The sequence below is a fragment of the Cupressus sempervirens genome, chromosome 1 (genome assembly GCF_028749045.1).
Source record: "Cupressus sempervirens isolate cs-2001-9-10 chromosome 1, ASM2874904v1, whole genome shotgun sequence".
NCBI lineage: Eukaryota > Viridiplantae > Streptophyta > Pinopsida > Cupressales > Cupressaceae > Cupressus > Cupressus sempervirens.
In genome coordinates this window covers 799,644,554-799,716,642 of record NC_143118.1, presented here as the reverse complement: position 1 = coordinate 799,716,642, position 72,089 = coordinate 799,644,554, and the positions used below count along the sequence as shown (strand labels likewise).

The 72,089-nt window shown below is 34.9% G+C and overlaps 1 protein-coding gene across 1 annotated transcript; it reads right to left on the bottom strand.

The window, feature by feature from the left end:
* Positions 1 to 18,768: 18,768 nt before the first annotated feature.
* LOC149580296 (protein GAMETE CELL DEFECTIVE 1, mitochondrial-like) lies at positions 18,769 to 52,035 on the bottom strand. The gene is given in 4 exon segments (XM_089790242.1): positions 18,769 to 19,141; positions 19,302 to 19,491; positions 51,177 to 51,317; positions 51,319 to 52,035. Coding segments are annotated over 4 exon segments (1,128 nt in total). The 5' UTR covers positions 51,900 to 52,035; the 3' UTR covers positions 18,769 to 18,925.
* Positions 52,036 to 72,089: the final 20,054 nt, after the last annotated feature.

Below are 72,089 nucleotides of genomic sequence, written 5' to 3'. Positions count from 1 at the left end.
AAAAGCTAAATGACTCTCTTCTAAGGTAGATACGTTGTGCTCGGAGGTAGATAAGCTACGCTCGACTGATCATTGATCCGGCCCTAAGAGATTTTTTCGCTCAGTTGGGAGATCGACTGATCATCGATCCGGCCCTAAGGGATTTTTTTGCTCAGCTGGGAGATCTGGTTCATTGGGAACTTTCTCTTAAACATTGTGAGCAACATGCCTTTTTTTTTGGTCTTATAGCCCGACGACGTCACAATTGCAACGTTATAAAAAAATAACGTCACAATTGCAACGTCGTCGGGTTATAAGACAAAAAAAAATGCCAAATACACATTGACGTCGCAAATTGACATCACAAAACACTACCAAATGTATTAGTGTTGTGTCATTTGCTACTTTATTCTTGTCGAACGAATGGAATGAATGCAACTAAAGGGAGTGTTCCAAGGAGATAATTGGATGGATGAACTTCATTGGTAACGCTTCATCTCGACAGAGTGTATGGTAGGTACACCAATTTTTGACTAGTTGCTTTGTTTTTTTGCAGTCTAGGGCAGTAGTCCCCCAAAGGGTTTCTCCAGCAAATCATACTCTCTTCAACACCCTCTATAAATTCTCAATAATGGGGACAAATTCCTCACAGAATTCTTCATGAATCCTCCAAATTTATTCCTCAATTCAGTTTGCAGAAATGCTCGATGGAGGTAGATTATTCACATAATTCTTCCTGAATCTTTCAAATCAAATACTGAATTCATGTTAGAGAGTTTTTTTTTTAATTTATTTGTTTCCTCCTCCACTACCTCTACATCACCATCATCCTCTAATTTCTCTGAGATCTGAGTACAAACACCACTGTCATCGTGCTTAGTTTCTGCAGCTAGGGGGACCATTGTGAAGTGACTATCCAAAAGCAATGCACCCATAGTGAATGCTCCCAAATTTTGAATTGGATTGCACAATTATTTTGATAGGATTCCCAAGTCTTTTAAAAATCACATACCTCATAGAAATGATCATTAGAAAGTGATCTAAAACTCTAGGGTTTAAGAAGACTCCCCAAACCTCCATGGGATTTATTTTGGATCCCACAACCATAATGGGTTTTTTAGAGGATCTCCAAAAGAACACAATTATTTTTAAAGGATCCCCAACCCTTCAAAATGGGATTAAACTTGGCTCCCATAACCAAAATTTCACCAGCAAAAAAGAGACCCCACCAATCATCCATAGTTGTAATGTGTATTTGGCATTTTTTTTCAATAAATTCCCTATGTGAGCAAAATCATGACTGATTTATCATATCTCTATTTTATGCAATCTGAGACAATTTTTCATGGTTTTGTTTGATCAAATACACATGGATTCTTGTTCATGGGTTCCTGCAAAGAAGAGGGAATATGAGTACGATTATAGTTAAAAGTCTAACTATCTGTCTCAAACTTACAAGTATGTTCTACATGTGACCTGGTATGGTACCTATCTTATCGATTCAAAGCATTCACCCTTGCACCTCATCAACCTTGTAAAGTTTCCTCCACACTGTCATTTTATTGACAGCAATAATATAGCATGAATTTCAAACAACCTTTTAAAGATAAAGATTCTATACAAATAAAGCATATATGTTACAGTTCTGACTTTGCTAAAAGAGATTTAAGATATACAAAAGTTCTAAACAAGGGAAAATAATTTTATTTAAGAGACACAATAGGCTAACAAGTAACATTACCTACACAGTTATGCTTGGGACTGAATGGCTCAGTCGCCACCTACTCCTTGTAGCTTTTAAAACCTTCAATGATCACCTTAGTGCATTACTTAGTGATTAGCCTATTGCATAATATAATACAAGTGTTCGAACTTAAACACAACATTGTTGGAAATATTGATGACAAGTGTACATCAATTAACATGCTTCTGAACATGAACAAAGAAGCAACCCAAAGCAAGCCACATAAACACAGCACCACCAAAACTACAAAATAAAATTGTTGGCAGTTATTTTAAAGCTATATCATGCTAAAAACTTATGCAAGATAGTAGCAAAATCCCACCTATTGCTTTTAATCCACAAACACAATCCCAGAAACTCAAAATTTATTCTTGAATGAATTTTTGAAAATAAGTAAATACAAAAACAAAAAAATAACGCAAAATAGGTCAGAATGGAAAACTCAAAACACATTGTATTAACAAGGCATATTTTTGAATATTGGGATGCTCAGAAGGATAATTTTGAAGTTAAATAAGCAATTTAATGCATAAAAATAGTCTAGAAGGCGAAAGTTGAAAAGAGATCATATTATATTTATTGTAAATTTCAAACCTATATCTCTAATTCGATTAGAACAATGAAATAATTTGTAAAGAGTCAAGACTTTGACAAAGCTTAGTTTTGTTAACTTTACATAGCATCTTGACATTCAATGCATGTATGTTTGACGCTGAGCTAAGCTATATGTAAGCGTGATAATTTGTGTTGCACATGGATTAGAATAAAAGTTAAACCCACATCACTTTGCAAATGATTATTTGGATTCCTAGAAGAAATGTGTAAGTGTGATGCAAATCAATTTGGAATTTTCATACTGATAACTTTACCCAGCCTTTTGAGGGAAAGCCACCATCATTTGTGCAGGTTCTTCTGATACTCGAGAATGAAAGTGCATATTTAAAGTGAGCAGAAGACTAGGAAAATATTCCCTCCTAAACTATATCTCTGAACCAATAGCCAACCCATGATTATAATAAAATCAAGGTTAGTTGAGCATCTGAAGAAAGTCCATGCAAAGCTCTGTTAATTTAGACAGCATTTAAGCAAATTAACATTCTGCTTTTTCATGACTATGTAATTTATCTTAATTTTTCGACTGTGTTCAAGAATTATTTTTTTTCTTGCAATTTCAGGTATGGATTTTATGATGAATTTCTGAGAAAATATGCAAATGCAAATGTATGGAAGTATTTTACAAATCTCTTTGATTACTTGCCACTGACAGCCCTTATTGAAAGCTAGGTAAAGAAAAAGATATTATACACTATTTTGTTGGTACCCTGTGCAGCACAACAAACTTGTTCTTACTATAAGAAAATTTTCTTTTGTTTTGTTTCATTGCAGATCTTCTACTTGCACGGAGGTCTCTCCCCATCATTGGACACACTTGATAACATATGAGCTTTGGATCGCATACAGGAAGTGCGTCTATACACAAGTATAATGTTCTGTTCTACATAGATTTGAAAAGAAGATCACAACCATAACATTCAGTTCTATGCATGATAGTGTCTTAGATCTGGTTCTATGTTGTGTTCTCTATTAGAAGAATTTTTTGTCCTGGTTACTAAATAGTTTCTATTTAAAAGTATTTTGGTTGTACTAGCTATGTAGTGCCCCGCCAAGGAACCCTTGGAAGTAAGCGAAAAACATGCAGGGGATTTTGTTAAAGCAATTGCATCATTACACACTTAAATTAGGACAACAATGCTAACAACATGAACAAAAATGAACAAAAAATCACTATCACTTTGTGCTTCTGCACAAGTAGAAGTCTTGACACACTTCCAAGGGTCACCTGACACTCTTCTAAACAATTGTAATGAAATTCCCACATTCCATTTTTTTGCCTGACACAAATGGCCTGTTATCAGACCAATAGGGATGAAGGTGCCAATTACCAGTTGGAGGCACTAATTAATGTATGTGTTGAAATATTGGTGGAGACATTAATCTAGCAAACTTGCCCACAAGCTGAGTTCATATTCATCCAAGACTGTGCTAACTCCAACATATGGTTGAATACATAACATCCTCTTCAATTAGGGTCAAATAACATGATTGTCAAGGCCAAATCACTTGAGTATAACAACATACATATACATCAATTTGCTACATTACAATATCCATGAATACATGCACGACTCTTACTAAAATTGGAAGAGAGAGAGAGAGAGAGAGGTGCAAAAGGAACTCATGTAGGTACCACTAAATCCGATTTAATACTTGTACACTGATCCCCAACAGTGCCTTGTCACACCACTCAATCATGTGGTACTCTCAGGTCCGCCTCACTATGCTTGTGGAGATAGTCACATAGCCCAAACAAGAACACAAGGCATACAAGGAGGTATAAGCATACTCACACCAATCAATGTATATAGAGTGCAAATAAATCATAGGCTTATTTAAGAGAAAACATGGAGCAACACAACATGAAGCAATGGCCACAATGCAATATCTAAACACACTCAATCAACCAATACCCAAGAGGTGCTATTCATACTACTAGGACTTCGGTGGTTGAGTACAGTGCATAGGGAATGTCAATTATTGGTGAAGAGAAAATAACATTAATGATCAATGAATAAGTCTTTTAAGGCATCAACATTTCTTATAATAACCCCATCCCTTCCAAAAAGTTTAAATTCTTCTAGATTATTCAGAATGGCAACATTTGGACAGTGTAATCATTCTTATATATTCAAGTGTGGCTATATGCATTGATGGAAGGCCAAAAGCAACAGGGAATATTGCGGGTTTCATAAATAGTACACGACCCGGGTCAACTATAAAGCAACCCAATTGCATATTTGAGGCGCACGAGGGAAATCGTGTATTCATCTGTGAGATAAAATTAATACGTGCAGGGGAAGAGCTTCTTATTGATTACAATTTGAACTGCATAGATACAAACGAGGCTACTATCATGGGGGTGGTACATACTATTAAACCAACTTCTAATCAATGACTCCAACATACCATTTAGTCAATAAATTTTTGGCTAACATTTTTATACTTGATCTTTGACACAGGGGCACAATATGGAGCAACCGCCCGGAGGGGATGCTGGTGATGTTCCCGGCTCATCGACACATGAGTAGGTAAAACTCATTGTAATTGTGCAAACTAGATAGAAGCAAAATGTTATTTTTTAAATGTTGTTTTCTTCATTGTTTTGGAGTAATTTTGATAATACTAATACTATTGTTGTCACAGAGGGCCAGTGGTCGGAGGGAGGGAAAGGAACCTGCAGCCCCTCAGCAGCTCGCCCCTGAGGAGGACCCATTTTATATTGATTTAGCAAAGACAGATGACCCGATCGGTTCGATTAAAAATTTGCTAAAGAAAATTGGCAAAGAAATTATACGTTTGGCAACCATTAAGCCTACTACTCAGGAAATAAAAAATAGGGTATCTGAATTGTTGCACACCTCTGAAACCTTAAAAGTAAGTATTAATGAAATTTTTAATTATAACAAGAGTTCAATAATGGTTTTTATGTTATGCTCTTTTATGAAATTAATTAAAATATGGATGTGTTGTCTTTACAGAGTTTTTTGCGTGATTTCGAGCCCCATTCCCATGATGAGGGTGCTGCAGGTGGTTCAGGTAGATCGCATGTTCCATTCCCCACTTGTGTTTTCCATTGAATATAGATAGGAATTATCATAATCATTGACAATACATGCAATTAAGACTGAATTTATGCACGCGTTCTATATTTATGCATGCTCTAACAATTTTATTCTTCAGCTTCAGATCCTATGATGACGCCGTCTCCATCCAGGACAACCACAAATCTCTTTCCGATTGTTGAGTCGACAACACGCAGCTTACAAGCATCGACTGTTGCACCATCTACTGGTACACAAATCCCTCTTTTTCTCTCTTTTGTTATGTGTTTAAGTGTTATGTGTTTACGATGTAGATTGTAATGACCCCCCGTTGGCAGTCACTCAACGTTTAAACTTTTTCACAATTTTTTTACAACTATTTATTTGATACGCCTTTGGTTTTTATAATTCACGTGAATGATTAACGAGACTCACATGTCTACTGTCTTTGAACTCAAACATTACTTTTTCGTGTATTTTTCACATCTTCTTGCATGAATCATCACCTTCTTTTGACTGTTACAATTGCCGACTCCTGTTCAGTTGCTATTTCAATGAGTACACCAAGCCTGCACAAATTATACTTGTTCACTACAGCCTAAACAAATTTACACTAACCACTAAGCCTGCACAAATTATTCATCAAAAGAGGATGAATGCACATCATAAAATCTACACTTCCCTCAAAACATTTATGAGACAAAATATGGTTCCAGCTATTATTTTGTATTCTTTTAATGATAGACCTTATACAACTTGATATTTGCATCTTAATGAAACAAATAAAATAATAACAGCATAAAGTATCCAAAATCATAACAATGCATAGTGGCATGGATCTCCCACCTACGTAATGATCTCTTTAAGAGATGCTATAAAGAAAAAGATACATTGTCTATTTTTGGATAGTGCTCCAGAATTTCAAGCACCCAAAGTGCTTGGAACATGACCCTAAAGATGTTTAGTAAATAACCGAACTGTTAATTTATTTGAAACAGGTTCTTCCCTTCTGATTGTACAAGCAGAGAGCAGTATCCTATCAATCCAACTCCTCTCTGTACAAAAATAGTGGCCTTCTAAAAGAAATAATAAATGTCATCTTTGAGTACATTATATATCAACATACAGGCTCATTAAATATGTATGGTTAGCAATATTATATTGACGTGATGATCCTAATCCTTGTTCCAAAACATATTCTTAATTACTAGAATGTTTTCATCACACTGAAGAACGAGCCCTCAAGTAAGCAATAGGGACATCTGTGATGCTTTTAGAAGATGAAAGTTTTCCAAAAAAACCTTAAGGAAAAGCAAAAGAAACTAATAAAATGAGGCATCAGGTGCTTAGGACAACCTCTAGACTTGCAAAATGCTGTCCACATACAACAAACATAGCTGAATTATGTGCACTGTCAGAAAAAAATAGCTAACACTAAATTTAACTAGAGATTAAAGGTGTTGAAAGCTAAAATTGCATCATTTCCCCCCAATATCATAGTCATTCTCTGCAAATCTTATGCCACTCATAAGCTAGATGAACAAGACAAACACAAGCACTATGATCTTTCCATTGCATGCAAAGATTAAAAATATTGTAATTTCCTAGTTTCCTTTGCGGGATATTTGTTAAATTGTTTCAAACCAAAATAATATTTGAATGCCAATATGTTGACATTCATTTCCTTCCACAATATAGCTAAAATTAAAATGCCAATAAGATTATGGACATGTAGATCCTAACTTCTTTGTAGCTATTTTTTTGTCACAATAATTATTTTCTTGCCTACTATTAGTAACTGCAGGTTCATGTTGAAATATACTGGCTAGGTATTTGAAGAAAAATTCGGATTTAGTTTCCAATAAATCTTTGACCACCATGATAATGGAGTTTTGGGTTTTGTGCAAAATGCTGATATTTTGTTTGTTTTGTGGTTTTCTAATTTTTTGTTATTTTTTGAATAAGATAGAATGCGTAGAAATATCAATCTATTCTAAAAATAATTGGTACAACCAATGATTGAAACAATTTCTTATGAAACAATTTCGTGACAAAGACATGAAACTTATGAAACTTTTTGCAATAGGAGCTGCAGCATCATTCCCTGGATGTTCCTATGTTCCTAGTACGGGAACGGTGAAGGATGGCATATTGATCGTCAGCGACGATGAAGGCATTCCATTAAAAGTAGCCAAAGTTCCAGGTACTTTAAAGTTATTATTCTATAGTGATATAATAGTAATTTAGTTTTTGATCACTCTTCATCGACTAATGATCCCATGATTGTTTTGTAGGGAATGATGGTTTTTGGAAAAAACTTGGTGATGAGTGTTTGCGAATATTCGGGCCCACCGTGCGTACCTGGTGGAACATCATATCCTAACTAAAACCCCAAACCACTATTTTGATTTCATATCATTGCTAGAATAGTTTTCCTTTTCATCTATTTCTTGAACTATATTAAAGGTAGCTTCACTTCATTTATGAGTCTAACATGTTTTTTTTTACTTAAAAGGTGGAATCTCCAAGACAAAAAGTTGAAGGATGATCTTATAGAGAGCATGACCCAACTCTTTGGACCTCGTGCATTCGAGAGAAACAAGCTCCTTGAAAAAGCTAGTTTATGTTTGAAGTATATTAGGGACCAGTACAGAAAAAAATTATGGGATAACCCTAGGTACAAGCGTCTGCCCTATGTTCCTGAGGTTGAGTGGCAGGCTCTAATTTTGGATGGAAAGTATAAAGCTGACAAGAAAAATGCAATTACACCAGTAGAGAGTACACCAAGGTATGTGATACTGTTGAGAATGTACTAATTAACCTCTATATTTATACTATCTAACATATTTCAAACTTTTCATAGATTGCTTGACACAACAAAGGCAACAAAGGCAAGACTAGAAAAGCACGGGACACACAAGCTCGGCTCTGGTGGTTTTTCGAAACTTCAAGCACAAGTTGTAAGCATTCCTGATCCTCAACTTTTGCAACTTTTGTATTTACTTTTGATATTTTAACTACCCTCCATTAGTTGATGAAACAATGCAAGTAAAATTCACCATACCACACAAAAATGCAGGGCTCAGAGTTCAAGAGATGCCTCACAGAAGAGGATAGGAGAATTGGCTTCCAACAAGGCTATAGAGCCATGGCTGAACGGCTACAAGCTGAAATCAGTGTGGAAGGTTCTAATAATGATGCATCTGAGCCACAGGTAAATAAGCTAAATGAAATTTATTTCAAATTGAATACTTTACCAATTAGTCTATTTGATGTTAAGTTCCAATATAAAGTGAGTATATCTGTTTTAAGAAAGCAATGATAACAATGCGTAGGATGTTGGAATGTAGCCTGACAATCCTTCTACACAATCTGTGAATGTTGAAGGTTCGCATGATGTGCATCCCAGTGGTGGAGGTATACATTTGCTATTAAATTTTTTATATCTAATTGCAATTGGTGTTTGGATTAACGTAACATTTTGTATAGCAGCTGTAGAGGATCGAGGGGTCGATGTTCATGAGCGTGTTGAAGTTGAGTCCAGACAAAATGATTTGGTCAGATTAGGTAAAGAGCGCCACAGTTATGTTATTTAAAATAATTAAATACTTGTAACAATTATAATAAATTATTTTTAATTTAACTCTTTTATTTGTTATTGCAGAGGACCCCCCTTTACAACAGCATAGGAATTTGAGATCATCAAGAACAGAGAAAAGAACTGATGAGGGGGGAATTGATGATGACACTGATGCTCCTCTTAGAGCTTACATAGAAAAAAGAAATAGAAAGAAAAAAAAGAAATGATTGTCATCTACATACCTTAATTGATAATGACTGAATTTCATGTCTCAATGAATTTAATTATGTGCTAATGAATGTTCATGAATTATGTGTTAATGCAAAATATTGATGAATGTTGCATGTTTACGAATCTAATTGTTAATGAATGTTATCATGTGATATTGATTGAATGTTACATTTTATTAATGGTTGAAAGAATGAATGAATGTTAGATGTTAACGGGGAATGTAGAGTGATGTTAGGGGGAGGGGCGTGGGGCCAAATGAGCTTCCAACTTCATGTGGTTGGCCCTATTTAGTAGAGAATATTAAACTATTCTCGAAACAAAGTGAAGCTCAATAAGATGTAAGTGAAGCTCAAATTGGCACAAATAGGGAGTCAATATGATGTAAGGGGTCATTTGAAGTCCTAGGGTTTCCTAGGAAGAGTTATGGGTGGATGGTAGTGCTTACATGATGTAATAGGCTATTAAAGCCCCTAAATGATGTAAAATGCACTCAAAGTGCAAGATCTTGTAAAATTGCCAACATTGGCAACATAAGCCAACTTAGGCTTGAATGGGGTTAGTTAAGGTTATAGGTGTGTGAAGAGTGTTTTAAAAGGTCTTTTAGAGTCATTTAGGAATGACATTATAGTTGTCATAAGTCTTTAGCTGAGAAAAGGTCACAAAAGATAATCAAAGGTAATGATGTTTAAAAAGTTATAAAAACTATCTATTTGCTGTCATAAGATAGTTAGAAGAGCATTTGGCATCCAAGGGGACTTTAGTTCAGTTTTATGAGTTAGTTAGATGGGAAAACATTTAGAAAAGAAATGTCTTTATAAGACACAAGGGAAGAAGTTGAAGAGAGGTGTATGTAACAAGCAAATAAATAAATCAAAGAAATCTGCTATTCGTTGTCATAGTGACAGTTTCCTAATTGCAAGATTCGACTTGGTAATCCAATAAAGTTCTTTATATTCAAGATTTATTATTGTTGCTCCTTGAAAAGATTGTCATGATTTGTTAACTCTTGGCAAGGACTCTTGTTAACTCTTTTCTAAAGTTTAAATCACAAATCACAAATGCCTTATTGGTGTAAAGCATGTTACGTACTATTTGTATTGCTAGACAGTATAAATTATCACTCAAAAGTGGATACTGCATTCCTAGTAGGGTATTTGGAGCGGCATGATTAGTGGAACATTGTTACAAACAATAATTCTTTTGATCATCACATGGAGGATAGACTAGAACAAAGAAGTATTACCATATTCATATTAGTGATCTAATTTTAAATAAAATTGTTGTTTATTTCTCTCACTTGAATATCACTGAACCGCCTATTGTCATTTGTGTTTACTTTTAGGCATCAGAAGCAGGAGATAGGATTAAGGTGTGGGGAGGTTCAGTAGCTCCCATCACAGACAATTGAATGGAGGTAGAATAGTTAACCATTTTTGGAGGTTTATGAATGAATATGGGCTTGTTTGTATTAGTTTGAAGAACCTATGGCAAGATATGCTCAAGGAGATCAGGAGTTGGCTGTGTTTATGGTTTGATTGTACTGCATATCCTAGTTCAAGGATTTTATTTTTAACCATTTTTAGTTAACATTGGTTTAATTTCTCACCTTTTGCTTTTGCTATTTTTCGTTTAGTTACTTTCATGGCTCAGGCTATTCTTACCTGAGGTCGCAATTTTCTTTGTATTTGGTTAATAATTTTGGAGCAATTTTCAATTCGTGGGCGTAAATTGGTGACCATTCATAAGAAACATTTAAGCTTCCTATTCAATTTTCACATCCAGTGACAAAAAACCCTTGGGCTTTCAAAGATATTAAAGGACAAAAGCTCTCTTAGAGTTCCATTACTAGAATTGCGAACAAATGTCGTCATCTCTATCTAGGACATCTCTGCATGAGCATTGCATTGGAGCAGATTTGACCAGTTATCTTAAGTTTCAGATATAGAGCAACTAGATTTGCAAGGGAATATTATATTCAGGATTTGGATAGCTTCGTTGTTGATTTATAAAGTAATAGTTGTTGATCAAAATCATTTCATTGTTAGATCTTGAGTGCCATACTTTGAAAAAATTGTTATCATCATAAATTGCTGCCAGTATTTGCACACATCATTGTTTGTAAAGCATTTATTGAAAACTTCCAGCATTTTGGGGGTTTGTTGCAGAGTTCCCAATAACAAATGAACCGAGCAAAATTTTTTTTTTGTTTTACTTTGTCTGCCGTCGCAATTGCGACGGATCCATCGACGGGGTTGTCGTCGCATCTACAGAAACCCCGTCGCAATTGCCCGGGATTCCATCGCAACTGCGACGCCTACCCCAAGCATTGCGACAGGATTTCTGTAGATGCGACGGCAACCCCATCGGTGTACCCTTCACAATTGCGACGATGGTCAAAGGAATTGTGATGGGTTGATGCCACAATAAGGTGACTGCATAGTGACAGATAAGCGTCGCAATTGCGACGGTAGAGGATAGACGTCGTATTTTGCGACTAAATAACAGCGACGTCTATTACTGTCGCAATGGCGACACATAGCTGTCATAATTGTGACACATAGCCATCGCAAATTGATGCCAAATGTATTAGTGCAAAATCCATTTGCATATTGTGTTACAAAGAGAAAGAAAGTCTGAGAAAGTGAAGAATCAGAGCTTTAAAGACACTTTGAAATCAAATATATTCAGGAAACCATGATATTGAATGTGTTTAGAGAAAACTGAAAGCTATACAAAGATAACGATCAATGGAAATAAAATTGCCCAAATTCAAAGTTTTGTATGCAATTGTCTCCCGAATCTCCCTTCTCTAGAAAATGCAACGATAACAAAGATCTTGTTACATTATGCATCAAAATCACAATCTAAAAAAGAAACATAAATTCCCTCCCCTATATTACATTCAAGATCAAAATATCCCCTCTTTTGTAACACACAGTTTCAGAAAAATAAACAAAAGCTCTGCTCCCTCTCTCCCAGAAAAATCGAAGAATATGGAAAAACCCTTCCTTCCTGCTCTAGCACCAAGTCTGTAATCAGGAAAGGAAAAATTCAAACCCCTTCTTTTGCTCTTACTACTGCTGGCTTATTTATTATCTTCTCATTTCCAGTGAAAACTTTTTAGTTTCCCGAACTGAATCTTGAAAAACCTTATGATTCCCCATTTTCCTTGTATTTATATCATTATAAACATTATCTTATATCTTTGCAAATACGAGGCCCCTATGATATATGCATGTTGACAGGTGGCATCTTCAAAGTTTGAAAAGGGAAATGAATTTTATAAAAGATAGGTGCCCTGTGGCCATGTTTCTTTATGCAACATCTTTAGGCTCGAATAATAACCTTCATATGTTATTATTTACCAACACCACATCTCTCGGGTTTCCACTACTTCTAATTCGTGATAGTCATCTTTTAAATGAGCAATACAAGGCCTCGAGCTTGGTGAGGATGAATCCTATTCTTCTTATCATGTTCCATAGATCATGATCCTTTTGAGTCTTTTAATAAATTGACCTGTCAGCATTAAAGCCATCCTATCTGAAGGCTGCGGGTTTGAGTTTTCATATGTTGGCTCGACTAATAATATATATGTGTGTTCTACATATCGAATTTAAGTAGGCTTGACTGGATCCCTTGTATAATTTGAGGAAATCTGCAGAGAATCCAAGTGAGATAGACAAAATATCCACCCTGACTTCAATTGCATTGTCAAGACCAGCCAAAATGTGCAAATCACGACATTGTCCTCCGTCGCACACTTTGGAGATTGTTATTATGCCTATTACAATCAGATCGATCCTATGTCTACATTGATGCTTGGCTCATCCTTGCTTTATTGAATCGATCCACAACCACAGCTTCCAAATTAGGATTACGAGTCGATGAAAACCTGATCTCCTTATCTTATCGCAATTATCACAATGCAAATATTTGTAAGGTAGAATCGGCTAATGATTTCATTTTTCATTACCATTTCACGGGAAAGTTCAATACATTATGGGAATCACTCCAAGGGTGCAAAATGACATATTCATGCCAACTTTTATGTCCAAGCCTTTGCGGGTATCTTGACTGCGAGCTCGTGGTCTTAACAGGATACTTTCACTTGCTTTGCTTTATTCAGGGAAGCTTGATCAGTCTAGTCCCAACGAGCACTTTTATCTCTTCCTCGCAATACGATGAACTAACATATTTTGTGCCTCCATCACTCGTGACAGGATATGTATGGGAGGCTATCAGTAACATCACTGTTGTTTTTCACCATCTAGTATTATGAAAGAGAGTCATTATCATATTTGGATGTCATGGCTATGGTGAAGAATTCCAATATATTGAACTCAACAGTATGATCAATTTTATTACAACAAACCCTCCACCCTTGGTGAGTAGGAACAAATGTCGCTGCTGGCAATTCATGCTTCAATCTTCACTTCATAAAAAGTTGACCACTCGCTCTAATCTGCATAAGGTTTTGTGCCGCCGATATTCGAAGGAGGAATCATCATAATCATTCGATTTGATGATCTTTTCTACACTCGGGTTGCTTGGTAAAACTCGATGAGAGGTCGGGTTCCATTTTGAGGAAGTTGATTAGTCATCTGCCTCTATCCATGCCAATACTTGGCACCCTCTTTCTTAGATTTCATGGTCTTTGCCATTAGCATCTATGCCTCATTCATTGAGAATATGAAAATTGAACCGGCGGCCTTTCATGTTGACAGTTATGTTTTTGTTGTTTACACTCCCATATATCAGTTTGGAATAATGATTATGAACTCAAACCACCCACGGCTCTTCACACTTTCCCATATGTTTTGTTCATGAGCTGGCACTATATATATCGACAATTATCAAGGCTATTCAGTCCACTATGTGGTGAGTGTGAATCCATTCATGATATTTCAAGTGTGTAAACCTTGAAATTCTTAATTACAAAGACACTCATTTCATAATAAATATGCGAGTTTAATAAGTCCCACATTATAGAGGTTGTGAATACTGAGCATTCATAGTCTATTGCTTTGACAGGAGGCTTTAAAACTGGGGTCCAAATATGTCATATGAGAGAACGGTTATCTTCTGATTTAGCAACTGAGCTCTTCACCAGTATCATATCATTATTAATTAGCCATACCTTTGAGCTAAAGATAGCCGACCTATTGAGCTGGAACTTAACTTTTGAATCTCTGAACCTCTAAAGTTCTGAAATGACCTTGGATCTTACATTATGAATCTTCAAAATATTGAGCCCCTTACTGACTTTGTCGCCTTAATATCTTGCACTTCTGATAGCTATTCTATGAACACATATGTTATGCCACATTGAAACAATGAGCTTGTAGAATCATTCAAACTTGTTCTAACAAGCTGAACCAATTCAAATTGCTTCGAACTTTAGTTCAACATAGTTCAAGACTTTACACTTGAAGTTTTAAAACCCTGTCCCTATTGGGCACTAACACAAGAAAATAGGCACTGCTGAGAGTACAGATTTTAGCATCAAAATTATCCCTGTTGAAGACAACCATTTACCCTTCCAACCATCCATTTTTTTAAAACACTTTTTAGCCAGACCCTTCCAGACTTCACTTTTGTTTCTCCCCTAGAATAAAGGGATCCCCAAATACTTACTCGGCAATGAACCCTGATTAATATTCAGAATTCCACCTATTGCAATTCTTTTATTAATAGGGGTGTTGAAGAAAAAAAATTCAAATTTAGTCCAATTGATCTTCTGTCCTGAGACTTTTCCATAGAGTTCTAAAGTCTTCTTCATTAGTCTAGCTTCCTACTCTGACGCTTCTCTAGTTAAAAAGGTGTCATCCACAAACTGCAAATGTGATATAGTGTGTACTCCTCGTGCCATTTTAACACCTTTTCACAACCCTCTCATTCTTTTTTCTCAGATCAATCTCCCCAGAACTTTTGCTAGAATAATAAATAGGAAAGGAGATAATGGGTCCCCTTGGCGCATGCCTTTTTCTAACTCAAAAAAACCATGGGGACTTCCATTTACCATAATAGAGAGTCTTACTAAACTTAGACAACCTTTAACCCACTTAATCCATTCCTCATTGAAACTGAACTTTCCTAAAACTTTAAACAAAAATTCTCTATTTACCTCATCATAGGCTCTTCTTATATCCAATTTCACCATCATTTTGCTGAGTTTCTTTATTCTTATAGAATGGATCATTTCATGGGCTATAATGACTCCTTCAAAAATAGATCTTCCTGGTGCAAATCCACTCTATTCTTCTAAAATGACCTTATTTAGAACCAACTTTAGCCTATTAGCAATCACCTTTGAGATGATTTTATATAGGACATTGCACAAAGAGATAGGTCCAAAATCATCAAAAGTCCTACACTCTTCTTTTTTTGCAATTAAAGTTATGAAAATATTGTTTAAATCCTTCAAAACAAAACCCCCTCTTCTAGATTCACCAACCATCTCCCATACTTCATCCTCTATGCATTCCCACATGAATCTGAAAAAACTCCTTGTGAAACTATCTAGCCCTGGGCTTTTATCTTTTCCTAATCCCCAAAGAGCCCTTTTAACCTCCTCTCTAGTAACTGCAGCACTCAGCATCAAATTTGGCCTTTCTGTCACACAATTTGGAATGCACTCCAACACCTCATCTTCTAAAGCCTCCCCTTCAGCTTCCATTCCCCCTCTTTCTTTAAAAAAGTTTATTGCTTCCTTCTTAATCATCTTTAGGTCATTTATCACTACTCCTTCCACATTTTTTATGGAGAAAACCTTATTATGAGCTCTTCTAATTTGAAATGAGTTGTGAAAAAAAATGTGTTCCTATCCCCCTCTTTCAACCATGTTTTTCTTGATTTCTGTCTCTCAAAAACTTCTTCTCTAAGAAGGATTTCTTTATATTCCTTTTTCAGCTTCTTTATATCCCACTTGTTTCCACTGAAAACTTCCTTGAAAGTTTCGGCTCCCATTCTGCCATCTCCCATTTTTGTTCTCCCAATAGTTCAAGCCTTCATGCCTTCTAAACTGCTCTAGGCTTCCTCTGCTCTGACCATTTCTTCCATGATTTCTAAAACCTATTCAGGAAACCAGTTCTCCATCGCTCTGTCATCGCGTCCTTCCTCCCTAAAACAAAAGGGTTTGTGGGAAATGGCCTCTTTGACTTCTTCTTTAGTTCTATTTTTTGTTAGCACCCCTCATGTTGGCTTTGTGCGGCCTTTGTGTTGTCATTGGCCTATTTGTTGGGCCTTATATTTGTATGTGCTTTGCTCTACAGGCCAACACCATCTTGCTACTTCTTTTTTCAAAAACACAATCCAATGTTCTCAAATACAAAATACTCATATATCATCACCACAAAGCGTCATGTCACATCCTAGTAGAATCGTCATGTAGATATCATCAAATTAGTAAGAAATAGTATAATCTAGCATATAAATCAGCAATTATATTAGTAATAACCAAAATAATGTATTGAAGTCGAATGCATCACACAATGCAAATATCTTATCACATCATACAAATAGTCACAAGATGAAAAGAGTCTACCTTAGACCAAAATAAAACACACAAAACTATAATCACGGGAAGCACTACAATCAATAACTCTATTGGTCAATTTCTTAAGGTGAAGGATATCACAGTTGCAATGGGTATTTCCACCTTTGTGCGCAATTTGGTTGACATTGATATCCTCACACCTCTTGCGGGATATGTTGATTTCATGGTGGGTAAATAAGCATGGACTCAATTGGTGGATTATGAGGGCCTCCTCTTTTGATGCTCTTTATTAGTCAACTGGCAATTGATTGATCTCTCTTGTGTCAAAAGGGCATTACCACTTGGTTAAATTTTGTTATTGATGACTATTTAACTATTTGAGTTATTGATTCTTCCTCCAATGACACATCATAGACAGATGATGACTCCCCTTAAGACAATACTCCTGCTACAATCTAGATAATGTTAATGCTGCATATTTGACCTCTGCAACCCCTATTCCTCGTAGTACAAGTGTAGTACTCTCTCGCAATGTGGACCCTTCTTCGTTTGCTATCACATGGACAATTTTCTAATGATGTAGAAAAAATAACTATTCAACTTCTCATTTGCCTCCCAATGTTCTGATTGAGCGTCTACCCACTCCTACGATGGGTTACTAACTTTTTTCATTAGTGTAACATTTAATTTTGTAACATCCAGCGCCCCTCTATTGATATAGTTTTGATCTCTTTTAACACCTTTAGGTTGTGGTTGTGTAATGGTGAACACCCTTGTTATGCTATTGGTTTTAATCAAAAACATAAAATAAATAGCATCCCACCTTTGACAATAATTTTTTAGTTAATTACTACTTAAATCTTTTTGCTTTTCTACCATCTATAGCATTTATTAGCCTTCTACCTAGATTCAATGTTTTATGAAAAGATTAATAAAGAATTGATATCCACTCTAATATTTTATTCATTAAAAATGTGTTTTCCATTTCCATTTACTATTCACCACACAGGTAATTTTCATTTCCATTTACTATCCTTGGTTTTTATTGTCATTTCATTACTTTTTTCACAAGTTACGGAGTTTTTTTATTTCCACTTACTATTCTCCACATGCTTTTGCGCACATCCATGACATCTAGATTTTTAGGTGTAGAAGTTCAAGCTAAGATATTTATCCAATAAAATTTTCCTTTTCAAAAACAAAATTAAATCAAATTATTTTTTTTTTTCCAAAAAGTCAACCCTAGCACCCCTCAACAATGAACTTTCAAAACAACACCTACGAGTATTCGGATTTTAACTCTAGTCAACAAAAATCATCAAAAAAAAAACTCTATTTCCAACTACAACCAAAAACAAAGCAAAGTCAACTTTCAATCTCCTTGGTCACAAGTTTGAAATGTGCCCTACTCGTGGGAGCCTTGCCATCTACAAACCATAGCCACTCACATTTGTAAATAAGTCCATGAATTTTTCAAAAAAATTGGGGAAAAAATAGTATCAATTTGCCCTTATCAACCGTAGATCATTCAAAAATCAATAAATTCTCAAGGATGGTAGCAATTTGCAACAATAATGTCACGTTAAAAAAAATTCAACAAACAGATTTTTGAAAAATGCCAGAAAACCCTAACAGTTGAACAAAAACTTTCTGATAATTTTTTTTTTAAAACGAAAAAAAAACAAAAAGCAATTGTTAATGTGTCTGGACACTATTCACTGATGACCAGGTGATAGTATTTCATAGACATAAATAAACCCACAATTTTTCACATATTAATGAATGCAATGTTTAACAACAACAATAAGAAGAATCCACCTGTGATTTTTAGTTTGCAAACCTTTTCATATGACCTCTTAGAGCAAATCTATATTATCCAATCTACAATTTTATTGGTGAATACTTTTATTTTGAGTTTGAAGATAAAAACAATGCATGATAAATAATCTAAAAATAATAAACAAATCTAAATTAAGTCATAAGGACTTTATTACAAAAGTAAGGTCTTTAAAAGCCTACATTGTGCTATAATGCAAAACAAACTAGCTGTTAAATAATGTCTATTACTGTTGAGCACTTACAAAAATTTGAAATCAATTCATTTACTAGTTTGAAAGCAATGTTAACAAAGACATGATCAAAAAATTAGATTCACTCAGTTATTTTTTACAACATGCAGCCACATTCTAGTGCTGAATGAATGTTCTCACATGAGAACTTGGATGCACATTATCTTAGATAATTTTGCATCTAGTCCGGTTTGTCTCCCTTTTCAAAAACATCTTTTCTAATTCATCGAGAGGTCTTGTGGATCCATCTGGCAAACTAACAAACTTCCTCCCGCCACCTCTTCCACGTTTACCTTTTTGACGTAGTTCCTCAACTGTGAATTTCCATCCTTCATTAGGTCGTCTTCTGCTGTATGGATGACATTTGATCTTACCAGCAATCTGTACAAAAGTAATTGAATTTTTTGTTTACATGCATATTTGCTCCAAATATATGTGAGTATTGATGCTCCAAAACAGATTAAGAACAGTTCATATTTATTGGCATTCATTCTACAAAAATAAAGATTATCAATCATCATCAAGTGCAAGCTTCAAATACCTTTGCTTTGTTATAATTCATGCGTTGCACAAATTCCTGATAAAGCATTTCATCTTCTTTCTGAGATATTTCCCACAACATTTCATCTGGATCTTTTGCAGTGCCATCCCAATCCTCAGGCATAACTTTGAAATCGGGATTGTTTGGAAGTTGTGCCACGTGAAATTCACGATCTGCAAAATCTGCATATCTGCACAGCGCAGAATAACATAAAAGGTTTGTACACTAATTGCAAAGCCAATAATATCTCCTTTTTATGCATGCACTAGGTTAATCTACAGTACGTGGACCCAAGTTTCCATACATGGTGTCTACATAGTGTAACATAGACAAACAAGCACAAAGGAAATTACTATAATCACCAATAGTGGAACTTCCTAGGATGTAAGTTCTTATCCACTTTAAGTTGAAAAATCTCACACCAGGAGTAGAACTGCCTAGGATGTAAGTTCAAATCCACTTTTACGTTAAAAACTCTCACAAATAATGTAAAAATTACAATAGGCATTTCCCGCTTTGCAAGCTATACAGTTTACACAGAAACTAATTTGCTATCTACTTAAAAACTCTCACAAATAATGTAAGAATTACAATAGGCATTTCCCACTTTGCAAGCTATACAGTCTACACAGAAACTAATTTGTTATCTACTTAAAGAGACCCTATGCAACATGCCTTTAATTTTCAAGTCTATTGTTGTAGCGAAATGGAATGCGTGCTGCTCAAGGCATTTATTAAAATTATGACTTAATAATGTCTGGGTGGTTTGATTCATGCAAGCCTGACTAAGAGCGACAGGAGCCTGCAGCAAGGGATACCTAGCATGGATTCCTAAAACTTGATTATATGTAAGTATGTGGGAACGCCTGGTAATCAAATGCTTCTAGAAATACACAAAATAGACATAGAAAGAAATAAAGTAAGAAACATCATGACCAACAACAAATATAACTAACCAAAAGAACCATTCCAAATACAACAATGGTATAGAAACATAGAACTGTGTATGTGGCCACATCAGGTATTATATGCTTCTAAAAAAACATGGAACGGGTTCGAAAAGAGATAAACTACCTAGCAAAAAAAAGAACATAACCAAAACATCAATTCTAAATACAGATATGGTAGAGAAGACAAGGATCTGTAATAGCTTATTTGAATCCATTCTACATGATAGCAATTGCAATCCTTCCTTCAGGATATTTGTTATTGCACAAAACCAATTGCTCCCATTCCCTTCAGTTCCATCTCCCCTTGTGCTACAATGGCATGATTCTTTTGGAGAATAGAACTATGTTGGTGTGCTTCATTCCTAAACTATTTGCAGAAAAGCAAACGCAGAAGTATTTTAATGCCAAAATAAGCAACGCATGAGATCACATTTTCACCTGAAATAGATTTGCACATATGAGTCTATCCATGGGAAAATTAGAGTTTCACACAGTGACAACTCTTTATATTGTATTATGAAATTAGAATGAAAAAGATGCATCACTTGGCAAGAAAGGGATCCATAATCAGCTCATTAACCTTAATTAATCTTGGGGGCCAAAGTTTAACATGATAATATGGTGAGTGTACTCCGGACCAGAATATCCTTACAATGTAAAGCATATGGCACACAACATGACTGCCCTTGAAGAATATTGTGCCCAAAGCTAGTAAATACTCTTTAAGTATAGCATACTTTTCTTTCATGCAAGTGGCATAATTATTGAAAACTAAACCCATGCAAGATTTTGAGGCTGTGCTTTTACAAAGACTATGACCTCAAGCTCTAAGACAAACTTACCTTCTCCGTTCTTATCCAAAATTGTTGTGAATAGAACCATATGGAGGTCTACCTCTTCCTTTAGACATGACACAAAAAAAAATAATGAATCCACTCTTTGGGAACCAAGAAAGCAAGGAAGTGAAACAAGTTGTTTAGAAATTCCCTTAAAATCCTGGGAGAAGAGAACAGCTTAATCACACTCCTAACAAGGTTAATGGTAGCAATGCGTAAAATTGTCAATTCTAACTCCCATGCAAGAAAAATTTCTGTCAGACATAAATGGAAGCATTTTGAAAGATAAGAAATAAATAATTTTGGATTCCCATGCTACAAGGATCGCTGATAGTCATAATTAAAGATTCCTTGGACATAAACATGGGTACATATGTGTGTGTGTGTTTTGCAATCCTTGTAATACCAGTAGTACTCTTAGGATTGAGATCTCTCGTTCACATTTTTTAACTTACCATCGTTGGATAATGTGTTATTGTAATTACTAGTGATAAATTAAGATTTCCTATTACTCCTTGATGGGAAGCCTTTAATCATTCCCCAAACCAAAGTCCTCATCGTTGGAACTACTAGACTCCTCACGCTCAAGTTCAGCAAAAGGAACACCAACCAACCCTACATTTGTTTCTACTGCAATCTCATCCTCATCAATATAAGACAACTCCTCTAGCCCTACATCCTGATGGAACCCTAAAATTTGCAGAATTTTAAAGTTCTAGATACAATACTGAAAGGAAAATCTTTATGTATGTATGTGTAAATGCAAAATCATCACAAGTTGTGTAAATCTTGAAGACTTAGTTGTTCATGTTCAAGTCCTACAGGGAGCATATTAGAAGATTGTTGTTCATATTGCTGTGGGATAAAATCAAAATCATCTCTTAAATACCCACTGTTTAATGGAGGTCTGCAGATCTATACAGAATTAAGAAATTTGCAGATTTACACTTGTCTGGTACATCAGAAGCAAGCAATCCATTCCAATCAAAGTTGCTTGGGTTAAAGACATATTTGAAGACTGAAGCCAATCTATCACCGGAAGAAAAAAGTTTGTCGCTGCTCTTTGAAGAATCATGCCTCCATTTTGATATAGAGAGGAACAGTGACAGTAAAGTGCATTATAATTTGCTATTACATGTAAAATAATATTTCCTATTTGCAAAGATATAGGATGAATGGGTTTTTGGCTTCATGGAACTGTGATTGGGATACGTCATTCACCATTTCTCCATGGATAGAAAAATCTGCGTCAGACAAGAAGAGGCATGTAGAAACACCCTAACATGGTCATGAAAGAAATGCCGAGTATGCAAGAATAGATCTTTAAATGGAGAACTTCCTGGATGCATTTGATCCTGTTGCATTGCAGCTCCCAGAGGACTATTATGTTTCAGAAAGGGAAAGCTTAACCCATTTGTTGTATGTTGTTCGATGACAGAGCTCCCTTTCCAGTATGGTTCAAATTTCTATAATGGAGAGTATGATCAATTTACTTAAGTAAGAATGATCAGGATCCTCAAAACAATATTGTGATATCTTCATCGCCATAACTGGAGGCATATTCAGTATATTTAATTATACATATGATTAAAGACACACGACTGTGGAGTTAAACTGCCCAATCTTACAGAGTGTATTCTTCAGATTGTCCCTTCAGCAATAAAATTCTCATGGTCATGAGGATGGTGCGTGTGAAAGAAATGAAAGACAGGACTTCATCTGATGATCCCAGTCAGATGCTACATAAGGAGACACGTTAGGATTGAACATTTGTCCTCCATGGTGATCTACGAACTCATATGAAGATGTGCCAGATTTAAAAGGAATAGTATTTGCAGAGGGCCCAGGAGCCGTAGATTTGGAAAGAGCTACAAGCTCTATTCATTATGACGGCACCAATTTGAACTCCCACACCAAGTATCGGCAGTGAATGAATTATTTACCGAAGTCACGCTCAGAACGCATATGTGAAAGGGTCGATGATCCCAAATTTCTTCTACCTACACCCAGCACAATTTCAACATGGTCGGGGGCAACATTGACGCACAAGCACGCGTCCAAGAATGAGACAAAGTTCTAAATTAAAAGGTAGAATAAGTATCAGAGGCGTGAACAACATATACTATCATCATTGTAATTGAAAAGAATACCAGAGGGGATGATTAAATATTATTTATAATATTAACAACATTTGTAGCGATGGATTCAAACCAGTTTCCCTTATTTGATAATGGTCGGATATGAATACATGTTTGATGACCTCGTAGAAGTCGAGAGCCAAGGAATTACAAAGTGATTGCTGATAATAGAATTAACAACGATTATTTTGCCCAAAGATATGAATTAAGAAAATGGAGAGGTACGATTAGAATTAGAACATGTAATTATTTTTAAGATATATGACCCTTCATTCGAAAAGTCATGTCTCCATATTATTTAGATATATAAGGGAGATATAGAACCAAAAAAAAAGACATTTTCGGAGATTCATATTCTACAAGACGCATTTATAAAAGATATATTTTGTAAGGAGGAATAAGGGCGTAAATATGACAAGTAATATAATTCATTTATTTTATTTTAATAAAAAAAAATGTCTTTTGTTTATTTCTAATTGGAATGGAGAATTAAATTGCAGTCGATTCTTCCTTTATAAGTTTTTAAAAAAAAATTGTAAGCGATTTTAATGTCGGATAAGTGGACATGGTCATTTAGCATTTTAAATTGGATCATCACAGATATTGTGAAATATGTAATTGTTTTCATGTCTGTGTCCAATTTGTCTCCCTACCAGAGAAGTTGAAATTCAATCTGGACTAATTTTAAGGTTGCATAATATTTGGTCTGTCACATCTTGATTATTAAATTGTTGACAATTCTAAGTGCATAAGAACTCTATAAAGTTGTACGTAAAACTTCGCTGAAGTTGAATCTATTCCTAGATAAACAAAGGCACTGGTCTTTTTATTATTGAAGTCAGAAAATCTATAACATCCTTCTTACAAATCTCAAACCCATTATTAACAAAACTTTATACAATTCATACAATTCAAACACAGCATTCAATTTCATTTTGATCGAGTTCGAGGACATTGCCAGTCAGAGAACTCGCACGTTTAAATTCACTATAGAAAATCTTTGAACCAAGTGATCAAGTTCGAGGAGAGGGTCTACCCACCTAGGTGTAGCGAAGCGTAAAGTGTAAGGGAATCAAGGTGATTCCCGTTCGTTGGGCAGAACTAACTGAGAGATCCTATCGGAGAAGTGGCAAGCTCTTGGATTTTCAATTTGCAATTTTGGGAACCAATAGATTGGTGACTCTACTAGGGAGAGTTGCTCACAATTAGTTTTGTGAAGTTACCCAGAGTTTCAGATCTCGTAAACCCGAATCAGAAAGTAGTTCTATCGGTTTGATTGGAAGCGTACTCTATTAGAAGTGAGAACCTAGAAGATTCGGAAGATCAATATATTCCTCGAAAGAGGTGACGACTCTATTTAAAAAGATTTTAGGTGGTAGCTCTACTGAGGGAGAAGACTCAGAATGAAATAATTTGATCATGTACCATGGAGAATATGTATTATGGACAGAAAGGGGGTCGATGTTACGCCATGGAGGAAGTGCACATAAACCCACGTGATGCATTTTTCAATCTAGTAGATATGAAGGCAAGACATCAGCACATTTGTTTATAAGGATGGTGAACATTTTTTGGGAGGTACCTTTAGACATCATGCCTCCATCCAAGGAACTCACAAGAAAATTTCGCAAGTTGGGAATTTCTCCTAATGACCTTGATTTGATGCCTCTCTTTCAAATACTAGAAGATGATGAAAGTCTAAGTTATACATCTCCTTTGGATGCATTCTTTTACTTAGAAAAGAAAGAAGAAGAATCTGCAGTACAATTCTTCATGAGGATGTTTAATACCTATCAAGAAATACCTTCGGAATGCAAACCTCCATCTTTTGAACTTCTAAACAGAATGAGTGAATTAGGTCTCTTATATGATCATTAGTTTCTTATTTCTCTCAAACTTATGGATAATGAAAATGTTACAGAAGAGAATGAATGCAGCACTGAAGTAACATATGAGTCAAATAATATTTCAAACTCGAATGGAGAAGAAATTTGTGGGCAGTCTGAGGAGGAATCTTATTATGATGAGACCTGTGTGACAATAGATGACAATGAATATGAAAATGAAGAGGATGATTCTCTCAGCGTGGAAGAAATTTCAGCCTTGTTAGATTTGGAATATCAAAAACATGTTGAAAGAAATGGTCCAAATTTTTTCTCAATTCACCAAGGTGACCAAGGTGATGGATTAGTGCATTCTAAAGGGGTATTGAATGAAGAAGATGGTAATTCACAGGAATCATATAGTGAAGATGAAAAAGAGCTGCATACAATGTATGAACATGAGGAAGTTTCAAGATATAATGAAGACATTAGCCTTGTTGATGAAACATCTGATGATCTGGATGAAAATTCTCATGATAGTGTGCCTGAATTCTCTAAGGGGAAGCAAATGAACATATGTCTGAGTTCTCTAGATGTTCTCTAATCCATTATTTGAAGATGATTTTCAATTGCAATCAAATCCATCAGCAAAATAATGAAGATAGCAGGCCTAATGCTAATTTTGAAGTTGATGAAACTCATGCATTCAGAAGGTGAAATGTCTTTTAGTTCATCCTATGAACAGGAGTTGAATCAAACATGTGAAGACAAGATAAAATCAGCCAGAAATGCTGAGGAGAATATGATGAGTAATTCTAAAAATTTTCCAAGCATCCCACTTGATCAAGTTCTTGATAAAGGAGAAGTAGTGTTTCCTAGACATGAGGAGAAACATCTTGAAGATGGGGCAGATTGTGTGCAAGACAATCGGGCAAAGAAGACACATTCCAATGCCTGTATAACAGATCAAAAATGTGACTCCAGGGATCCTCCATTCAGCAAAAATAATAGGGTGCCTGATGACATCTTAAAGGAAAAACATAAGTTAGATACCAAAGAATGCATTGATGAAGTGGAAGCAATATGTATTGTTCATACAAATGATGGCATTGTGTGATTAGCAAGTTCAAAGTGTTACATGATCGGAATCGGGTATTCGATAGAGGAAAACCACAATGTTCACTTTTTGGGTGGCCTAGGGTCACCCAAAATTTTACCTTGCATCATATTAAACATGGATGCTTGGTCTGCTCTTCCAGTGATAGCTGGAATCTCTCTATGCTCACGGGAGAATACGTCCCCAGAAAGAGCCACTGATGAAACCTTAACATTTACAGAATTCTAAAGTTCTAGATACAATACTGAAAGGAGAATCTTTATGTATGTATGTATAAATGCAAAATCATCACAAGTTGTGTAAATCTTGAAGAGTTAGCTGTTCATAATCAAGACCTACAGGGAGCATGTTAAAAGATTGTTGTTCATATTGCTGTGGGATAAATCAAAATCATCTCTTAAATACGCACTATTTTATGGAGGTCTGCAGATCTATACAGAAATAAGAAATTTGCGGATTTACACTTGTCTGGTACATCAGAAGCGAGCAATCCATTTCAATCAAAGATGCTTGGGTTAAAGACATATTCGAAGACTGAAGCCAATCTATCACCGGAAGAAAAAAGTTTGTTACTTCTATTTGAAGAATCATGCCTGCATTTTGATATAGAGAGGAACAGTGACAGTAAAGTGCATTATAATTTGCTATTACACGTAAAACAATATTTCCTAATTACAAAGCTATTGGATGAATGGGTTTTTGACTTCATGGAACTATGATTGGGGCTACCTCATTCTCCATGGATAGAAAAATCTGCGTCAGAGAAGAAGAGGCATGTAGAAACACCCTAACATGGTCATGAAAGAAATGCCGAGTATGCAAGGATAAAACTTTAAATGGAGAACTTCCTGGATGCATTTGATCCTGCTGCATTTGCAACTCCCAAAAGACCATTATGTTTCAGAAAGGGAAAGCTTAACCCATTTGCTGTATGTTGTTTGATGCAAGAGCTCCCTTTCCAGTATGGTTCAAATTTCTATAATGGAGCGTATGATCAAATTACTTAATTAAGAATGATCAAGATCCTCGAAACAATATTGTGATTTCTTCATCACCATAACTGGGGGCATATTCAGTATATTTAATTATACATATGATTAAAAGTGCATGTGTGGAGTTAAACTGCCCAATTTCACATAGTGTATTCTTCAGATCGTCCCTTACGCAATAAAATTATCATGGTCATGAGGATGGTGTGTGTGAAAGAAATGAAAGACGGGGACTTCATGTGATCATCCCAGTCAGATGCTACATAAGGAGACACGTTAGGATTGAACGTCTCTCCTGCATGGTGATCTACGAACTCATATGAAGATGTGCCAGATTTAAAAGGTATAGCATTTGCAAAGGGCCCAGGAGCCATAGATTTGGAAAGAGCTACAACCTCTATTCATTATAACGGCACCAATTTGAACTTCCCACACCAAGCATCGGCAGTGAATGAATTATTTACCAAAGTCACACTCGGAACACATATGTGAAAGGGTCGATGATCCAAAAATTCTTCTACCTACACCCAGCGCAAATTCAACATGGTCGGGGGCAACGATGACACACAAGCACGCGCCCAAGAATGAGACAAAGTTTTAAATAAAAAAAGTAGAATAAGTATCAGAGGCATGAACAACATACAGAAGACAAACACAACGGGGATCATCATGTTGGTGGTGCACCAATTATAATATGACTATCATCATTATAATTGAAAAGAATACCAAAGGCGTCATTTGCGTTGAGAAACCATTAGCCACGGGATGATTAAATATTATTTATAATATTAACAACATTTGTAGTGATGGATTCAAACCAATTTCCCTTATTCGATAATGGTCGAATATGAATGTATGTTCAATGACCGCATAAGTCAAGATCCAAGAATTACAAAGTGATTGCCAATAATAGAATTAACAATGATTAATTTGACCAAAGATATGAATTAAGAAAATGGAGAGGTGCGATTAGAATTAGAATATGTAATTATTTTTGAGATATATGACCCTTCATTCCAAAAGTCATGTCTCCATATTATTTAGATGTATAAGGGAGATATAGAACCAAAAAACAAGACATTTTTGGATATTCATATTCTACAAGAAGCATTTATAAAAGATATATTTTGTAAGGAGGAATACGGGCTTAAATATGACTTGTAATATAAATTTATTTATTTTATTTTAATAATAAAATAAAATGTCTTTTGTTTTATTTCTAACTGGCATGGAGAATTAAACTGTAGACAATTCGTCCTTTATAATTATCTTTAAAAATTTTGCAAGCGATTTTGATGTTTGATAAGTGGACATGGTCATTTAGCATTTTAAATTGGATCATCACAAATATTGTGAAATATATAATTGTTTCTGTATCTGTGTCTAGTTTGTCTCCCTACCAAAGGAGTTAAAATTCAATCTGGACTAATTTTAACATTGCATAATATTTGGTCTATTGCATCATGATCATTAAATTGTTGACAGTTCAAGTACATAAGAACTTTATAAAGTTGTACGTAAAAATTCACTGAAGTTGACTCTATTCCCACATAAATAGAGGCGCTTGTCTTTTTATTATTGAAGTCAGAAAATCTATAACATCCTCTTTACAAATCTCAAACCCATTATTAACAAAACCTTATACAATTCAAACACGGCATTCAATTTTATTTTGATCGAGTTCGAAGACCTTGCCAGTCAGAGAACTCCCATGTTTAAACTTGTTAGTGTAGTTTTTTATTTTTCCTATTTTGCTAGGTTTTTCCTACATTTTTAATAATCTCGCTTAGGTTAATAAAGCATCTCTTATTAGGTGAATGGTTGTGAGGTGTCACCTTCCTACATGTGAGCATCCATTAGCTATCTTGGGAAGATACTTCGCTATCTTTAGTCTGATAGATGGTTGCTCCTCACTGGTTGGTGTTGTCACCTCCTCCCTCTTCCTAGCCTATATAAGCATGCTATCTGACTTGTATTTGCATGTCTTGTTTTTGCATCCTCTTAATGCTATTTTGCTTCTAGCATTTGCATTACTCTCTTGGAGACTAACTCTATGATGCTATTTTGATTTTGTATCATTTGCATTCATAATTTAGATATTTATTCTTTGCACTAGTTTTCTAAGTTATTAATCTTTTCAGATTCTAACATGGTATCAGAGCTTTTCTATGTGCAAGAGTAGATTTTAGTTTCCTTATTTGAGAAATTCGAGGGGGCTAATAAACTTTATTGTAATTTTTTGAAAAACGAAGTATGCTCTTCTCTTGCATCTTTGGATGATCTTGAGAATCAAAAAAGTTTTGACAAAAACGGTTTTTCTCTAGGGTTTCAATCTCAAATCTGACAACCAACTTGCATATTTGGAGTTTTCAATCAGTATTGCAGGTTCCAGCATGCCATTGATGGACTTAAGAAGCTGATCCAACATTTGCATGTCATATTTTGGTTTTTGGGGTCGATTTTTTATTTTTGGAGCCGTTTTTTTACTGTTAAAGGCGTCTAATTTACACTACAGCAGCATCTTCTGTACATCAACAAGAAAAACGCTTTCTAGGTTTTGTTCGCAGCCCCGAAAAACCATCTGTGTATCTTTTAGATTTTGCATGCAAGCTGTATATTTTGCAAAATCGAGTATGAAAGGCTATAGCCATACCCCTCTCCGTTGGCAGTCGCAGATTTGAATGCAGTTTTCAAATGTCTCGTTCTTGCTCATACGAACTCTAATTTTGATGATTCTTGTTATAAACTTGGCTTTTTTTTTGTGCTCTATCCATTAGTGGAGTTTTTTTTTATTTTCATGCATGAATTCTTCAAAAATTGCAGATTCTCAGCCGTGACTGTGCACAGTTCTCGTTTTGAAAACTTCGGAGGATCATAACTTTCTCATACGACCTCGTATCGAGGCGATTCTTTTTTTGAAAGTGCATGATTTTTCGAGTAGATCACAGTGGTGCTATTTGTTTCCTTGATTATTGTGCCCAAGTTTCACTTTTAGCATATGCTCTTCATGAGGGTTTGTAATGCATTGAAATCAAGACCACTAAGTATTCCTTTCTAGTGGTAGTTGTAAACGCACTAAAATAAAGTGCCAAATCATATTTCTTTGGGGGGGGGGTTCTTTGATTGAGTAAAAAAGGGGGGGCATTGTTGTGGCTGGGTTCTCTTCTTTCTAGCATTTCTTCTCTGCATTTCTTCATCATGAATCAAACAAATATGCCCATCCTAACTCCATACAATTACTTTGAGTGGAAATCACACATGACAATTCACTTAAGGAAAGCTGGATTAAATAGGATAACTATGGGACTTGAAACTGAACCTGCTAAAGATGAAGATAAGCCTAAGTGGTTTAACAATGTGATGAGGCATTTGGAACATTGTGTTTGTCTGTTTCTCCTGACTTGCTATTTCACATTGAGTCTTTGGATACACCAAATGAAGTATGGACAAAGTTAGAAACACTATTTGGCACACAAGATTCAATGAGGGGTCATATGTTGGAAAATGAATTAATTAGTTTGAGTCCAGGCAATTTCAACACAATCCAAGATTTCTTCACCAAATTGAAATCACTAAGGCTGCAATTAAAACAATATGGAATTAAAAAGAAAGATGAACAACTGATTCTTAGTATTCTCTCTAAGCTAAGTTTAGAATATTCTGTGTTTGTCTCTACCTTCTATGCTACTAAGGGTGCACTTGGTACTCAATTCACCATGCCATCTTTAGATGATTTTGCTGTCAATCTCACTCAAGAACAGGACAAGCTAATCCAGATGGGCACTCTTAAGTCCTCTAAGTCACATGCCTTGACTGCCAACCAAGGCACAAAAGAACAACAAGGACAAAGTAGTAACAACAATAGTAAGGACAAGAAACAAAAGAATAGCGAGGAGAATAAAGATTAGATATCGATTTCTTCAAAAGCAACTATTGATACACCATCTTCCAAGGGTGATAAGCCTAAAAAAGAAAAGGTCAAATGTGCCTATTGTGAAAGACCTGGTCATGATGAACATAAATGTTTGCAGAAACAACTTGATCACTTGACATACATTCTTGAGAAGAATAATATCAATGTTCCTGAGTCTATCAAACAAAGTTCTAATGAAGGGTCTAACAAGGAAAAAGAAAACAGCAAGGGGAAAGGAAAGGGCAAGACCCTTTTTGCAGTTGCTTCCTCACCATCCACTTGGGTTCTTGATTTGGGTGCTTCACACCACATGGCTTCATCTAAGGAAGAACTTGCATCCTTGGAGCCGTGTACTATGCCTTCTATTTTGATGGGTGATAACACTCCTATTGAGGTGTGTGAGAGAGGGTCTGTTGATGTGGGGGATGGCACATTCCATGATGTTCCTTGTGTACCCTCATTGTCAACTAATCTCCTATCGGTATACCAGATCACACACAAGTTTAGGCAAGCGGGTTGAGTTCACTCCTAGTTCAGTGGAGATACGTGAGTTGCACAATGATTCTACAGTTGCAGTTGGGAGAGCAGATCATCAGTCACGACTCTATATGTTTTCTCACTTTGTTCCTGATCCTCCTTTGACTGTTTCACTCACTCACTCTAATGATATGAGCAGATTATGGCATGAGCGGTTTGGCCATCTTAACTTCCACTACTTGCATCAGCTTAACCAGTAGAGCATGGTCACAGGGTTGCCTTCTACTTTGACATTGGGGTCACTTGGAATACATGATAGATCTTCTAATGGGTCAGATTCACTTGAGCAGTCTTCTACCTCCACTTCTGATGCAAAGAGTGATTCAGAGGACTCACCTCCTTCCTCTCATAGTCATCATTCACAGGTTGATGATTCTCCTCTAGATTCTCCATCTTTTGGTCCACTTTGGGCTAGAGAGACCTTGCAGTTTGCAGGTGATTGGGTTGGGGATCCATCAGACACCAAGCAAACTCGTTCACAATTCCAAGATGCTTTGCATATCTTCATTGCTACTGCCTCAAATCCACAGTCCTTTCATGAGGCTTTTGCTATTTCTAAGTGGGATACAGCTATGCAGAAAGAGTATAGTTCTTTGATGAGGAACCACACTTGGGATCTTGTCCCTTTTCCTAAGGGAAGAAAACTTGTTTGATGTAAGTGGCTCTACCGGACAAAATTTGCAAGCTTTGTTGGGGGTGCGAGATGCTTCATCTTTTGGGGGGGCCTCTTCCTCTCACTTGGAGTCCTAATTTTCTTTGGGGAGTCTCTTTTCTCTCTCTTTTGGGGGAATTTTATGTACATGGGTACCTCATCAGGCTTGACTTGCTGGGACCCATTTCTACATCCATCTAAGCTTCGCTTCTGGGGGGGTGTTAGTGTAGTTTTTTATTTTTCCTATTTTGCTAGGTTTTTCCTACACTTTTAATAATCTCGCTTAGGTTAATAAAGCATGTCTTATTAGGTGAATGGTTGTGAGGTGTCACCTTCCTACATGTGAGCATCCATTAGCTATCTTGGGAAGATACTTTGCTATCTTTAGTCCGATAGATGGTTGCTCCTCATTGGTTGGTGTTGCCACCTCCTCCCTCTTCCTAGCCTATATAAGCATGCTACCTAGCTTGTATTTGCATCTCTTGTTTTTGCATCCTCTTAATGTTATTTTGCTTTCAGCATTTGCATTACTCTCTTGGAGACTAACTCTATGATGCTATTTTGATTTTGTATCATTTGCATTCATAGTTTAGATATTTATTCTTTGCACTAGTTTTCTGGGTTATTAATCTTTTCAAATTCTAACAAAACTCACTACAGAAAATCTCTAAAACCAAGTGATCAAGTTTGAGGAATAGGGTCTACCCACCTAGGTGTAGCGAAGCCTAAAATGCAAGGGAATCAAGGTGATTCCCGTTCCTTGGCCAGAACTGATTGGGAGATACTATCGATGAAGTGGCAAGCTCTTGGATTTCCAATCTGCGGTTTTCGGAACCAACACATCCCATCGTGTTGTTAGGCTCTCTTTGTACACGTGTGTCTTGCAATCTATGATATGCAACATTGTGTACAATGACTAGCTTCTCACTCTCTTAGAGGTAAGTTTGTTCCTCTTAATGGAGTGGATGGTGCACCCAAGCACCCAATTAGAGGTAAGTTTGTTCCTCTTAACAAAGTGGATGAAGCACAAGCACCCAAGCGGTCCAATGGCAGGTGCAGCAACACTTGGGCAGTGTTAGGGATACTTGTGTACTCCAAGTACCCATCTCTGGGGTGTCCTCGCATTGGGTACTCCTAGGTTTTGGGTTGGGTGCACGTACCCAAGTTTCACTATAAAACTCATGTCTTCGTTCAAGAGCTATAGGTTTCTAACATTACAGAGATGCAAAGAACATCCTATCTCCAAGAAAAAAATTAAGATAGGTCTCAAAACACCTCCTAGTACCTTAAAGAAAAACTATCAAAAGAGAATCACTTGTTTCATGTGATACATCTATGGTGGTTTACATACTATCCTGCAAAAAACATAATTTCTCCACTAAGACATGTTTCCAATCTATAGCATGGTGAACATCGTCACAACAAAAAAAACACCACAAAACCTACATGAACAATATTTTGAGTTTGGTGAAAGTTTTAAAAAGCATGTCATTCCCTACTCCCGAGATGGGTGGAACGGCTTGAGGCACCTTGTATGGTTTCCCAACTAGTGCTCCAGAATGACGATAAATTGGATAGATAGAACCTTAAGGGAACCCCTTATGTTGAATATTCTAGCAGTGAATTGGAATTCTATTTGTGTAATGTTGGCTTTTATGCTTAATTGTCTTGTGATACTAACCTGGTTGCAGGACCTATACCAGGACACTTAAGCGCCAACTCCCAACTAGTGCTTCATAATAATGATAAGTTGGATAGATTTAACCTTAAGGGAATCCCATATGTTGAATATTATAGCAGTGAATTGGAATTCTATTTGTCTAATGTTGGCTTTTATGCTTAATTCTCTTGTGATACTAACCTGGTTGCAGGTCCTATACTAGGACAAATCCTAAAGGAGAAGGTTAGGGCAGATTAAGTCCTAGAAGGGGACATTACTATGTTTGTGGATTCTGGTTTGGCAAGATCATTTGCTAAGGCCAAAACAAAGCCAAAAATATACTAGAAGGTAAAAAATAGATCTGCCTATATGACATTAAATTTTAATGACCACTAAAGATTGGGAGGTGTGCACAAAATGTCCATGTCGCCATTAATGATAAAACATTCATTACAGATCCTTTAGAGCTCAATGATATGGACAATAGTATTTTACTTAGGGGCATATTTTTGACAAAATATAAACCTTTTATTTTGAAAAACCAAAAGTTATGTTTAAGGAACAATGGCGAGCTAAGATTACAATTATGGTATTTGCTAACTAAAGACTCAAACAAAAGGAATGGAGAAAAGAAGTCCAAGAGCAACATTAAATTCTTCAGCAGAAAAAGGATAAAAGAAAGAAAGATAGGGCAAAAAATGAAAAGACTCTTCAAACAAAAGAAAGATTTGAAAATAAAGATTGCAGTATGAGTCCTTTGAAGTTCTAGAAAAGATTGCAAGCATATTATTCCACATGAACCTGCCTATCTCCTCTATCCAAGTAAAGTGAAAGAGATGGATCAACATCGAAGTGAATAATTAGGAGGCTTCATTTGAGAAAACAAGAGTCCATTGCCAAGCCCAACATTCTTGGTAAAGAAACATGTGAAACAAGCCAAAGGAGAGAAGGTTTTGTACGACCATTCTTCCTTCAAATTATCCTATTCCATCCAGTTCGGATTCAATAAGAAGGGTTGCTTCAAAGAAGATATTCTCCAAGTTCAACTACAAATTTGATAGTAAAAGTTAACAAAGGTAAAACTAAATGAGTAATCTAGGTTTCTACATGATGCTGACTTATTTCAAAAACATGATAGATTAAGCCCTCAAGCATCTGAAAGGAATTTTGTGCAATGTATATGAACAACATAATTGGCTTGTTTACAACAATGATGGAAACATATAACTTCTGAAGCAATATAACCATAAAAGAAAATGGGTAAAATGGCCATAGGAAAAAATGATGGTGATTTTCTTGGTTTACATCTAAAGCTGAGTAAAAACAAGGCTTAAACCTCACATTCTGAAAGAAATTCAAGAATTCATGGATACTGTCAAAGACAAAACAAATTCAAAACTTTCTTGAATGTTTAAGTTATGTTTCACAATTTTACGAAGACATGGCTAATGCAAAACAAAAAAAATCACAGGGAGACAAAAGCGAAAAGTAAAGATTAAGATGAAGAAGCTATTGAAGCAATCTGCCAAATGTAAATAAACGTTTGAATTTGCCTGCAACCTAAACACCACAGGAAGGCATTCCTTTGATTCTATATGCTAAGACAACTGACAACACTTGGTTCGCTGTCTTGACACAGGAATCTTTGGATGGCAAGTAAGGACATATGTAGATGCCAATTATAAACATTAATAAAAACAGAATCAAGGAACCACATAAAAATGAACTATTAGCAGTCAAAAGAGGCATAACAAAGTTCATTTTTTTAATCCAAAGCCCTTGACATATAGAACAAAGAGCTAAACCATGACAGATTTGTTAAAGGGAAAGCCTAACAAGGATTTGGCACAAGAGAAAATAGCAAAATGGTTACTTCAAGTTCCACAGTTCTGATTTCCAAACAGAATGAACTGAAAGTGAAAAAATTCATTACCCCATTGACAAGGGAACTCTGCGCCAACATTATGACAAAAGAAAAATCAAGAACCTATTCTATCTATTCACATTCGTGAACCAGTAATTGACAATGCACATTTGAGCATGTCTCATAGAACTAAGAAGCTTAATTCATGATTTTTGGGCTTATTGGATTATTAATTATGACAAAACACTTTTAAGGAGAATAGTCTGAGAGAAGATCCTATTTTCTTCCATCTATACAATGCATGGACAATCAACATATAGATCAAAAGAATTTGTAAGTTTCAGTGGATTGACCATCTCAGAAAGAAAATTTCTTAAATTTTGTACATAGATTTAGTTAATAGTTAAAAACTTTTTATCCTAAACAATTTTAAGAATTTGGTGAAATATTTGGTAGCTTGAATTCCAAGATGTCAAAGTTCTTTAAAAATTAAAGTCTCGATATACTAAAAACATTAATACTAGGACAAGGATTTATTTAAATTCCCCTAACATATTCTTATAACCTAGTAGAGTTTGTTCAGTTTCCAAATTTAAAATATAGGGAGAACTTTCTATCATCTGCCTTGCCTTGATGGCAATCTCTCTAATTTTGTTTTTCTTCTATAGATTTACTTTTGTTTCCCATGGTCACTCCTCTTCTATGTTTCCATATTCTCTCTTTGTTCAATATGGAAACTTTCTCTTTCTCTCTTCAAAATGTTTCTATTTCTCTTTTTGTTCATTATAGAAACATTCTTGTGTATACTTGTATATATAGATCATTACGATCTCTATTTAATAACGCATTCATTATTTTACCATAATATTGTTAGGATTAAAGAGATAGAAATAACAATTACATGCAAATATATATAGTATCAAAAAACAATAAAGCACACAAAAGAGAACACAAGACACAAAGATTTAACATGGTTTACCCAATCCCTGCTACATCCACCAACAGCAAGTCCAATATTTTTATTATCCAGTGATTACAATCTGCAATCCCTTACAACTCAAAAACTCTGCAAAAAGCTACTATCTCATCATCACATATAAAAAAATCCTTAACCCTAAGCCATTTTATACAAGTTTTTTGTCGTTAACAAAATTAGGACTAGAATGATTATAACATGTTAACCCCGAACCCCTACCAGGAAACATGGTGAGTGTACAGTACTTTCTTGATTAGCCACCATAAGCTAACAATCTCCCACTTGGTGACTGATCAGGCTCCACACCAAACAACAACCTCCCACTTGGAGATTGATCCTATAACAATAGCGCTATCCTACGAGGTTCCCATTGAATCGAATCACCCTGGACTCAACTATTCCTTTATTTTGTTTAGTCAAGAAGACCAACAGAAGCTGAAAAGGAGTTCAACTTCTCCCTTGTCATTGCCTTTATAAACATATCTATTAGATTATCATTTGTATGTATCTTGTCCAGATTTTATTCTCCATCGTCCAAAATTGAATGAATGAAATTGTATCACAATTATATGTGTTTAGTCTTTGAATGTAGATCTGAATTCTTCGCAAGATGAATGACACTCTGGCTATTTGTAAACAATTAATTGTCTCTTTGTGGGTGTCCCAATTTTCCATGAAGAACTGAAGCCATATCATCTCCTTGGATGCCTCTATAGCAGCAACATACTCAGCCTGTGTAGTGGATAAAGCATTCACCTTTTGTAACTGAGAAATCCAACTCATTATTGTCCCATCAACAGGAAATACACATATCTTATAGTACTCGACCTGGTATCTAGATCCCCTACTAAATTTGAGTCAACATAGCCTAGTTAATCAATAGTAAAGCCCCCAAAATGTAAACATTTACTAGATGTTCTTCACAAATATATGAGAATCTATTTAATTGCATTCCAATGCTCAATCTCAAGATGCCTCATATACTTACTAACAACTCCCAATACATGTGCAATATCTAGCCTAGTACATACCATAGCATACATTAAACTTCCTACAGCTGAAGCAAAAGGGACCTTGGACATTTTATCCTCCTCTTCAATTGTCTCTAAACACATCTCCTTAGTCAATTTCAAATAACCAGGCAAAGTTGTACTGGCAGCTTTGACATTCTTCATACATAAACATTGCCATACCAAGAATTTATTTTGCTGCCCCAAAATCCATCATAGCGAAGGATTGTGCTAACTATTTCTTCAAACTCTTGACGCGATCCATGTTAGACCCAACTACAAGCATATCATCATCATATAAACATAAAATAATGTAGTTTTCATCATCCAACCTCTTAAAATAAACACAATGCTCTGAATGACACTTAATGTTACCGTGCTCATTCATAGAACTATCAAGTTTAAGATACCATTGTTGAGGTGCTTGCTTCATGCCATTAATACTTTTCTTCAATCTGCACACTAAGTTCTCCTTACCTTTGAACTCAACTCCCTATAGTTGTTCCATATATATTTCTTCATCGAAATCACTAAGAAGAAAAGTTATTTTAACCAAGCTGCTCCAAATGCAAATTTTCAGTAGCCACAATATTTTAAACAATACAAATAGAAGTCATTTTTGTTAAAGTAACTGAGATCGTTTCTGCAAATGTACTTTCATTGCCATTGTAATTGATGATTTCCAAATGCAGATTTGGATCTCATATATGTATAATATGAGAGGAGACATGTCTCTATAGTTAATCACCATTTAGTTTATAAATAACTACATGCATAACTCATCTTATATATATAATATTAATATATTAACCATATATGTAATATAAGATTATATTATTAATTTATTATATAATAATATATAATGCATAATATATATAATACATATTATATTACATATATCATATATATATTATATATATGAGATATATAATGCATAATATATAATATATATTATATATATAAGAATCACCAATAACAATTTCTCTGAAAAACATAAACACAGATTAATATATCAAATAATCAATGCTTTACTTCTACTGATGCTAAAACATTAACACTCCCTCTTTAGCAAGGGAGAAGTAAAACATCATTAGATTAGAATTAGAATCATTATCTAATGAACACAATGTATATTAAAATCTCTTAGCAACATAAAGTATTTCCTATGATCTCTACTTGCACTTAAGCAATGTCTAGAGATGTCCATAGTGATTAAAATTTTCAGGATCTCTACTTGCACTTAAGCAATGTCTAGAGATGTCCATGACACATCTGCAGTTCATGATCTCTACTTGCACTTAAGCAATGTCTAGAGATGTTCATGACACACTCATGATCTCTACTTGCACTTAAACAATGTCTAGAGATGCCCATAACACATTCATGATCTCTACTTGCACTTAAGCAATGTCTAGAGATGTTCATGATACAAATATGATCTCTACTTGCACTTAAGCAATGTCTAGAGATGCCCATAACACACTCATGATCTCTATTTGCACTCAAGCAATGTCTAGAGATGTCCATGATGACATAATAGATCTATTACCCATGATCTCTAATTGTCCGAAAACAATATCTAGAGATGTACATGATAACAAAACTATCATTTGTAAAATTGTCACCTTACAAAGATTACCTTATGTTTGTTATCATGTTGTCTGGCAGATTCTGGCCCAAAGAACCATGATAACAGGCCTATCAATATGTAAGATCGTCACCTTACAATGATTACCTTTTGTTTATATATGCCAATGAAAGATCGTCACCTGTCATTACATATCTGAAACAACAATTATATAACCAGATATAGATTGAAATCAACATATCAATTTTTACCTTTGAAATATTTCAATTTAACATTTCCCTTTAGAACTTCTCCTCATAGAGAAGATATCATCCATAAGGGATTGCATCTCAAAATTTCTCCTTTGAATATTGATCATGGGATGTCAAGTCCTCTTGTTACTTCCTCAAAAACTCTCTTTTCCCAAAGATGCTTGTCAAACTCATCACTCCCTCATGATATATGTAGGAGTAGGCCCATCAACATCATGCAGTCACCCACATGGATTTCTAGACTCCCTCTAAGTATCAATCTTCTAAACTCTAGCATTGCCTTTGATGAAGTGTCATACTCCCTCTTAATGTAGAAGAATCTCATAATCTCAATCATCAAAGATACTTGCATCAAGATCCATCTTGATCATCAGGGTCTTGGGAACTACTATCATTAGATTTAGTCTACACAATATTTAGTAGCATATTTGAAGTACCAACCTTCTTTTCCTGTAAGAATATCCTCAAACATAAAGGAAAAGATTAAAGCAAATAACCCTTAATAAATGAATAGATAAACGTAAAAGATACAAGTACTTATCTGCCCCAAGAGGGTAATGGAATATCTCCTTTTCTAAGGATGGTTCAAGTGGGAATGGAACATTGACTATTATTCCCCCCACAATGTAAAATTCCCACTCATTCTTATATTGTTTTGTATCAAATATGATAACTTCTTTCTAAGTTCGAACTTGCTCTTTTTATCCAATGAAAATCCAAACATTCATTTAGAAGCAAACACAAACTCATCCATTATACGCCAATATCTTGATTGAGTATGACTGTACCACTTGAATGCCTCTATAACTCATACGTCAAGTATCATTTATCGTAGATGGTTCAAATTAAGTCACCACTTTCATATGATGTACACAAGTGTAGGCCCATTAAAATTACAGGGTTGCATGAATTATAGTCCTCTTGACTGTTACAATTTATTGATCATTTAAGATTCTATCACAACATGGTTTACTCCCTCTGATTCAATATGATCGAGATCACTGAAGATTGATTGAATCACATCCCCTATCTACTCTCTCTCTTTTAAGGTTGTCTCTAATGAAATGTCAGACTATTATAATCTAATATCAATTCCCCTTTCCTGCAAGAACATACTTAGAGGAAAAGATCAAGGTGAAAAGCCCTTATAATAAAATACAATTAAGAGAGATTTACATCTTTAGGAATATAGTACTTAGAAATTTTGCTTTAAAAAACACTTATGTAGTCAAATGTTGATGCCCTTTAAACAATACATGATCCATTTTGACACTGTTGATAGATTAATGCTCTCATAGATACTTGATTAATTACATTCCTTATATCTTCCTTATAAAGAATGTCCAATAGAAATTATATTATCTAATTCTTCCATTTATACATATTTCATTATCAAAACAATTATGATATTGAAAGACATATATGTCCATTACTAGAGATCACATATTTAGGTTTATATTATCTCACCATACTATACAAATTAAAATGAATGATCATAATGATAATAATCAAAATTAATGTTATTATTCTAATAACAATTATATGTCCCTTTAACTTATTACATATATATAATTCTTCATCATATATATTCATAAAGGAATACGATAATGCCATGTTTCTAAATTAAATTAAATTTAAATATGATGATATATACCAAACAAGTATAATGATACCTAATTTTACCTTTCTCCATCCACGATGACGAAAATGGAACTAATTATATTTCTCCATATGTGGGTGTTTTAGAAGAAAACCCTTCACCATATTCTGTAGCATGTGTGATGACCAATTCTCTCAAAACTCAATGAAGCTCATTTATTACATTCTATCACACTGCTCCCCTTCACAATTTCTCCTTGCTCTACAAGAGCCTCAAATGAAATGTCAAGCTCCCTCTCAATGTGATATCTATCTTGCTTTTCCTTCAATAGCATTCTCAGAAGAAAAAAATCAAGGCACAGCACATATCTCTTATAGTACATATTGAAATTTTTAAAAAAAGAGAGAAACTACTATAATAATAAAAAACAATAATAACAATAGTACAGAGAATAATCAAGTTTTTGTAATAATCATAGTAGTTTAAATATTATTCCTTTAGAATAAAACAATTCACTCTATGATATTATTATTCATTAATAATTCTTTTCCTTGATTATAATATTATTTCATATTTCATTCCAAATAATAATATTAGTAACTCACGACAATAATACCAACAAGTCACTAATTATTAGCCACTCACATCTAAATCATTTATTATTTAATGATAGATGTTACTAATTTTATATATATATATACCTCCAATTCTCTACCTACCTTGTGGATATCGAAGTCCATATGGTCAATTGTTTGACTTGCACATGGTCCCTCCTTGGTATTTGCCTTAAAAGTGCTGTCCTCCGCTTGAATTCTCCATGGTACCCCCTTTCTTATTTGTTTCCAAGGTTAAGGGGCAAAGTTTGCATAAATCGTGTTATTTCCCACTTGGAGGTATCCCTTGAATGCACACCTTGCAAGCGTATAACATCATCCTAAGCACTTAATACTTGGTCCGTGTCACTATTGTTTTCCCTCCTTGTACTGTCCTCTCTCATTGGCCTTCCACCATGGACGGTGTGAGTGGTATTGAACCTCAAGACTACATCGACTATATCTAGTCTCTCTGTATTTACATAGAAGAACAAATTTCTCGACTCCCCATTGCATCGTCTATGTACAACACGCTCAACGTTGCATACAAGTTGGTTGTGTGAGACCCTTCTAGCATCAAAATAAGCATTGAGCCTTGTCTAATGTTGTTCAAGATATTGAAACAACAGTTCAAGTATCATGTGACATTTGAAAATGTAGCGCCTAAAACAGATTATAAACGCATATGTGGATAAATATTGATTCCTGCAAATGTCTGAAGATTATGTCATCATTTTAATGCATATAAATTGTAAGTTATAGTGATGGACTGCAGGCAACTTATAGATTAAGCGGTTGTCCTTTCCTTGTTTAAATCTCCCCTCACAAATAATGCTTGATTATTTCCTGTTAATAGCTATGAACTCCCTTATGTGGCGCTATTCACCATTCAGTATTATTTATTAGTGACCACATTGCGGATTTGGTATGACATATTATCAAATACTCATCGGTTCCTATCCATGGATTGCATGCGCTCAATTTCACCATCAGTGTGTCATGCTTGATGAATTTGTTTCAATGCTGATCTCCACCAACATTCAATCCTTGCGTAACCAAGACTCTGAGCTTCACCATTTTCTTCAAACACATATTATTTGATTCCTGTACACTTTGCACTAGGCAGGTGATGATTTGATTCATGTTGTGCAAAAACAATTCTTATACTTTTCTATGATATTCCCATAAGACGTTGTCAAAAAATGATCCCCATGAGCTGTCATGCTTACCGAGCCAAGATTCTCATCATTCAGCAAGTTCTAGGTTATCAGCATTACAAAGTGCACAATCATGTTTCAAAAATTGACAAGACTAATGAATTCAGATTCGTTCCTTCCAGGAGGATTTCATCAAACACATCAGGTTACTTTTCATAAAACTGTATTCTCTACAACGATATTCCTTATGATACGTGAATCTTAAATAATTATCTTCCTCAAGCACCGCACTTCACTCCTATGATATTGTACTAGTTTGAAAACAGTCGTTTCTAATAGAGAATGATATTGTTCTACAAATCTTATGGTACTTCTTTCTCCCTATCTCTTATTTATTATTGCATTTGCAGTTGGCTCTAATACCATGTTAAAGTAACTGAGATCATTTCTGTAAATGTACTTTCATTGCCATTGTAATTGATGATTTACAAATGCAGATTTGGATCTCATATATGTATAATATGAGAGGAGGAGACATGTCTCTATAGTTAATCACCATTTAGTTTATAAATAACTATATGCATAACTCATCTTATATATATATAATATTAATATATTAACCATATATGTAATATAAGATTATATTATTATATTATTATATTATTATATTATTATATTATTATATATAATGCATAATATATATATAATACATATTATATTAAATATATCATATATATATTATATATATGAGATATATAATACATAATATATAATATATATTATGTATATATGAATCACCAATAACAATTTATCTGAAAAACATAAACACAAATTAATATATCAAATAATCAATGCTTTACTTCTACTAATGCTAAAACATTAACAATTTCAATAGCTGGAGAAACTATCTCATCAAAATCAATGTCCTTTCTTTGTGCAAATCCTTTTACAATTAACTTAGCTTTTAATTTTTTCTTACCTCTATCCTCTTCTTTCAGCCTGTAAACCCATTTATTCTACAACGCCCTTTTACCTACAGGCAACTTACATAAATCCCAAGTCTAGTTTTTTAGCAAGGAGTCCATTTCTTCTGTCATTGTAGATTCCCACTAAAGCTTTGTATCCACCTACACAGTTTTATCATAACATTCAAGTTCACCAACATCTATTAATAAAATAAAATATAAAGAGGTAGAAAAAAAATTTGGAGGTGTACTTAACCTTCTTGACTGTCTAAAACTCATCGGGGTTCGTTGTATTTTTCGTCGTTGTTGTTATGGAGCATGAGGGACTATTGGAACATCATCCTTTTGAGTATCATCCACCACTACATAATCTTTTTTTGTCTTCTCATGCTACTACAACAGATCTTTGTACGACACTTTGTCATTTAATATGGCATCCTTGGTTTTTACAATTTTATGATTTTCAAAATCCCAAAGACTATAACAAAATTCATCAATGTCATATCCAACAAATACACATTTCCTTGACTTAGCTTTCAGCTTGGTTCTATTTTTAGAATCTATATGTGCAAATGATTCACAATCGAACGTTTTGAGAGAAGAATAACTCGTCTTCTTACCAATCCATGCTTCTCTTGAAATACCACAGCCCAAAGTAGTACAAAAACCTCTATTAATCAAATAAACAACACTATTGATAACCTCTACCCACAAGTTTAGCATGCAACCTCATACTCCTTGCATGCTTCATTATTGCCCTATTCATGCGTTCAGCCACTCCATTTTCTTGTGGGCTCCTTGGAATAGTTTTCTGCCAACAAATACCATTAGTGGAACGATAATCTTCAAATTCTTGGTTGCAGTGTTCACTGTCATTATTGGATATGAGACATTTTAATCTTTTACCAGTCTTGTTCTCAACCAAACATTTCCATTTCTAATAAGTTTGAAATACATCAGATTTATGTCTAAGAAAATAAACTCATACTTTCCTAGTTGCATCATCAATGTATGTAACATGATAATGAGAGCCTCCAAGTGAATATACTTGAGTTGATACCCATACATATGTATGCACAAACTCTAACTTCTCATTTTTCTTTTCCTTCCCACTCTTCACAAAACTCACTCTCTTTTGCTTTCCATTCACACAACTTTCACAGAAATCCATATTAACACATTTCAAACCTCATAAAACTTTTTGTGAATGATTTACTTTCATAACTTTCTCACTTATGTATCCAAGATTGTCGTGCCATATTGTTGTTTATCTACAATAACTATTTGTTCTCTATGTTCAACTGCAACAACTATTTCTGAACATTCATTTTTCTCTAAAACAATTAAAGTAGGACTAGTGTGACCTGTGCAAAGATATAATGTGCCTACTTTCACACATTTTGCTACTACTAAGGAACCTTTTGAAACCTTCCAACTTTTATCATTAAAAGTAACTATGCAACCCTCATCACTTAGTTGCCCTACTAAAATTAAATTCCTACTCAGCCTTGGAACATGTCTTCCCTCTTGTAATAGCCAATGATTCTCATTCTATAACTTAATCTTTATTTTCCCTTTCCCAACAATTTGACAAGGATCATTATCTCCCAAATAAACTAGCCCAAAGTTCCCTTGGACATAATCAAGAAAATAACCTCTATGGAGAGAAGCATGAAATGAAGCCCTTGAATCGAAAACCCATGAATCATCGACATTTTTTTCAAGAATGAAGCAAAGCATTCTCTTCGGATTTATTACTTACCACATTTGCCTCCTTCATTGTTCTTCTGAGACCAACAATCTTTCTTTTTATGCCCTGGTTTCTCACAGTACCAACAATCTCTTGGTCCCCTGGATTGAGACCTCTTTCCCTTTGATTTTCCTCTTGATTTCCATAATTGTTTCCTCTCTCATTTGTTCTTCCTCTACTTAGTGTGTTCAAGACACTTCCTGATGTAGATCCACCTAAGCTTTTCCTACAACTTTAATCACTCAGAATAAAACCAACAACATCATAAATTTTAGGGAATTAGAACCTGAAACAGAGTTACTCATAGCTATTACCAAGACATTCCAACTTCTAGGCAAAGAACATAGAATCAAAAGAGCCCTAATCTCGTCATCAAAATTGACATTTATAAAAGATAACTGACTTGTATCTGTATTGAACTCATTTAAATGAGCTGCAATAGATCCACCTTCTACCATATTCATAGTAAATAAACACTTCATGAAAAATACCTTTTTTGAAGCGAAAGGCTTTTCATACAACTTTGCTAGTGTTTGCATCAACTCTTCCATCATCTTTGCTTTTGTAATATTAAATGTCACTGATTGCACCAGGCATACACGAATACTTCCAAGTGCCTTTTTGTCCAAAATATCCCACTCCTCATCTGTCATAGTTGCCTCTTTCTTTAATTTCCCTTCCAATGGCCACCATAAATCCTTTTGATAAAGATAGTCCTTCATTTGCATTTCCATAACTGAAAATTATACTATTAAATTTCTCAACCTTCAACTTATCCTTGTCTGTCATTGCTCCTACTCAACCATGAGACCTTCTTGCAGAGGATAACTGAAATAACCTTGCTCTGATACCACTTGTTAGGATTAAAGACACAAATAACAATTACATGCAAATATATCTAGTATCAAAAAATTATAAAGCACATAGAAGAGAACAAAGATGGAAAGATTTAATGTGGTTCACCCAAGCTGGGCTACAGCCACCAACAACAAGTCCAATATTCTATTATCCAGTGATTACAATCATGATTACAACTCAATACCACTACAAGAAGCTACTATCTCATCATCACATATAAAAGATTCCTAACCCTAAGCCATTCGATACAAGGTTTTTGCCACTAACAAAATTAGGGCTAGAATAATTACATGTCAGCCCTTGGAAAAAAAGCTGGAAAAATAATTTTGCGAGGATACATGGTGACTGTAGTACTTTCCTGATCAGCCACCACAAGCTAACAAATATTGTATCAAAGTTTTTTTTTTTTTTGAAAAATAATAATTTCATTATTGAATTTTTTGGAGTTATTTTTCGAAATAGGTTTTGAAAAATCTTTAATTTCTTCATGAAATTTTAGACTTGAGGTTTTCAACATCCTTTGCTTGGGTGTGTTCAATTTTATTTTCTTTGCAAGAATTTGTTTTTTTCTTCAAACCTGAGTAGGGTTTCTTAGCAACATTTTTTTCTTCTACAAATTATGTCTGATGGGGCATCAGTTTCAATCTGCAACTCATGTTGCTTCTGAGGACATTGTTTCCTTGGTTTGGAACCCCTTGTTTTTGGCGTCATTTTTTTCCTGAAATTTTCAGCACATGTTCCCCTCCTTGCTTGTGTTTGTTTGAACGCACCAACCGGCTTTGCCTAGTCGTGTTTGTCAAGTGTCATCTTGCCCTCTTATTGTGGTTTTATTTTTGCACATTGCCACCCTTAAACTATTTTCTTTCTGCTTGTTGTTTCTCTACAAATTGCAGCCATTGCTGGTGGGTTTTTTAAACTGCTTTTTTTTGCATATCTACTATTGGCAGCATTTAGGGTTTTCCTACAACCTTTTGTCTTGATCTGCGGCCAACTATCTTGTTTCCACCTTTTTAACAGTCAACCTTGCAATTTTTTGGTTTTTTGTAATGTCCCCTTATGAATTTTTCCAATTCTATAATGGGGGACATCACATTTTTCCAAAAAATGGTTTACGATTTCTTTCAAAACTCTTAGGTGTTTTGTCGTTTTGAATAACTTTTTGCAAATAGATCTCAACTGGGTTGAACTCCGTCTTTTTGGGTGCACCATTTTCCATGCCTTGGTTTTTGAGCCAGCAGATTTACAATCTAATTTCAGATTCTTTCTCAGTTTTTGAGCTCTCTTCTAGGTGTCCTTTCATTTTTTCTATATCTTCCATCAATCAGCCTCAAAGTTTGTACCTTTTGGGATATTCACGTTTTTTCACCAAAAACGTGTCATGGCATCTCTCACCAATCTGCTCTTGGAAGGCTGAGAACAATTCAATTGAAAGAACTACAACACCTAGAAGTAGAGAATGATGATGATCTTCGAGTACCATCGCCTTGAGGTGATTATTCTGGGTACCAAGATTTGTCCTACAACAGTCGATGCTACTCAAAATAAGTTTGATGAGCGTAATCGTGAAGCAATTATGCTCATTAAGCTTTCAGATACTAATAATCAGCTGCCTCAAGTGTCATCCACCAAGAGAAATACAGAGATCTGGAAAATACTTAAGGATTTCCATGAAGCATCAAACAAAAGCAAAGCTTTCTTTCTGAAGAATCAACTATTCTCTATTATTATAGATGAGCACATGTCTTGATAGGAACATCTTCTAAAGATTAAGGACATCAGAGATCAGCTTGAGGCCATTGGTTGTATAATAGAGGAAGAGGATATGGTGGTCATTGCTCTGAAAAGTCTACCACCATCCCATGAGCACTTTATTGAGATGCTCAACGTTAATTCAACTAATGTTGACCTCAAATTTCCATATTTGTGCACCAAACTTCTGCAACAGGACCGTTGGAAACAACAGTTTGGTAGCAATGCTCCTTCATCCTATACTCTGAATAAGCATTTTCAGCCCAATCCTTTCACAATGATAAAAGGCCCATCTTAGGCATCTACTCAATCTCTGGATAGCTCCAAGAAGAAGCAACTCCAATGCAACTATTGCCCCAAATTTTGTCATGTGATCCAAAAATGCAGGACTCGCATTGCTTCTAAGTAGTGGAATCGAGAAGGGTCTCAGTCACAGGCCAATAGTGCAGAACATACAGAACTCACTAGTCCGCCTAACTCTGCCTTCTACGTTTTTTGAGGATTCGCTCATAGTTCTTTGTTTCGTTTTTTTTTTTGTAGTTAGATTGACCACTAAAGGAGGGTATTAGAGTTAAATCTCTCTCTAATTTTGTCTCTCTTCCATAGATTTACTTCTATTTCTAATGGTCACTCCATATTTTCATATTCTCTCTTTGTTCAATATGGAAACTTTCTCTTTCTCTCTTTAGAATGTTTTTATTTATCTCTCTTTGTTCATTATAGAAACATTCTTGTGTATACTTCTATATATAGACCATTTATGATCTCTATTTAATAACACATTCATTATTTTACCATTATATGCATAACTTAATTTGTCAAAATGTTTTATGGCCTGCTACAATGCATTAACTTTGCCTTCAAAATGCCTCTCAAGGACAGCATAGAAATTTTTAATATGTAGAGACCTTTTTCCATATGTCAAAAAAGTGGCAAGGAAGGGCAAATGACAAAGACCTCTGTCAGCCATGAATAAATAGTGAACCCTGTCACTAAATTAAAGCATCTTAGCACATAACTTTTGACTTTGATCCACTAATGTCAAATCTTAGTTATAAACCCTTGAGTTCAGCGGCAAGAACAATTGAGTTCACAAAGCTTAAACTTTTCATTTTAATCTACTGATGTCAAATCTTAGTTATAAACCATTGAGCTCATGCAGCAAGAAGTGCCAAGAACAATCGATTTCACGAGCCACTCTAGGAATAGGTAATTGAAATTGGAAATTTTGAATGATAGAATCTTAGAAGCCTTAGAATTTACCTCGAACATATACTCTTAGCTTGTGTATTGTACAATCCAACTAATTAAAAATCTAGATATGGGACTTGATAGTCCCTGCGGACTACTTAAATTATATATAATTGTGTAATAATTGTTGCACACTTTGTAATCCTCATTTAGATTGTACTTGCAGTGTTGAGATATATAAATCAAATCATTGAACTTCTCCAAGGTTGGATGATGTGTTTATTCTCAGCAACAAATTAAAGCTTGTTATTATTTCTTTAGTCTTCTTAAAATTGTTAACTCTAACTCCCGTATAAGAAAAAAATAGTGTCCATCATATACATACATACATTATATGTGTGAGCATACACACACATGTAACATGAGTATGGAAATATATGTTCTTCATTATTGCATAAGCAGAAATTCATATCAAAGTTATCAGATTTCCACAATCCAGTTGTTTCTGATTTAGCAGTTTTTGGTTTTGATAAATTCACATCTCTTGCACTCTCACATCCTAATGATGGATCATGGAGTGTGATCAGAAATGTTGATGCTAAAAAAATATGCACAATCAAAACCAGAAGCTACTTAATAGAATTGAAATTCATTTACTCCAATGTGCATATCTCACTCTGTGAAGTTGTCAACTCTAACTCTTATCCAAGAAAAAATGCTCTGCTATTCATCGATAGATTTGTTATGGATGATAAGAAATAAAGAATTTTGGAACCCCATTCTAGACAGTTGGCCAATAGTCGTAACTAATATGTCAAGGCCAAACAGACACCTCTTATACTATTGTGTGCTAAATTTTAATATTGCAAATTTTAGCAGCCTAGCGAAGCTATTATGTTGTCCTAAGACTATTATTCTATGCTTTTAGCACATGATTTTCCAAGCCAAAAAATGCAATTTAAAGGCCAAATATTTTAAGAACTTCAGGCCAGCAAGAGTGTCATCCCTACCCACCTTGTAATAAGGCAATTGATTTATCCAGCAGATGTGCTGTGTTTATTTTTCAACAATGGCCAGGTGTATTTTTGCATGCCTCAACGCTTACAAATCATATAAGAAAAAAAATAGATTTGCAAAGTGCAGAATTGGCTCTCCCGTGCTTCAGAGGGATTTATATCAACCCGTTGCATGATCCTGTTGCCATGTTTCCCTCTATAACAACTGATTGCCGTCAAATGAATCTTGTTCCTTGTTCAACTGATCTAAATGACATTAAGAATTGTTCTAGCGATCAAATTTAATCAAACATGACACTAAATATCTTTACCCATCATTAATTTCCAAGTCACAAGCAAGGGTTGACGTCAAATATCAAGTTCAGCGTTGAATGCAATACAATTTGTAGCAAACAGTCAAGGCAGATTTTGAATAACAATCAAAGATACATCCCAACCTGAACCATACTAAGTCTGCTATCCTAGCTTAAACCCAAACTCAAAATTTAACAAGCACACAAATTTTCAAAAACTTAAAACCATAGTTACCAGGAAACGCCATTAAAATTTGGGTATTGGAGTAAATAAATAAGGAGATTGTCATATTATAAGTAAATGTGGTGACCAAGGATCGTGGGTTCAACTTTACATTCTATATTGGACTTTCCTGGTAAAAACTAAATGTTTCGTAAAAAAGAATTTGAAAAGCTTACTCTGGAACCGCTATCATATCAAGCAGCTGCTCCACAGAATCATCCAAGGGCCCCGTCTTTTTCTCGATCTCCTCCTGGTCCTCCTTCAACCAAAGAATCGCTTCAACCCACTATCTTAAGACTCTAAAATCCTTAGCCAGCCACAGTATAAACCTCGGGATTCTCTTTGTGTAGCCTGTACATTTCCTGCTTCTCTGAGTCCATCAAATAAGTTCCCCTCAGCCCGGGCTCCCTCACCTGACTCAACAAAACATCCATCTCCTCAACCCTATCATCCATACTGCCCATAGCCTCTACGTTTTCGTTGTATTGCTGCTCTATCTTGGTCCATACTTCGCCATCATCAAAAAATAATTCTTCCTTGGCCCTCTCTTCTTTTTTGGGCTCCAATGAAATTAAACCCTGGTCGATGCTTTCCACGGGACGACCCACGACTTCTACTTCTTCGGATTCTTCTTCTGTTATTCGTGGAGACCATGATGAATCTGGACGTTCGAAGGAAGAATCAGAATCTAGGTTTTCTTGTCTCTTTTGCCAGAGCTCTTTCCATGGATCTGGGAGATTCCAATCTGGGTCTTTTCCTGAACCATTGCCATTGCATAAGTTTCTAGGCACTAGGGCTGTAAGGAGGATTCTGCCGGAAGGATTTGTTATTGGACAGTTGTTTAGAACTAGGGTTTTACTCAGGAGGGTTTTGTGGACCAATGGAAGTAATCTCTGCATTGTTTGGAAGATGTTCTCCTCCTTTGTTCTGCATTTATGTTTATGTTTAAAAGATCATTCTTTTCGAAATGGTGAGAATGATTTAGAAAACAAATTGATTATTCAGTTTTCAGTGGAGATGTCTTTTGCTTTTCTGCAATGTTAGTGTTGATGGGATTGAAAAACTCTCGGCAGACCATGATCAAGCTAGTTACATATTCTACCACCCACTGAAGATTTTTAACAGAGTTGCATTTTCTTGCTCAAACATGGCATTTCTCAAGCTTGTTCAGTTCCTGTCATTACACGATTTGATACAGCTTGTATTGCCAAAAGAAACCTTTTAAGAGGGTTTTTTAATGCTTTAGATTACTGTAATTAAGAGGGTTTGCTAGAATATTTCCTACCCTATGGCTGTTAAATTATGAATATAAAATAGTGTATTTCTATGGAGAATAGTTAGAATTATATTCTATATTCACAAGTTCAAATACGACTGGGGGTAGGGTATGTACACCTCGTTTGTAGCACCAAGCACCTCTCGAAAAGAGTACGATGTAGTCCCATATCACTGTCACCATATGTAAACCCAAAAACTATGGCATAGTGTCGTGGACTATAAAACCACCTTACCTTACCTTACCTTATATTCATGATACTCTATTACATTTTCACTTATAGATCACTAGTCTAATGAAAAAAATAGAGATGTCATTAAATTTAAAAGTGATGAAGAGGACAAGCTAATGGATTGTGAAAATTCGATAAAGCCCCATTTGGTTCATGGATATCAACAGGAATTAGAATTTGCAATTCTAAAAAAATCATAATCCATTGTTTGGGTCGACGAAATGAGAATTAGAATTCGGAAAAATTAGAATTCAGTGTCCTCATTTATCTCCCAATTTGAGGATTCAGTGTTCCTTCCAAATAGTTGGTATTGCTCAAATACCTATTTTAATTCTAATTTTGGAAAAACAAGCATTCCAAATTAATGAAAAGAAACTTTTTTTCATGTTCGTCGTTGCCGCTTTTGCTCTCATAAGAGGCATGTAACAAACCATTGAAATTGTCGATGATCTCCCGATTGGTGAGTGGATTCCCTTGTTCGTCTTTGAAATTGATCAATGCAAATAATAGATCAAAAAGTGAGGTACTGCGCCCACTTGGTTTCCCCCTCTTTTCAAATAGTAGCTCATCCTATAGTCAATCATTCAAGTTGTTCCCATGATTCTTGTTAAATCGTATGGCATTCGTTCCCGTTTCTCGACCGTCTATTGATACGTATATGATATGTTGCTCGATCTTGCTTTATGGAGGAGAGTGCTTTCGATCTGAAAAATAGGCTAAAGTTCTACAGGGTCAAGGCATGAGCGGACTGCAGGAACCATTGTTGGATTGTTTAAGAAGGAACTAGTAAAGAAATCGCACTTCTTCTCTTCTCAATCAGAGACAAGAAGATCAGATCGATTGTAGAGCGTACATGAAGCGCTTTGCGGTACCGAGTTCCTAGAAAGTCGAGAGGAAGAGAGAGAGCCCCGGCAATCACAGTTTCAAACAAATGATGCAGCTGCCCATAATATGCTTCAAAAGCTCAAAGCCCTAAATCGGGTTGCATACATATGTTGAACAACAACAATAACAACTATTGCAACAGTGATAAGAAATAGGGGAAATCGTAAGCCTCTTGACTTTAGGAATTTTGATGGTTGTCTAAAACAATAACATAGCATCTAAGCACCCACCTTCGATTCATGCCAGTGGGACCTGCCCTAGCTTGCTTATTCTTGTTGGTCTTCCATTCTTAGAAATGTACAACCAAACGGTGGAAATGTGTATTGTCATAATGAAATCTTGGTGAACTAAATGGTCCCAAATCAAATCCTCAAAATAGTAATCTAGATTTCAAGTTCCCGAATCCCAAATCAAGGTTTCTGAATGCCAATTCTCAAATCATATTCCAACAACCAAACGGACCCTAAGCTTAAAAGAATACAACATTAGCAATATAAGATTTCCATAATCCATATCAATGAATTATTTCTTCTTGTGTAAGAGTTTTTATCATCAAGGTTTCGGATCACACTATGCAATCCATCATGAGGATGCAAGAGAGCCAAAGAGATTAAAGAGAATATAATATTTTAGATCATTTGAGTTCTGTATGAGAGACATATAGAAAGTATAGAAAGACAAATATTTATAGTGTGGTGTACAATTAGATTTAAAGTTAATTTAATAAATATGATGTGACATATTGAAACTATAAATAAAAATGAGATACATGAGAGCACAGGATTAAGAATTACATTGAAATTTATGTTTATTTTTTATTTTTTATTTTAATCTTGTAATAAAGATTTATATTTCGAAATATTTTATTAGATCTAAAATAAGAGACAATCTTAGAGCATAACACAATATTACATCTATAATATAGTCCACATGGCATGATTTTGTCTCAACAATCAGACACAAATTTTATTGGCATCTTTGATAAGTTAATGTGTTGCATGGATAATTGATTTAGGAGCTGCATTCATATGACCCTCACAAGGAGTAGTTCTTTATATATGTAGTATTAGTTTAGAATGGAAATGGTACATTTATTAGATACAATTATGTTCGTGAAAAGGTAATATTGATGTTTAGAGATGGTAAGGTTATGTTTGTTTAGAGTCATGCATATTCTCAATTTAGCTAGAGCTCTTTTTATTGGAAGAATGATATAACCATGAAGATTGTCTTAATCAAAGATAGTTGTTAGCTAATCTAAGGAGCAACAAAAGAAAAGTCCATAATGGGACCATTTTCAAGCTAGATGTTAGAATCGTGAATGATGGAAAAATATTTGCATGGCTCTTGAGACAAATAACCATGATTTATTTAGGAAAATAAGTTTGCAACAAAGTTGTGGTTGCATCATTTTTTATTATCTCTTGGATTTGATATATGTCAGTGTTTATTATACATGGAATGGGCTTTCTAACTTGTACTATTAATCTTAAAAGAAATTGCATTTAATTCATGACGATTTGTTTATCAATATTATTTTCTTATTTTAAAAATCTTTGTATCATGTTCAATTTATATTTTCTCTATTAAACTATGGGTGTTCTTTATTAGACAAAAAATGTGATGTTTTCAATGTGTTCAAGAAGCTTAAGGCTTGTGTTGAGATCTAAACCAAAAAGAGCATTAAAGTAATGAGAATAAAAGAATGATAGATATTTTTTCTCAGTAAAATATGAAAAAATTTACAAGTACATTGGAGTATAGTAAAATAAAAGATAACTCCATACAACCCATGACCAAATTAAGTAACATAAAAATTGCAACAATACTGAGGCACAAGGGAAAAATGTGTGTAAAAGTAAAGCAATATCCATAAAGGTCTTTGTTTAGATTATAACTTTTGGGTAGAAGCAATGGACATTGTTTATCATTTAAGTAACACATCTTGTACATTGATTCTTATTGTTTATTGCTTAACATTAGAGTATTCTATCGTGATTCTTATGAGGATATCGGAAAGGAGAAGAGATATAAGTGAGATTGTACTATAAAGAATATTATCTTCATTGATTGTAGTGATAACATGAAAGAATATGAGTTGTAAAATTCAGAAATACAGATAGTGATCTACAATGATAAAAGAATGAGGAACAAAAAGAATATGTATTTTGAATCCAAAAATACAGGCAATGGTCTAGAATGATAAAAGAATGAGGAAAAAGAAAAAATGTATTTTCAATCCAAATATTAGGAAAAAATGTAACAATAATCTTGAAGAGAAAGGTGAACCAGTATATGAATTGAAGGGGAAAAAATGAGCCACATATCCTACTATTAAGGAGAAAATCTAATACCCTGCCAAAGAACCCTCAAAAAATAGGGCCAAATATGCAATAAACATTTTTTTTTTAAACATGTAATTAGCATCATATACAAATTGCTTCCAATAACCAAAATGAATAAGCAAGATAAAGACAAACAATGATCTGTTGGAAATATAAGAGGAGTAATTGAGAGGGGAGGGTGAATCAGTTACGACTAAAATAATTCCAAATCCCTTAGATGTCAAAATAAATTTATTAACTCAAATACTTGCACAACTCGGTTAGAACTAGATATTCATTGTAACTCGGTTAACAAAGCAATTCTAACATATTAATGTGTATTAACCTTTAGTATCTTAGTTGCTAAAAGATAAAGTAGTAAGAAAATAACATGAACACATGAGACACCAAGATTTAATGTGGAAACCCAATTTGGGAAAACCTTGAGTCAATGCAACTAGTTACAACTTTTCACTATTCTAAAGTGAGCCCTGTTAGGAGCCAACCTTGTTAAAGGTTACAAAATACACTGTTAGGTGTGACCCTGATAAAGGATTTGAATCACCCTATTAGAAGTGACTTGGTTAGAGGTTTTAAAACACTTAAATCTAGAAATTTCACCTTGCTAGAGGATTTACAAAATGACAGTTAAGTCAGCTTTGTTAAGAGATTTCTTCACTGCTACAATTGTTAGAGAGTAACAATGATTAACCTAATTAACGAAGCAATAGATTTCTAGATTCAGATCATTGTTCTAGTTTATCCTCTGGATCCTTCCTAATCAGAATATTCTTTGCAGCTCTTTGGATGTTCTACTCTTAATTAGATATCCTTCTTTATTCGCATCTTTTCTTTTTCCACAACTTCCATGTTTCAATCCACAACTTGACCTTTCATATATATGAAACCTAATGTCAAGACAGCTTGAATACCTTTACAAATAAGAAATTAATATCCACTAAGTCAGCTTACATAAACAAAATAATAAACAAAATTATTCTGTTGTGTTGGAAATATAAGAGGAGTAACTAAGAGAGGAGGGGTGAATCAATTACTACTCAAATAAATCCTAGATCCCTTAGATGTCAAATGAAATTTAGATTGATAAAATTTATTACTGTTGATACTCAGTAAGCATATAGAAATTGATGTAACTCAATAAATGCAGAATGTGTTTAACTTAGTAGATCTTAAGATATTGTCAGTAATTTACTTGCAAGCATGAAAGAAACAATATGAACACATATCACACTAGGCTTTAACATGGAAACCCAATTTGGGAAAAACCACCAAATGTAACTAGTTACTATTTTTCACTCTTCTAAAGTGAGCCATTTTAGGAGTCAACCTTGTTAAAGGTTACAAAACAGACTGTTAGGTGCGACCCTGTTAAAGGATTTGATCACCCTATTAGGAGTGGCCTTGTAAGAGGTCTTGAAAAATTTTAATGGAATTTCCACCTTGTTAGAGGATTTACAAATGGTTGTCAAACCAACTCTGTTAAGAGATTTTAGATCACTACTACAATGGTTAGAGAGTAACAATGAAATAACCTGATTGTGATGCAACTGAATTGATGATTATAGATCTCTGTTATGGCTTATGCTTGATCCTTTCTGATCGAATAACACTTTTTTGCTCCACAAGGATACCTACTTATCCTTCAATTTCACTTCCTCTCTTCTCATCTCTTCCAAATCATTCAACTTTAATACATTGAAATCACAAATCAACCTTTTACTTATACCTTCTAAATTGTCAAGTTAGCCCAAATACAAATTAAAATAACCAATATTCATTACCATAGTCGGCTAGAACCAATGGGTGAAATAATTAAGCTTTACATGCCAAAATAAGAAAATCCTTTGGTAGCCAACCCAGCTCGGTAGAAACTGATTCTGAACTAATTTCCTATGTTAACCAACAGGAGCTTGGTTAACACTGCCAACTTACAAAATTTCTTTGGTAACTGATTGAACTCAGTAAATACTAGCTTTGTTCAATTTTCCTTTGTTAACCGAGTGAGCTCGATTAACACTCTTATCTGCATAAATTCCTTCGACGCCCAAGTGAGCTCAGTAGATACTGCCATTTGTACAGAGCAAACTCAGGAATGCTCAGTAGACAAGAAAAATTGTCTTCACTAACCAAGTGAGCTCGACATGCATTGATTGTCGACTAGTATGACATTTGTGTAACATCAAAGACAACACACAATTAATCAATTGTATCCAATAATCTCCCTCTTTGGCATTGATGGCAACACAATATGTCATAGTACAATGAAATTTTGAGAGCAAGACTCCCTCTGTCAGAAAGTTTCTCCTTCTTTGATTTGACACAAAACTTCTCCTATAGTATTCTCCCTCTGTGAAGGAACTACTTAACTTCTCCTTCTTGGAATTACAAAATTTCAGAAAGATATAACAGTAAACTTCTCCATCTTTCACAACACATTCCAAAGACAATTCTAATTAGTGTCAATGTACCTTGAGTATAGATTCATTTGAAATATGTCCTTGTCAATACTGCATCAATTGATTGATCTTCAACTTAGTTCTTGTTGATGCATCACTAAACTTTATTTAGTGAGCTTCAGATAGGGAAATGACCCCTAGCTTACCTCTTAGATACAAAAATTCATTCTTAAGTAATGGCTTGGTGAATATATCTACAATTTGTTCTTGTGTATGCACATATTCCAATCTGATTTCTTTGTCCTATACTAATTCTCTTACAAAGTGATATTTAATAGCAATGTGCTTTGTTTTGGAATGCATCACTAGATTCTTCGATATGTTGATTGCATTGGTGTTATCACAATACATGACTATTGACTCTTTGATTTCAACCTTCATTCCTTTCAACAACTGTTTGAACCATACAATGTTAGAGCAATTTACTACTACAACCACATATTCTACTTTTGCTATGGATTTAGATGTGCAGTTTTGCTTCTTGCTTGTCCAAGATACCAACCTTTTACTAAGAAAGAATGCTCCACCACTAGTGCTTTTTCTGTCATCAAGATTTCCTGCCCAATTAGCATCAGTAAATACTTTTGATTCAAGATTGCCTCCAAGTTTGTACCATAAGCCATAGTCTTAGTACCTTTCAGATATTTCAAGATTCTTTTTATTGCCATCATGTGGTTTTCTCTTGGTTTTGCCGAGAATCTTGCCACTATTCCAACTATTAAGGCAATATCAGGCCTTGTATGTACTACATAGTGTAATTTTCCAATCATTGATCTATATAAGGTATAATCTACTTCTTTGGAGTCATCATCTTTGGTAAGCTTAAGTCCAGTACACATGGTGGTTCCAACTAGTTTTGATTCTTCCATTCCAAATTTCTTGAGTATCTCTTTGATATACTTAGATTAAGTGATATAGATACCATTTTTGTTCTATTGTGTCTACAATCCAACAAAGAATTTTATTTCACCAAACATGGACATCTCAAATTCTTTATCCATCTGTTCTGAAAATGCTTTGCATAAGTCATCATTTCCTATAAATAGAGTATCATCCTCAAATATTTATGCCAACACAATCTTCTTATCTGGTCCTTCCTTGATATACAAACTACTATTATCATTTTTTCTTTGAAAACCAATATGTATTAAATAGTTATGTAATCTTTCATACTAGGCTCTAAGGGCTTGTTTGAGACCATATAGTGCTTTGTGTAATTTTTAGACCATGTCCATTTTGTCAGTATCAGCAAAAACTTTTGGTTATTCAATGAAGACTTCCTCATCAAGAATTCTATTTAAAAATGCAGATTTAACATCCATCTGATATACTTTGAATCCTCTATGAACTGCATATGCTAGTAAAGTCCTAACACCTTCTAATCTTGCAACAGGGGCAAAAGTCTCACCATAATCAATACCTTCTTCTTAAGAATAGCCTTTACATACCAATCTTGCTTTGTTTCTTGACACTTTTCCATCTTCATTCAGCTTATTTTTGAATACTCATTTTGTACCAATCACATTTTTATCTTTGGGCCTAGGAACAAGAGTCCAAGTTTTATTCTTTTCTATCTATTCTATTTCTTCATTCATAGCCTCAATCCAAATTTCATTTTCCAGTGCATCCTTAATACTTCTAGGTTCAAATTCACCAAGTAAACATGTACCTTTTAGTTTGCTTCTTGTCATTGTGCCATCTAATTTGTCTCCAATGATCTCTAATCAGGTGCATGATGCCTTCTAACATACAGGTTCTTTAACTTTTGAATGAATTGTATTGTCTTCATTTTGAATCTCAACTTCAGGCTCAGGTTCTTCTATCTGTGGCTCGGGTTCTTCAGACTCGATATGTATTAACTCGGTAGCCTGTAAATGTGACTTAGGTTCCTATGACTTGGCAACTGTTGGAGACTTTGAGAGCTCGGGAGATGAAGTCTCTTTTTTGTCAAATATGTTTGGCAATGTATCAGGTTCATAGTAGACAAATCTTTTGTAATCTTCTGGCTCCGTTTTGCTTTTTTATTCACTCTTTTCTACAAACTCATCAATTCTCACATGTGCACTTTCTATGATTTTGTGAGTGGACAAATTCAGACATTTGTATGCTTTACCCCTGTAGGAATATCCTAGAAATATACCTTCATCACCTTTTACATCAATTTTTTCTTTTCTAGATTCTTTCAAGATATAACACTTACTGCCAAATACTTTCAAGTAACTTACATTGGGTTTGTAGCCATACCATAGTTCATAGGGAGTTTTATTTGAATCCTTCTTCAACTGAACTTGGTTCAAAGTATGAACTACAGTGCTGATAGCTTCCTTCCAGTATTTGATAGCAACATTCTTCTCAATCATTAGTGTCCTTGCACAATCCATGATGGATTTGTTTCTTCTTTCAGTTATTCCATTCTGCTCAAGAATACAAGGGGCCGATACTTGTCTTTTGATCCCTCTTTCAATGCAGAAATTGTTGAATTCATTTGAGATGAATTTACCACCTCTATCTGATCTTAAGAATTTTAATCTTTTTCTAGTTTCTTTTTCTACTCTTGCCAGATACCATTTGAATTTCTTAAAAGCTTCTGGTTTTTCTTTCAGATACATAACAATCATCATTTTAGAATAATCATCAACAAAAAGAATGAATTTTTTTTCTCCACTATAACTTTCTATTCCAATGGGTCCACATAAATCAATATGCACAATTTCCAAGACATCTTCTAACTGATAGTTTTTGCTCTTAAAACTAGTCTTTCCCATTTTACCAATTTGGCAATTTTGGCATAATCCAACATCAGGTTTCTTTAAACTAGGGATACCTCTTACTCTTCTGAGTTTGCTTATCTTGACCATATTATCAAAGTTTACATGACATAGTCTTCTGTGCCATAACCAACTTTCCTCTACTTGAGCAATAAAACATGAGCAATCACCAAGATCAAGATAAAATAGGTTACCTTTTGTTTGCTTGCCTGATCCAATTAGATTTCCTTTATTATCCAATAGTCTTGCCTTGCCATTCATGAACTCTACCTTGAATCCAATGTTGTTCAGTTGTACCACACTCAGTCAATTATGTTTTAGTCCTTCAACCCAATAGGCATTGTCACATACAAGTTCATTGGTTAATGAGATACAACCTTTTCCTTTTATGCAACAAGGTTCATTGTTTCCAAACCTTACACTACCTCCATTGTAGTGTTCAAAATGTTCAAACTTAGTTTTATCTCCAGTCATATGGTGAGAACATCCACTATCTATGATCCAAGTATCATTTTTACTAACATGAGAGACAATTGTCATCTTATCTCCTTCATTGTTAGATTCATCTTTTACAGCAATATACACTATCTCATCTTCACTGTTATCAGAATCTTTAGCCATAAAACAAGTTTTCTTACCTTTGTCTTTGGAGGATTTGTGACCTTTAAATTCCTTCTTGCCTTTGTACTTGTGGCTTTTCTTTTCTTCCTTGCTTTCTTTGTTTGGACACCTAATAGCAATATAACCAATTTCTTCACAAGAAAAATAGATTAGAGGTATTTTACCTTTGTACTTTCCTCTGCTCTTGGAATATTTCTTTGCAAGTAGGGCTTCAACAATTTCAAGATCACTATCAGAACTTTCTTCAATTTCTTCCTCACTTCCTGATTGATTGTCTTTTATTTTCTTGCCGTTTTCTTTGAGTGAGAGTTTAGCTTCAAATGCAAATTCAATATTCTTTGAAGTAGAAACATAGTTGTCAAAGTTGTCTAGTTCAAAAGTTGTTAATCTTCCTACTAGGGCATTCAAGCCTATCTTGTTATTTGGATCACATCTCTTTTCTTAAATAGTAGACACTTTGATTGCATAGATGGGAAGTAGAATTTTGAGTATTTTGCTTACAATAGTTTCTTCTTTGATTTCTCCTCCAAATGCTCTGATTTCCCTAACATTGGCCTTGATTATTTCCATGTATTTTGCAATGTTTTCATCTTCTCTCATTCTCATTTGATCAAATTGTCCTCTAAGGCTTTCTACTTTGGCTTTTCTTACATTGTCATCTCCTCCATATATTTCTTTCAGTTTGTTCACATATCAAAAGCAATTTTACAGTCTTTGACCTCATCAAACTTAGCATAACTAAGAGCAGATGTAATATCAATCATCATCATATTTTGGTTCTTTTTCTTAGCAATATCTTCAATTGACAATGTTCTAGTGGGAGTTTTGTATTCTTCATCAAGGTATTTACAGCCTAAATCACTGATGGTAGCCAGATGAAGCCTCATAAGTCTTTGCCATGCTAAAAAGTTGTCTCTATTTAGCTTTGGAATCTCTCTTTTGTAAGACATTATGATCTTTAGCTTAGGTCCTTGAAACCTTCTCTGCAAGCACCAAAAGCTCTGATACCAATTGTTGGAAACATGAGAGGAATAACTAAGAGGGGAGGGGTGAATCACTTACTACTCAAATAAATCCTAGATCCCTTAGATGTCAAATAAAATTTAGACTGATAAAATTGATTATGTTGATACTTGATAAGCATACAGAAATTGTGTAACTCGGTAAATGTAGAATGTGTTTAACTTAGCATATCTTAAGATATTGTTAGTAATTTACTTGCAAGCATGAAAGAAACAATATGAACACATATGACAATAGGATTTAACATGGAAACCCAATTTGGGAAAAACCACCAAATGTAACTAGTTACTATTTTTCACTCTTCTGAGTTGAGCCATGTTAGGAGCCAACTCTATTAAAGGTTACAAAATACACTGTTAGGTGTGACCCTATTAAAGTATTTGATCACCCTGTTAGGAGTGGCCTTGTAAGAGGTCTTGAAACAATTCAATGGAATTTCCACCTTGTTAGAGGATTTACAAATGGTTGTTAGACCAACTCTATTAAGAGATTTTAGATCACTACTATAATGGTTAGAGAGTAACAATGAAATGACCTAATTGTGATGCAACTAAATTGTTGATTACAGATCTTTGTTCTGGCTTATTCTTGATCCTTCTTGATTGAATAACACTTTTCTGCTCCACAAGGATACTTGCTTATCCTTCAAGTTCGCTTCCTCTCTTCTCATCTCTTCCAAATCATTCAACTTGCATACATTGAAATCACAAATCGACCTTTTACTCACACCTTCCAGATTGTCAAGTTAGCCCCAAATACAAATTAGAATAACCAATATTCATTACTATAGTTGGCTAGAATCAATGGGTAAAATAATTAAGCTTTACATGCCAAAATAAGAAAATCCTTTGGTGGCCAACCCAGCTTGGTAGAAATTGATTCATAAGTGATTTCCTATGTTAACCAACGGAAACTCAGTTAACACTACAAACTTACAAAAATTGAGTGAACTCAGTAAATACTAGCTCTGTTCAATTTTCCTTTGTTAACCTAGTGAGCTCAGTTAACACTCTTGTCTGCATAAATTCCTTCGACACCCAAGTGAGCTTGGTAGATACTACCTTCTGTACAGAGCAAACACAGGAATGCTCAGTAGACAAGGAAAATTGTCTTCATTGACCAAGTGAGCTCGACATGCACTAACTGTCAACTGATATGACATTTGTGTAACATCAAAGACAACACATAATTAATCAATTATATCCAACATGTTGTATGTTGGCTAAATCTAAAACTAGGTCACTCGGTTACTATTGAGTTCCTTGGTAATTGACCTAACTCAGCTTACACTGAACCCCTTTGGTAATCGACTTGACTCGATTTGCACTTGATCACTGAACTTGGCTTCTTTTGAACTTTTGCTCGACTAATACTAGAGTCTTTTGAGCTCGGTTACTTGCTCAGTTAGAGTGTAACATTTGTGTAACATCAATGAAAATATGCAATTGAATAATTTTTTTCAACATGCTCATCTTACACTCATGCATAATTGGAGGATTTAACCACTTACAAGAGTTTTATAACAATCCAAAAACACACTTGGAATGGAATACACATGTTCATGAGACTTCCTTATAGGGATTCATAAAACATCCATGAATCACAAAAAGCTAAGTTGATAATATGATGCAGGAGCATCTTAGCTTGCCTTGTAATCCTACTCATCTTTGTTCATTCTGCCATTTAAAGTTGAGTTCCAATGGTTGTCAAGCTGTAGTCATTGTCGAGTACCTATATGTGTTGAGCTATTCAGTGTTGCTTGTGCATTCATGTATGTGTCGAATTGTCCAGTATTGGTTGAGAGTTCCTTTGTATACTGAGTGAACTTGATGTTTTTTGATGCTCAGTTCCTTCTTTGACTGAGTTTGTTTGTGATTGGTTCTTAGTTTGAGTCAACTTATGTATTTAATTTGGATCATGAATTTATTGTAGGGATCTTGTCTTAGGATGAGTGCAACCATTTTAAGATTGACCTTCTATTATGTAATGATCTAGAAAGTTCTATAAGCCATTTTGGCAAGCATAAGTAGGGATGTTAGGTTTAGGTTATGAGAGAACTTAGAGAGTTTAGATTAGATGTTTTGGAAATATGAATCTAGAGTTGAATTATGGATTTTGAAATTGTATCTTTATATTTGGTTGTAACCTAGAAAGCCTTACAATTGGCATGTATGTTGATAACTTGATGAATCAATAAAGCATTTGTTGTTCCTTCTCTCCTTGGTGTTGTTCTCTTTATTTTTGCTTCTGTTTTGTTTACTCAACAAGGTGATTGGATAGTTAGGTGTCCATTTGGCCCTCACTTTTCAACCCTCCTTGTGTCAGAATAACCAATGGGTAAATATAGAGGAGACTAACCCATCCTCATAATCCATCTAACAAATATTCATTTTAAACCTAAGGTAAATGTTCCCAAATGATTATACATACAAGTTAATTACCTTCTAACCATCAATAAACTAGTAGAGAATAATCAAAGATCTATCCCTAGATAAACACAAGCAAGTCACTCGGCATTCAAGTCTGATTGGAAAACCAAACTATGTGCAGATTCCAAAGCAGACAAAGGTATCTATTTGTACAAGCATCAATTGGTAAGTGTGGATGTTGATCAGTTAACATGGTAAACTTTTGAGACAAAATGTCTTAAACTAGTGGGTTGTATGTGCTAAATCTACAAGGAAAAATGAGCACAGGTGTGTATACAAGAAAATATGTTGATACATAATTTCTTGCCAAAATTTAAAGGAAAATAATCAAATGTCTGAGTTGATACTAATGTATGACTAGTCAACTAGCTCCACATTGGGGAGTATCAGATGATATATTTCAAGGTTGTAAATGCTTGATACATCTATAAACATCAAAATAAAATATAATCTACCAATCATATCATTGCATAACCAAAATTACTAAAAGCATGAGAGCAAAGGGGAAAGAATGAGCATGTTATACTCTGATTTATCTCTATAAGAAGAAATGTTACATCATTCCCCAAAGGTGAATTTCAATGTCGCCCAAATACGTGGTACTCTTAGGCCCACCCCATTTTATTAATGGGGATAGTCACTTGACCATAAAGATAAGGAAAACACACACACAGACACACAGACACACAGACACACACACAGACACACACACACACACACACACACACACACACACACACACACACACACACACACACACACACACACACACACACACACACACACACACACACACAAAATAGATAATGCACATGCCAAACATATGCAAGATTTAGGGATTAATATATTGATCTAAATGCAATCAAAATGCAAATAATAGTATACAAGTAGGTAAAGGTCACTACTCATAACTAGTCAAGGTAAGGAATTGAGATTCAAGGATAGAGTGCCATTACATCTTGTAGCAGCTCACGTAGTTTCGAGTGATCCTTCACTCATCAAGGATGCTCTGTTGAGCCATATCAATATTAATAGATTACAAGGATAAAAGATACCATATGCACATTTATAGATGACAAGGTATTGTATTGTGTTAACATCTATAAATGGAAAGATATTGTGTTATATCAACACAACACTGACTAATCTCTAGATAGAATACACCTAAGACCAAAAAAAAAGGTCAAACATGATTCTTTTTCATATTCACAAAAACACAATGAGATTTTCTCAAAAAAATTGTTGCTTTTGATCAAAAAAATATACAAATCATGAAGATCAAATGTTGAAATTTTCAAAAAAAATAGTTATGTTTTTATTTTTTTGAAATTTAGTCATTGGTGCAATTTTTAGGGAGGATAGCCACGTCCTATCAACATCCTCAAATTATAAGAGAAATACATACTATCTCAACCTCTGGAAACAATAATGTGGTCAGAATAATTCTTGTATTATGTTTCATTTTATTTTATTAAGTTATCACTAAAGTAACTCCTTCATGTTTCCCATGTTGACCATGTTGGAAATATTCAAGATATGACAAGTTACTGAGAGGGGAGGGGTGAATCAGTAACTTAAAAAATTTCCTATAAATTTACCACACATCTCTCTATACTATTGTATACATTAGTACTGAAAAGTAAAAAAATCATTACACAAAAGAACACAATATTTTGGTGACCCAGAAACCTTCCAAATAGAAAGTAAAATTGCGGTGGGGATGATACCCACAAAACTTCAATACTGCAGAATAAAGTTGGCCTATTAAGGCTTACATTGACCACTTCTGGTGATTTTCCCTGTTAGGAGCACAAAGGACTGCTAGGTCCACCTTGTTAAAGGATTTACAAACATACAATGAAGTATGTACTCGATTAAGAGATTTATATAAAGACTGTTAAGACTACTGTGTTAGAGGATTTAGAAAACTTATTCACCTATTAAGATGAAGCAGTGGATCTACTTACAACTAATTGCTGATAAGATCCTTTATGCACTGATCTTCTTATGTGATGGATATAACTTTTTTATCCCTGTATTGACCTTGTTGTATTCCTTGAGCTGCTGTTGAAAATCCTTCACATATCCTTCTCATTACTTCACTATTTCTTCATACATGTGATATCTTGCAATACACCTTACATATATACCCTTCAAATTTACAAAATTACAAGGTCGACCAAAATACAAGTGAACAAATACATTACAAAGTTGGCCCAATAGTAAATAACTCGGGTTCACTGAACTGACTCGGTGACCTTTTGATACACGACACCCACTGCATTACTTAGCATCGTCATGCACTTAGCATAAGTGAAGGCTCAATCCATACTAATCACTCGAAGTAGTTCTAAACTCGGTAACTAATGGTGACTCAGTAGATGTAGTGTCACTTGGTAGATATTGCATACTGAGTTTACCTTGCTTTACTTAGTAAACACTGCTTCTTCCAACGCTCGGTTTACACTGAATCTCAATGACACAAACTTACTGCTCGGTAGACACTATGGAGCATGGTAGATACTGAGAAGCTTGGTAGACACTACTGATCTTCACATTGCCTGTATTTACTTGGTAGCTTCAAGAATGCTCGGTGTAAACTACTTAACTGCTAAGCTTACATGGTAACCATTGAATGCTCGGTATAAACTATAGATTGAGTGATGAGCTTGATAAGCATTCAAAATCAAATAAGTGTTGTCACTAATGAAAAATACAACATAATGCCAACAATCTCCCCCTTTGGCATTAGTGACAAAAAAACTTATGAACCAAAACTTATGTTAACTGACATTCTGATTTTGATTTTTCAAAATTGATCTTTGTAAAGCTGATGTATATACATACCGCACATATCTCCCCCATGCATATGGCATAATATATACATGGCATTTATCTGTACATATGTCAATTTATTTTCTTTCTTATTTCTCCACAAGTCTCTTTTACTCCCCTTGCTCCCTTCTCTTGTTCATCTCATACTCCCCCTTTTTGACAATAATGCCAAAGAGTATATACAATAAATTCAAATAGAGACACTAAAATGTGAGAGAAATTTGAAGTGTACCTTGAGAATAAGAGACAATGTCTTATTTATCTTGCAAAATTTTGCAGGTGGAGAGTGCCACTTGAACTTCTGCAAAAAGTTCAATCATATGATCTACTATAGAAAAATTGTTGTCTTGGATCAATGTTTTTGAATAGACAATATGTTTATGCATTTGGTCCATGACTGAAAGGATCATATTTTGGATGTCAATTAGTGTAGACTTGATCCTGGCTTCTTCTCTAAGTAGCTCTGCCTACATTTTTGACAAAAATTTCACCTTCATGTGATGTGATGAGCTTGAACTATGGTCAAGCTGTAACGTTTGAGCACTAGCCTTCATATCCACATCAATATTATTTAATTTTTCTTTAACATCCTTGGTGTACTTGGTAACATCACAAAGCTTGCCAAAAAGTAATGTTACATTTGTAAAAGATTGCTCAAGGTTGCTCAAAATTGTGGATAATTCTACCTACTTTATTGCAATGTACTCAAGCACCTTATTGTCAAATTTCTTCTCTACTTTTTCAATGAGCTTCTCTTGGCCAGAGGTGTCCTCATTGAACTTATTTATAGCCTCTTCTAATTGTAAAAAAATATGTTGAGATGGATCAACATCAACACCTATAGCTTCAGTAATTATGTTTTTGGCATTCTTGATTATTGTGAATTCTCTGTCCCACTCTTCTCTTAACTGCTTCTGCCTTGCCTTTTGCTCTAAAAGCTTACTAACCAATCTCATTTCGTTGGTTGAGGCAGTGTCCAAATCTATCTTGGGAATAATAATTTCTTTATCCAAGTCTATATCTTCATCAATTTCCTTACCAGTAAGAAAAAGTTTTAGAGGAGTCTTTGGTTTTACTTTAGTGCTTATTTCCTTGGATTTAGAATTAGAAACAATAGTTGATATAGATGGAATAGCATAAAAAACTTGAATTGGTCCAACTGGAGGAAAACTGAGAGAAGTACCAACTATATCCAAAATTGATGTGCTTCCCAAAAATGATGTACCAATAGGTAATGTACAAGCTAGAATATTTACAATTGAAGAACTAACAAAAATTGGTGTAGTTAGAGCTGTGGTAGACAAAATTGTAGAACGGATTGGTAGATTTACTGTACATGAAGTAAAAGATGTTGACACAGTTGTGGAACTGACAACTGTGCACATTGCTATGATGGATTGCTCGGGTGCTGATGAAGAGGGTTGCAGCTCGGTAGATGAAGTAACTGATACTTCCATAGAAGATACGTGGAGCTGTGGGGTGGCAGGAGTAGATGATATTTCTGATGTAGATGTAATCAATCCTACTGAAGCTGATTCTAACCTTGAAGATGATGTCATCTTAGGTGGAGAGTGAGGAAGGGAAGTAATGACTTCTACTGCAATCTTCATTAGATCATCTTCTTCATTCACTTCCTCCTTGTCTTCCTCTTCAACTTCTTCCCTTATCTCTTCATCATTAGCCCTTAGTGCCTGATAATCTTCAACATCAAAAGTAGTACATGGAGTGTTGTCATCTTCTTCATCATCACTATCACCATCATCATCCTTGATCTCAACTAGATCATCACTAGGCTTATGCAGATGATAGATATTCTTCCACATGTTTGTTGAATCTCTTACAACATGCTCAGTGTCCTTAATTAGGATCAAACATTTGTGAAATCTGATCATCATTTTGCCTTTATTATTCTTCATGGCTTCCTTTATTTCTGCCATAGTGAGATTTGGAAATAGTTTCTTTAAGGACTATTCGTAGATGTCCTTGGTTGTCTGTGTGGCTGACTCCCACCTCGGTTGCAGTCTAACTAATAATTCTTTTGAGATTTGAGGAGCAATCTAGTCTTGGGAATACTTCCACTTTCCCATTTTGGTGAGTACCAGCTCCTCAATCTGCATCTTCTCAGCATCAGTTCTGGTTTCAAACTTTAAAGCCTTGAAGTTTGTGATGTCAGCTCCTTCTTCCATCTATTTCAACCTTTCTTGGAAGGTAAGTTGGGGCTTGTTGAATACTACTTCACCTTTATCTTTTCCTTTACCTCTCTTGGTTAAAATAGTTGTGGAGGCCTTTAGAGGTTTAGTAATGATAACCCTCCCTTTCTTCTTTGCTGGCTCTACCTCCCTTTCTGATTCTTGCTCTTCATCTTTTTGTTCTTGATCCTCTTCTTTGTCCTCTCCTTTTCCCTCGGTAAGCATTAAGGGACCAGTGATAGTTTTCATCTTAGAAATCTTCCTCTTTCCTTTGCTAATTGCTTGAGGTAGCTTAATTTCCAATTAAATTTTGGCTTTTGCCTCATCATAAGTGTCAAAGACTGGTTGCTTGGGATCTACAGGCTCATTTACCAGTGCTTCAATGATGTCCCTGGTTTCATCAATATTGACCTCATAAGGGAGAGGTTTCACCCATGCAACTCGGGGCCTGACTGCCTGAATGTATACTCTATCATAGTCTACCATGAAACATACATCATCTTTATAGTCCTCAACAAGTTTAGGAGGAATCTTGAACCTGTTGTTCATTCTTTCTTTGAAGTCTTCAAAATAATTATCCATTATACTATCAAAGTTTACACCCATTTCTGTTATAAACTCATTTATCTAATACAAAATGGGAACATCCTTTCTCCATACGACAGAACCTTTGGATGGAAATAATTTTTGCACATAAAAGAAGAGACATGTTAATAAAGAACCAAATTTGTAGGGATTGTTCTTTGATGACCTGATGATATCCATATTCTTGTTTAGTTGCTTCAGTATTAGCTTTGACAGGTCAAATTTCAAGTTTTTCTTCATAGCTTTGAATGCTAAGTCTACTGCCTCACATGGCACGCTATTCAAATGATTGGAACTATAAATCTTGTGGGCAATTACATGAATTCTGAACCTCAACTCCATGTCAATAATGGTGCTAATTTTCAAACCTCTACCGTCCCACTCAGCTAGGATTTTCTTGTGGAGTTCATCCCGACTTAGGGTTTTGGTGGATTTAGCTTTACTTAGAATGGGAAGGCCAGTAATCTTGTGAATCATCTTTTTGGTGATCAGTATGCGTTGCTCCAACCATAACTGACCATTATGAACATGGCTAAGAATATACCTAATCCATTTTATTTGAAAGCTTCTTGGCAGGTGTGATATGTGTATCAACCCTTTTGTTTCCAAATGCTTGTGCTCAGGTTTCAATGAGCCATCAATAGGCATTTCTTCTAAAGCGCTATCCATTTCTAGGGTTCCTATCTCTTGAATTAAACACTTAAAATGAGTGCGGATATCATTAGTCAGAAGTACCTTTGGTGGAGTACCATTAGGGTCGAGTGCCTCCACTACTACTGGAACTAACTTGAAATTTGGTGCTTTCCACTCTACACCCTTGACCAACATCTCTGATCCTCTTTTTGCCTTGCTGCTGCTGGTACTTTTGGATGTCATTGCTGCTCGGTAAGTGATGGAAATCTTCAAACAAATTCCCTAATTGCAAATTCATTCAAAATCACTTGGAATTGCTTGAAATCGCTTGAATGCACCTGGAAATCTCTTTGCTCTTGAAGACACGGTGAAAAATGAAGTTGAATTCCGCCCTTTTTTGATGAAAATTTGCCATTAATGCTAGGTACCATACTGATGTAGTGCGTGACAAACTGTCATCCGCTAACCTAACTCGGTAAGAGTATCAACTCAACAGATGAACCAAATTCCTTTTATTCCAGACCTCACTCGGTAAGGTCTTTAACCAACTTTCCTTAGTGGAGTCTAATGCAACTTGGTAAAAGATAACCTTTCTGTGATCCTAGTGTATCTAGAATGTTGATTGGATCATTTGCATTCCTCATAATTCTTGGAACTGCTTATGATTTTCTTGCTGAGTATAGCTCCAACATATTCTTAGGAATTTAGTTTGAGGGGATGGAGTCACCCACTTCTTGAGTGACTTCAGTTCCATGATTTGAGCTTGTATCTTCAGTAGATTTAGGAATCCATTGCTACTTCATTTGTTTCCT